The 71,800-nt window shown below is 44.3% G+C and overlaps 2 protein-coding genes and 1 pseudogene across 3 annotated transcripts in view; all 3 read right to left on the minus strand.

Moving 5' to 3' along the window:
* Positions 1-3,319, minus strand: part of Ndufs5 (NADH:ubiquinone oxidoreductase subunit S5) — a 9,624-nt gene extending 6,305 nt beyond the window's left edge. The window contains exon 1 of one of the 2 annotated variants that reach the window (XM_004665194.2): positions 3,162-3,319. The gene's annotated coding sequence lies outside the window, so the exon portion shown is untranslated. The other variant, XM_045150447.1, reaches the window with a different exon arrangement.
* A 9,711-nt stretch (positions 3,320-13,030) lies between these two features.
* Positions 13,031-31,937, minus strand: Akirin1 (akirin 1). The gene is made up of 5 exons (XM_045151317.1): positions 31,570-31,937; positions 22,367-22,507; positions 17,485-17,619; positions 16,954-17,025; positions 13,031-14,690 (listed from the first exon to the last, which is right to left on the minus strand). Exons 1-5 carry the CDS (start codon positions 31,784-31,786, stop codon positions 14,680-14,682), a joined length of 576 nt encoding a protein of 191 aa, XP_045007252.1. The 5' UTR covers positions 31,787-31,937; the 3' UTR covers positions 13,031-14,679.
* Positions 31,938-44,865: 12,928 nt separating this feature from the next.
* On the minus strand, positions 44,866-45,357 carry LOC123460664 (annotated as a pseudogene).
* Between the last annotated feature and the right edge of the window lie 26,443 nt (positions 45,358-71,800).

Consider the following 71,800-nt stretch of genomic DNA (forward strand, 5'->3'; position numbering starts at 1 on the left):
TCTCTCTGCTTGCAAATAAATAAATAAATACTTAAATAAAAAAAAGAATAGGTAAGTCGGGCGTGGTGGCACATGCCTTTAATCCCAGCACGCAAGAGTCAGAGGTAGAAGGATTGCTGTGAGTTCAAGGCTACCCTGAGACTACATAGTGAATTCCAGGTCAGCCTGAACTAGAAGTGAAACCCTACCTTGAAAAACGAAAAAAAAAAAAAAAGAATAGGTAAATGCTGATAACAGCCACTGAGAAAAAATATACAGGGCAAATTCATAATAATTTCAGAGAAAGACTACAAAAGAAAAACTTAAGAAAACTGAAAAGGAGGGCTGGAGAGATGGCTCAGCAGTTAAGGCATTTGCCTTCAGAGCCTAATGATCTGAGTTTGATTCCCTGGTACTCATGTAAAGCCAGATGCACAAAGTGGCACATGTATCTGGAGTCTGAAGTAGCTGGAGGCCCTGGTGTGCCCATTCCCTCTGTCTTTGTTCTATCTCTCTTGGCTTGCAAATATTAAAAAAAAAAAAAAGTAAAAAACTGAAAAGGGGCCAGGCATGGTGGTGCACGCCTTTAATCCCAGCACTCGAGAGGCAGAGGTAGGAGAATCGCCTTGAGTTCGAAGCTGGAATTAAAAGCATGCGCCACCATGCCTGGCTTAAATTTCACTTTTGTAAAAAAAAAAAAAAAATATATATATATATATATATGTATGTATGTATGTATGTATGTATGTATGTATGTATGTATATATGTGTATATATATATATTGGTTTTTCATAGCAGGGTCTCACTCTAGTTCAGGTTGACCTGGAACTCACTATGTAGTCTCAGGGTGGCCTTGAACTCATGGTGATCCTCCTACCTATGCCTCCCGAGTACAGAGGTTAGAGGCGTGCACCACCATGCCCGGTATAAAAAATAGGCCAAATGAACCAACAGGTGCAATAGTGGCATGTCTGCTATGGGATAAAACCAACCACTCACTAACTGGACTGGAGGCCCGCTACACAGCACATGCCTGATACTGAACACCTATGATGGGGAGGTCACGAGCCCTAAGGCTGTAAGGCCTGCTGGTGTCTAGTAAAACACATATATTATGTTCACCAAACTGCCCAGTACAAAATCTCTCTTAACATCCATACCAACATATTAATGCTACTCTCACTTTTAATTTTTTTTGTTTATTTTTATTTATTTATTTGAGAGCAACAGACAGAGATAGAACGAGGCTGGGAGGGGGAGAGGGGGAGGGAGAGAGAGAGTATGAGCGAGCACGCACCAGGGCTTCTAGCCACTGCAAATGAACTCCAGACGAGTGTGCTCCCTTGTGCATCTGGCTAATGTAGGTCCTGGGAAATCGAGCCTCGAACTGGGATCCTTAGACTTCACAGGCAAGCGCTTAACCGCTAAGCCATCTCTCCAGCCCTATTCTCACTTAAAAACATTTTTTTTTAAAACTTATTTGAGAGACAGAGAAGAGGGAGGGAGAGAGAGAAAATGGGTATTCCAGGGCCTCCAGCCATTGGAAATAAACTCCATATGTGTGTGCCCCTTATGCATCTGACTTACGTGGGACCTGGAGAGTTGAACCTAGGTCCGTTGGCTTTGCCAGCAAGCGCCTGAACCGCTAAGCCATCTCTCCAGTCCTACTCTCACTTTTGGTTAGAGAACCTCCTCTTTTCAGATGGCAGTAACCTCTGGCATGACTCAAAAGTCACCCTGGTGCTGAGAAGATATGACAGAGGAGTGCTCAGCACTGAAACATCTCTTATCACATTTTCCAAGGCTCAGGGTCCATTGTGGAAGAAGTGGCAAAAAGAATGTAAGAGCCAAAGGAAGACAAAGGCTGCTTACAATGCAATCGAACAGACATAAAATGGCCTGGATATCCATGACCTTGCAATGCCTCTTACAACCTACACAAGACTCTCATAATAGGAGGAAAAGATGATGACATCAAAATAAAAGAGAGACTAATGGAAAGGGGGAGGGGACATGATGGAGTGGACTTGTGAAGGGAAAAGGGAAGAGAATTATCATGGTTTAGTGTCTATAATTATGTAAGTTGTCAAAAAAAAAAAAAAAAGACGCTGGGCATGATGGCTTAGGCCTTTAATCCTAGCACTTGGGAGGCAGAGGTAGGAGGATCTCTGTGAGTTTGAGGCTACCCCAAGACTCTGTAGTGAATTCCAGGTCAGCTTGGGCTAGAGTGAAACTTTACACTGCAAAACAAAAACAAACAAACAAAATTTACGTAATTGCAAGAAGAGAAAGACAATGTGCATATCAGGGCCTCCAGCTGCTGCAAGTGACCTCCAGATGCCTGGGACACATAGTTCATCTGACTTTTACATGGGTACTGGGTAAGTGAACCCGCGTGGTTAGGCTTTGCAGACAAGCACCTTAACCACTGAGTCATCTCTCCAGCCCTTTTAAAGGATTCTTCCTAATCTTGCAGTCATTTTCTGAGAGGGAGGAAGGCGGTAGCTCATTGTAGGAACTAGAGAGCCACGCTGGGAACCCTCTATGGAAGTAACCTGGGTGGGGTTCGGAGGAAGCCCCCAGAAACTTGCAAATGTCTCAGATATCTAAGAGTTCACCAGTGCGCTGGAGAGACTGCTTAGTAGTTAAGGCACTTGCCTTCAAAGCCTAAGAACCGGGTTGTATTCCCCAGTACCCACGCAAAGCCAGATACACAAGGTGGCACGTACATCTGGAGTTTGCAGTGGCTGGAGGCCGTGGTGTGCCTATTTTCTCTCTCAAATAAATAGACAGAATATTAAAAAGAGTTCGCCTTGTGAAGATCAGCGGGCAGAGCGTCCCCGCGGGGCCATAGGGGTTACCGCTGGAGGTGCTGGGTGTATCTGAGGACAGGTAGGAAGAGTGGCGGAGAAGGAGGCCTACATCCCGCAGACACTTCAAGTGCCCGGATAAAAGAGCGTGGGTGTCAGGCCAAGCCCCAAAGCCAAAGCCTGAGTACAGCAGAAAGCTAACTTAACCTGGAGTGAGTGAAGGGAGGTGCGGGGACGGCGGCCCGTGAAGGCCGAGCGCACACCCACGGTTGGAGCCTGGGAGGAAGGGCCACTTCAATCAAGCAGGAGGAAACGTGTCAAGGACACCTCAGAGGGAAGCTCCTGAAGTGCCGCATAGAAACATTCCCTACCGTGGGCCTGCAGTGCCCTTGTCTCCTCCTGGACGCAGCTTCGCGACAAACCGGCTTGAAGACCGAGCAGACGTATTGCCGAAAAGGACGCCTGCCGCAAAGGACGACCGTCGCGCGACGTTTGCAGCGCGGCGCCGGGAGCCGACCTCGTTATCGTGTCGCCCCAGAAAGCGCCGTAACGTCGCCTCGGCCTGAGTCTGCGCGGCCGCCGGCGTGAGCGAGCGAGGTCTCGCGCTCTCTGGTGGGGGAACGGCCTGGCCCGGCCACCCGCGAGCTGCTTTGCCTCCTCCGGCCCTGGTCGCCCGGAGCCGTTGCTCCGTGAACCCGGGCGCGTGAGAGCAAGGTCCGGCGATGGCGTTTCTGTGCGAGCCTGGAATGTCTCCGGTCCGCACTGGGGCTCAGTTTCCCCTTCAGTTAAAGCATATAACCGCCATAGAGTTGCTATAGGGCCCGAGTTACATAAGCCCCCCAGCCTGTGCTGCTACGAGGAAGAAAGTTCTGAGCAAGTCCCAGATCTTTATGAGAGGCGCGGCGGCACACACTGGTAATCCCAGCACTGCGGGACAGAGGCAGTGTTCACGGCCAGTGTAGGTAACAATGAATTCAAGGCCAGCCCGAACTGGAAGTGAAGACCTTGTCTCAAACGACAAACTCAAAACGTTTGTCGGGCGTGGTGGCGCACGCCTTTAATCTCAGCCCCAGGGAAGCAGAGGTAGGAGGATCTCTGAGTTCGAGTACAGCCTGGGACTACAGAGTGAGCTCCAGATCAGCCTGAGTGAGACTCTACCTCGGGGAGAAAAAGAAAAAAGTTTACTGATAGATTACCATGTCCTGACTCCTTTGTATCAGATTCTCTTAAGTGCTGTGTGTAGTGATGCAGGGTGAGGGTTGTATGGTGTCAAATGTTTTTGTAATGATACTGAAGGAGTGTGGAAAGAAAAAAAAAATTTTTTTTTCGAGGTAGCGTCTCATGCTGACCTGGAATTCACTCTGTAGTCTCAGTGTCCTCAAACTCTTGGCGATCCTCCTACCTCTGCCTCGAATGCTGGGATTGAAGGCATGAGCCACCATGCTCAGCAATCTTTTTTTTTTTTTTTTAATTTGTAAAAATATTTATTAGAGATGCAGAGGAGAGAGAATGGGTGCGCTAGGGCTTCTAGCCACTGCAAATGAACTCCAGACGCATGTACCATCTGGCTTACTTGGGACCTGGAGAATCAAACCTGGGTACTTAGGCTTCACAGGCATGGGCCTTAACCGCTAAGCCATATTTCCAGCCTATTCTCTTCTCATTCTTTAAAACATGTAAACATAACATGTATCACTATGTAGCCCAGGTTGGCCCTGATTTCTCTTGTTGTTTTTTTTTTAATTTTTTTATTTTTATTTATTTATTTATTTATTTTGGTTTTTCGAGATAGGGTCTCATTCTAGCTCAGGCTGACCTGGAATTCACTCTGTATTCTCAGGGTGGCCTTGAACTCACTGTGATCCTCCTTCCTCTGCCTCCTTAGTGCTGGGATTAAAGGCGTGCACCACCACGCCCAGCGGCCCTGATTTCTCAATGCATTGCATGGGATTACAGACATATTCCAATTTGACATTTATCAGTGCACAAATTGTGAAATTTCCCATTTTATTTATTTATTTTGGTTTTTCGAGGTAGGGCTTCACTACAGCTCAGGCTAACCTGGAATTCAATATGTTGTCTCAGGGTGGCCTTGAACTCACAGCAATCCTCCTACCTCTGCCTCCCAAGCACTGGGATTAAAGGCGTGTGCCACCATGCACGGCCCATTTTATTTTTTATTAAAATATTTTGAGATAGAAAAGAGGCTGAGGGAGAAAGAATGGGCACACCAGGACCTCTAGCCACTGCAAACAAACTCTAGACACATGTACCAACTTGTGCACCTGGTTTACATGGGTCCTGGGAAGTCAAACCTGGGTCCTTTATTTATTTATTGGTTTATCAAGGTAGGGTTTCACTCTAGCTCAGGCTGACCTGGAGTTCACTATGGAGTCTAAGGATGGCCTCAAATTCAATGGCAATCCTCCTAACTGCCTCCGGAGTGCTCGGATTAAAGGTGAACGCCACCATGCCGGGCTGGGTCCTTTAGTTTTGCAGTCAAGGGCCTTAACAACTAAAAGCCACCTCTCCAGCCTGTTTTTCTTTTGTTTTCCGAGATAGGGTCTCCCTTTAGCCTAGGCTGGCCTGGAATTCACTCAGTAGTCTCAGGGTGGCCTTGAACTCACTGCGATCCTACCTCTGTCTCCCAAGTGCTGGGATTAAAGACATGCGCCGTGCCACCACAATTGGCCCATCCAGTCCGTTTCTTTCTTTCTTTGTTGTTGCAAGTACCACCACGCCTGACTCGTTTTTTTTAATTAATTTATTAGAGTTGGAGGCATTGGTGGGGGTAGAATGGGCGCACCATGGCCTCCAGACACTGCAAATGAACTCGAGATGCACGTGCCACCTCGTGCAGCTGGCTTATGTGGGACCTGGAGAATTGAACCTGGGTCCTTGGACTTCACAGGCAAGCACCTTAACAGCTAAGCCATCTCTTCAGCCCTCCAGCCTGTTTTAAAAAAAATATTTGTGGGCTGGAGAGATGGCTTCGTGGTTCAAGGCTTGATTCCCCAGGACCCATGTAAGCCAGATGCACAAGGTGGCTCATGCATCTGGTTTATTTACAGTGGCTAGAGGCGCTGGGGCACCCATTCTCTATCTGCCTCTTTCTCTGAGGCTTTCAGATAAATAAATAAACAGAAAAAGTTAAAAATACCTTATTTGATAGAGATAATGATTATGGGTGAAGCAGGGCGTGGTGGTGCATACCTTTAATTCCAGCACTTGGGAAGCAGAGGTAGGAGGATCACAGTGAGTTGGAGGCCACCCTGACACTACATGGTGGATTCCAGGTCAGCCTAAGCTAGAGTGAGACCCAATCTCAAAAAGAGGAGCAGGGTCTGGAGAGATGGCTTAGCAGTTAAGGCTCTTGTCTGCGAAGTCAAAGGACCTCTATTCAATTTCCTAGGGCCCACGTAAGCTAGATGCATAAGGTGGCACATATGTCTAGTTTGCAGTGGCTGAAGTCCCTGGCACGCCCATTTTGTCTGTATCTACCCTCCCCCCTGCTTTTTTCCCTCCCTCTCAATAAAAAAAGAAAAATATGGGTGGAAATATTCCATTTTAAAGCATGGATCAGTCTATTTTTTAAAAAAAGGAAAGACTTTCATTTGAGACAGAAGGAGGGAGTGAAAATGAGTATACCAGGCCCTCTAACCTCTGCAAAGGAACTCTAGACACGTGTCACCATGTGCATCTGGCTTGCGTGGGACCTGGAGAATCGAACTTGGGTCCTTAGGCTTCACAGGCAAGCACCTTAACCACTAAGCCATCTCTCCAGCCAAGGACCTTTTTTTATACAAAGATGAACTGGGGCTGTGAGGATAGCTCAGTGGATGAACATCTACCAACTTGGTATGCATACACATACCACCACCACCACGGAGGGAACCATTTATTCTGCCTGGATTCTGGTTTTGGTTTATTTCCAAATCTTTAGCCATACTGCTTACCACTCTGACTCACACTATATCCTTAGCCATGCAGAACTGTTCCATGCTTCCAAATTTGCAGTTTCTTCTGCCTGGAATGGTCCAACTCATTAGCCAGTCCCTCTGTTGTCCACTATCTCCCTAATAGATACCTAATCTGTTCATACCCAGTTTACCTCACTAGTTCTTATCAAAACTTACCTCAAATTGTAAACATTTCTGGATCTTTCTTAAGGTTCTGTTATCTCTACCAGTCCACTACAGATAGGAGAAAAGTATGAACAGGTCTCCAACACTGGACATCATATCCAGCCAGGTACACAGCAACAAGTGTCTTTCTTCAAAAGCAAAGGATGGAAACTACAACTCCCAGAACACCATGCTGGAACTATTTTCACAACTTTACAGTGCCCAGACTTGAGGACTTCAGATAGTTTATGTCACAAGGAGGCTTGCTGATTGAGAGGACCGTGTTGCCGTGGAACCCCTTTCATTGCTGTGCTCTGCAGCTCCTTTGGTGGGAGCATATAATGAAGTCCAGGACTAAATGCCCAAGCTGACACCTTATTGGTCTTTGGGACCACAGTGCTCCCACACCAAGGCCTCAGCCCAACCCCTCTGAACAAATATCAGCTACTGCCTGGGCACTGGCTTTGGACTTCACGGGCTGGCCCATCTTATACCATCTAAGTTCACCTGAGTCTCCACTCATGGGACTTCTACCCTGGGCCTTCATGTTCATGAAAATTTTAAACTGAGAAAAGCTTTAAGGCTCTCAATTCTATAGGCAGACTGTCTAGAAGTTAACACATTGGGAACTTTTTTTTTTTTTTTTTGTCAAGGTGGGGTCTCACTCTAGCCCAGGCTGACCTGGAATTCACTCTATAGTCTCAGGGGGCCTTGAACTCATGGTGGTCCTCCTACCTCTGCCTCCTGAGTGCTGGGATTAAAGGTGTGCCCCACCATGCCTGGCACAGGAACTTTACTTGACCTGCATAACAGATACAACAGAAAAGCAAAAAAAGTCTTAAAAGAGAGAGCAATGGAACCTAATATCTGGGATAGAATAGAAATCAGACTGGATATCTAAGTGAAGATGGAGAAAATATCAAGTTACAAAAGGAAATAAGAATGACTGAAGCCTAGTAGCTGGGATTGAAGGCTGTGTCAGGCTCATGATGGCAAGAGGTGGTCAAGGATCACCAACATTCCATCTTTACCACTCTCCTCTGGCTAGGGATTGTAGCTCGGTAGGTAGATACTTCACTTAGTATGTATGAAACCCTGGGTTTGATCCCCAGCACCACATAAAATGGGCATGATGGCACATGCCTATAATCCCAGCACTGAGGTGGAGACAGGAGGATCAAGAATTCAAGGTCAAGCCAGGCATAGTGGAACATGCCTTTAACCCCAGCACTTGGGAGCAGAGGTAGGATTACTATGTTTGAGGCCACCCTGAGACTATAAAGTGAATTATAGATCAGCCTGGGTTAGAGTGAGACCCTACCTTGAAAAATAGTGAAGACCCACAGACTCTGGTTGGTAGTGAAATCTAAGCCTGTGCTGCAGGACGGGAGGAGCCCAGACCAGTTTGTTCCATCCTTCCACCCCCAATAAGTAACCATGTCTTGTGGCACAGTGGCTTGTAATGGGAAAAAAGCCCTAGAAGATATTCAGGTCAGGGGTCTTTGGTTCCAGGCCTCCATGTGGTCACGAGGTCTCTCCACCTCAGCTCAGCTGAACCAGCTCCCAAGCTCTGGAGTTGTTCTGCCTTGAGGTCTGAGCTCAACCCAGAACCTGCAAAAGTTGTCACCTTTACAAAAGAGCCAAGCTAGGCTTTGTACCAGTTTGGCCTCAGGTGGTAGCGATTTCAATAGGGCTCCAATCTCAGCAGGGTGGAACAGGCCAGGCCAAGAAGCCATGGCAGAGTTAGTGAGGAGAGAGGGAGGGAGGGAGAAATACAAACCATCGATCTGATTTTTGTTACTTCCAGAAACTGCTAAAGTATAAAGGATCTGGAGTACCCATGGAACCATACCAGTGGCTCATAGAAGTGGGGAAACCAAATAAAAATATGGCTATTTGTATAAAAATCATTTTAAAGATCTCGGTGGGCCCTCCATTATGTAACAGGGAAGCTGGAGTTCTGGGATGCTTCCTGTAACCCCAAGCCCTGAGTTCCTATCTGCAAACCAACCAAAGAATTGGAAATTCCAGATTCAAGAGAATAATTTTTTAAAAAATGTTTTTATTTTTTTATATATTTTTTGTTCATTTTTTATTTATTTATTTGAGAGCTAAAGACACAGAGAGAAAGGCACATAGAGGGAGAGAGAGAGAATGGGCGTGCCAGGGATTCCAGCCACTGCAAACGAATTCCAGATGCGTGCGTCCCCTTGTGCATCTGGCTAACGTGGGACCTGGGGAACCGAGCCTTGAACCGGGGTCCTTAGGCTTCACAGGCAAGCGCTTAACCGCTAAGCCATCTCTCCAGCTCTGTTTTTATTTATTTATTTGAGAGAGAAGAGGGACAGAAACAGGCAGGGAGATAGAGAACGGTAGTCCCAGGGCATCCAGCCACTGCAATCAAACTCCAGATGCATAAATAACCTAGCCCTTGTGCATCATGGGTCCTGGGAAATCGAGCCTGGATTCTTTGGCTTTGCAGGAAAGTGTGCTAACTGCTAAGCCACCCTCCAGCTCAAGAGAAGGATTTTTTAAAAAAATATTTTATTTATTTATTTATTTGAGAGAGACAGAAGTGGGGGAAGTGGCAGAGAGAATGGGTGTGCCAGGGGCTCCAGCTACTGCAAACGAAACTCCAGATGCATGCGCATCCCCTTGTGCATCTGGCTTATGTGGGCTGGGGAATCGGACTGGGGTCCTTAGGCTTTTCAGGCATGTGCCTTAACCACTAAGCCATTTCCTCTGCCCAAGATTTTTTAAAATACCACATTTTATTCAGATTTTATAAAGGAGTGCAGAAAGGAGAAGGCTGAGAGGCAAGGGGAAATAAAGTGGGGAGAAGTACACCACATGGAGCTCAGAAGTCCATGTGACCAGACAGATCTGGGAAAAACGCATGGGAAGAGAAAAGAAAGTTCAAGGAGTTCCTGCCATGCGGGGAACTGGAGGAGATAAAGAACCCATGCAGACAGTAAGGGCTAGGGGGGCTCTACTGGCTTGGCCTGGCCCAGCCAAGGGAAAAACTCACACCCAGCTGGAAGTTCCCAAGTGCTCAGAGGCAGAAGCCCCCCTCTAGTTGGATGTGGTGGCGCAAGCCTTTATTCCCAGCCCTCAGGAGGCAGAGGTAAAAGGATTGCCATGAGTTCAAGACTGCCCAGAGACTACATAGTGAATTACAGGTCAGACTGAGGTACAGTGAGACCCCACCTTGAAAAACAAAACAAAAAACCAAACACCTCTCTTCATCTTTGCATATGGAGCTGCCTCTTTAACTAGGCTTCCTATTTAAATTCCTGAATGATAACATGAAGAGGCGGTCTCTTACAACTGACATACATTCTCCTCATAAATTAACACCTTGGAGTCTGGTTTTATGAACTAGCACAGCATTATTAGAGACAGTCAGCACTGAACCTGTCAGGGCACCTGAGAAACCTTCCTTAAAAAATACCCTGCTCTTAGCCGGGCATGGTGGCGCACGCCTTTAATCCCAGCACTTGGGAGGCAGAGGTAGTGGGATCACCGTAAGTTCAATACAGTGAATTCCAGGTCAGCCTGCGCAAGAGTGAGACCCTGCCTCAAGCTCTCCCGCTTCCCAACAAAAACCACCATGCTGTTCTCTATCTCGAGGCACAGAACTCTTAACCAGGCTGGGAGTTGTACTGCACCTCTGCCCACTAGAATGAGGGTAAAGAACGGCAACTCTTACTTTGGCTGAAACAAGCCTACAGAATGCTTTAAAAGCATTTGACCTGGGAGTTAAGGGGTGTGCCAGTCTAGTAAAGTCAGTTGCATACTTCAGTTAGCCACTCATTAGTTAAGAGACAGCAATTGAGATAATAGGTCAAGCACCTGGGAGGCAGAGGTAGGAAGATCACATTAGTTCAAGGACAGCCTGAGACTACAAAATTAATTCCAGGTCAGTGCTCAGTGTAGTGGAAGAGTAAGACATAAGTACATTATTTGATGTTATAAAAGCATAAAAGTAAAGTGCTATGATGAGTAAGTACTATGCTAGCAGTATTATTTCAGAAGTCTTAAAAATATATTTTATTTATTTGAGAGTAAGGGGGGGAGAGAGAGAGAGAATGGGCATGCCAGGGCCTTCAGCCACTGTAAACGAACTACTGATGCATGTGCCCCCTTGTGCATCTGGCTTACATGGGTCCTGGATAATCTAAATGGTATTTTTTGGCTTTGCAGGCAAATGCCTTAACTGCTATGCCATCTCTCCAGCCCTCAGAAGTCCTCCCGCCCTCCCCCCCCCTCCCGCCCAAAGGTAGGGTCTTGCTCAAACTTAGGCTGACCTGGAATTCACTCTGTAGTCTCAGGGTGGCCTCACAGTGATCCTTCTACCTTTGCCTTCCAAGAGCTGGAATTAAAGAAGTGTGCCGCTATGCTGGGCTCATTGGCTTTAGGTAGTTTTCTGTTTGTTTTTGGAGACAGGGTCTCAAACTCAACTTATGCAGCTTTGGATCGTACTTGAATTCCTGATCCTTTTGTACTTCCACAAGAGCTGAAATGAAGTTGTTTATTGTTTTTTCCTCCCTTGAGGTAGGATCTTGCTCTAACACAGGGCTTACACTTATTTTTTTTTAATTAAAAAAACTTTATTTGTTTATTGACAGAAAGAGGGAGAGAGAGCCTCCAGCCACTGCAAACAAACTCCAGATGCGTGCGCCCTCTTACGCATCTGGCTAACATGGGTCCTAGGGAATCGAATATGGGTCCTTTGACTTTGCAGGCAAATGCCTTACTCGGTAAGCCATCCCTCCAGCCCTAGTTTAGTTTGTTTGCTTTTATTTTTTGAGGTAGGGTCTCACTCTGGTCCAGGCTGACCTGGAATTAACTATGTAGTCTCAGGGTAGCCTCCAACTCATGGTGATCCTCCTACCTCTGCCTCCTAAGTGCTGGGATTAAAGGTGTGAGCCACCAGGCCTGGCTTGTTTTTGAGACAAGGTTTCATGGAGCCCAGGCACTACACTACATTGCTGAGGATCATCTTGAAATTTTGATCCTGCCTCCATCTCACAAGTGCTGGGAATACAGGCATGCGATATGCCCTTCTCATAGGATATTTCAGCAATTCTTACTACTAAGCATAGCATTTTATCATGCCTCAACTATTTTGTGTGTGTGTGTGTGTGTGTGTGTGTGTGTGTGTGTAACTATGACTCAAACCCAAACATAGTTCCATAGTGATATCTTACCTTGTGACCCTAGAGGACAAAGTTATGTTAACACAGTAGCTCAGTAATACTGTGTGCAGTGAGAGATGGTGGCATGACAGTGTTTTTTTCTCTTACAGAAAACTACTAATAACCTGGGTTTGATTCCCCAGTACCCATGTAAGCCAGATGCATAAGGGGGCACATGCATCTGGAGTTCATTTGTAGCAGCTTAGACCCTGGCACACTCACTTGCTCTGTCTCTCTTTTACACCTCTCTGCTTGCCAATAAATTAAAATAGAGGACTGATGAGGTAGCTTAGTGGTTAAGATGCTTGCCTGCAAAGCCAAAGGACCCAGGTTCAATTCCCCAGTACCCAAGTAAGCCAGATGCATAAGGGGGCACATGTGTGTGGAGTTTGTTTGCCATGGCTAGAGGCCCTGGTGCATCATCAACTCACTCTCTATCTCTTTCTCTCTCAAAGTAAGTAAATAAATAACTCTTTTGGAGAGACGACTTAGCAGTTAAGGCACTTGACTAGGACACTAAGGACCCAGGTTTGATTCTCTAGTACTCTATAAGCACAAGTAGGACTTGCATCTGGAGTTCGTTTGTAGTGGCTACGGGCCCTGCTGTGGCCTTGCTCTCTCTCAAATATAAAATATTAAAAATATTTACACACACACACATTGGGGGGGGGTGTTGAGAGATAGCTCAGTGGTTAAGGCACCTGCCTGCAAAGCCTAACAGCCTAACGACCTGGGTTTGATTCCTCAGTACCCAGGTAAAGCCAGATGCACAAAGTGCCACACACATGTGGAGTTCATTTGCAGCAGTTGGAGGCGCTGATGCACCCATCTGTCATTTTCTCTCTCTGTTCGAAAATAAACATGTAAACAAATAAAAAGAAAAAAAAACAGAAAAAGAAACAAACTGCCCTTCAAATATGAAGTAAAAATCATTCTTTAATTATTAAAAGATTGATGGGGGGCTTAAGTATGTAGCTCTTCAATGCAATGTAGAAAAGGGGAAATGGTTATAGCAGCCTCATATTGTTATTTGAATTAAACACATTATTACAGTATTAAGAAGGCAAGGTAAACAAATAGCTTAAGTATTTTATTTGCAACTAAGCTTGTTAACACTATATAATGAAAATGTACAAAGAATAATGTTGCAGTTTTTGGTTAGATTGAAGTCAAAGACATTCACTTATAAGGAATCTTCAAATTGAATATTCCAGAAATTTCTTTAGGCCATCAGATCAGAATGACTGTCACTGAATGTCACCTTACTTTGGAAGGTGTTGGCATACAGTTGAATTGAACTTGAGAATTTTCAAAATAAGCCTTAACTAATAAAAACTATTCTATATTCAAACTAAAACAATTTTTAATAGAACTTTCCTTTCCAAAACAATAGTAAAGGAAACAAGGCATTTTGTAAAATGTGGTCCTGAACAAGTCACAGTAAAAAATAAATGTATACGTAACTTCCACCTCCTCAAAACAGAGGCTACTTTCTGTTCCACAGCCTTGGAACCAAGGCTAAGAACAGCCTGTAAGCAACTTTGGGCAGGGGGTTGCCAAGACCAGGCTTTAACAGATGAGCATGGACGCTTTAGAGTTTGGGGGGACCTGACCAAAGGATCCCGATCTTAAAACCGATGTAAAGTTGAAGTGGCTCCTCCCAGATAGCAGTGCTGCTGAGGCCTGGCCCCGTCCCGTGCTCTCTCGTTATGCTCCCGAGCAATCTTTTCTGCTCCAGGGGAGACCTTTTCCCTGTAGAAGTTCGTGTCCAGGGATCTCTTTGATTGTGTGAATGAGGTGAGCACAGACTCCACAGGGTATTTTAAGGCTTGGAGTCAAAGTATATTTCTAGCACAGCTAGGCAGAGTCCATGTGTTGATGGCCTGTCTCCAGTTTCTTTTAATTTTTCACCACATATTTGTAGATTTAGGACCGCAGAGCTTCGCTATATTATCATAATCACATCTAATGTCCCTCCTAACTTACGATTCATATTCTGTGCCTGGAAACAGTCCCTGTATTTAACAATAATACCTACACATTAAACAATCCACTGTTACAACTTATATGGTCACAAAACATTAATGATCTTCTACAGACCAATCAAATGTTTCTAACCATAATTGTCGTGCATCAAATTCACAGCCAGAATCCCCAAGATCAAAAAAAAAAAGTTTTGCACAATACAAATAATAACTTAAAACCCACATACACACATATACACACACTCTCACACACACTTCTTACAGAACTGTGCTTGGGGAAACTCCATTTCTTGAGTGCCACTGAAGGCATATTTTGCTAAACTGCTGCTCCAGGTATTTTTGTTTGGAAAATCTATCACAGTAGGGCACAGTTGTTTATTGGATGAGCAGAAAAGAAAGATATGCTTGTGGCAACCAGAAAGTTTTAAGGTCTTTCAAGTTGTATAAAATGGACCTGCAGAAACATTGAAGTATTCTCAGGATGCAAAGTTGGAGCTGAAATGTGATATCAAACCAGTTGCAAAAAGTGTACAGCAGCCATCTCTTGAGGTCAAACCTGGTACCCAGATAGGCAAGAAGGCTTCAGGATACATCTGCAAGTTAGGGATAAAAACCAAAAGAGGGTTAAATATTGAATAAATATACTGTCATGCTTTTGAACTATCACTAACAGTAAACATAACAAAAGTACTAAACTTAAAAAAAAAAAAAAAACACTTGCACAGGATGACCTGGAATTCACTATGTAGTCTAAGGCTGGCCTCGAACTCACAGTGATCCACCTACCTTGGCCTCCTGAGTGCTGGGATTAAAGGTGTGTACCACCACACCCAGCCCTAAACTTTAAAACTTTACGAAAAGTTCCTGGCTTGAGTTTAGTTAGATATATAGCTGTTTACAATTTATGCATTTGAAACCCACCTTTTGTCCCCTAGGACATTTAGGGATCAAGTATCATGATGACATCCATCTTCCTAGTTGCATATTCTCTCTCTCTCTAACACTCCCTACAAATGTCACTCAGGGGCTGGAAAGATGGCTTAGCAGTTAAGGGATATGCCTGCAAAGCCAAAGGATCCCGGTTCAATTCTCTGGGACCCACGAAAGCCAGATGCACAGGGGGGCACATGCATCAAGAGTTCATTTGCAATGGGTGGAGGCCAAGGTGTGCCCATTTTTTATCTCTCTGTCTCTGCCTCTTTCTCTCAAATAAGTAATGAACATTTATAAATAAATAAATAAGTAAATGTCACTTATCTCCCTTTGCCTCTTTCTCTCAAATAAGTAAATAAATAATGAACATTTAAAAATAAATAAGTAAATGTCACTAAGATCCATCTCTTAAATCCCAATCTGTGGCTCTTCAGTTTAGTCAATAATCATCTATAGTTGTAAAATATTTAAGATAAAGAAATTCTTTGGGCTGGAAAGATGGCTAAGTGGTTAAGGCACTTGACTACAAACCGAGGTTTGATTCTCCAGTCCCCACATAAGCCAGATGCACAAGGTAGCACATGCATCTGGAGTTTGCTTGCAGTGGCTAGCAGCCCTGGCATGCCCACTGTCTATCTGCCTCTTTCTCTCATATATGTATTTGAATGAAGAAATTCTTGAGCTACAGAGGAAGCATTTCAGCACTCTGGAGGCTGAAGTAAGAGGATCGCTATGAGTTTGAGGTCAGCCTAGGACTAGAAATGAGTTCCAGGTCAGCCTGAGTTAGAAACCATATCAGCCTGGGTTAGAAACCGTACTTCAAAAAAAAAAAAAAAAAAAAAAAAAAATTATGGCTACTTTAATCCCAGCACTCTGAAGGTCAGGAAGGTACAGCACTGTGAGTTTGAGGCCAGCCTCTACATATCCAATTCCAGGTCAGCCTAGGCTAGAGCAAGACCTCAACTTGAGAAACCACACACACAGAAAATCCTGCTGGGCATGGTGGTGTAAACCTTTAATCCCAGCACCTGGGAGGCAGAGGTAGGAGGATCACATTAGTTCAAGGACAGCCTGAGACTACAGAATTAATTCCAGGTCAGCCTGGGCTAGAGCAAGAACCTACCTCAGGAAAAAAAATCCTAACTACAAATATAATACATCAACTTTCATAAATCTACAACTAGAAACACCTTTCTGTAGAAAAAAATAGTAACAAGAAAAACGGATACTGAATTCAGACTATCATGGATTCAATTCTGGATGAATCAATAGCTGTATTAGCTTAACCAAATTACTGAACATTTCTAAGTACTAAATGTACCTACAAAATGAAGTCAATAGTTTCTGCAGTGATTTGATGAGGACATATAAGAGTTTGTAGTGCTGGGCACTAAGCATTCTGAGGCACTGACTGACTTCAAGGGACTTTTTGCTCTTAGGACACAAGGTATTTGCTATCAAAATATTGTTCTTTGGCGATGGAAGAGATAGCACAGTGGCTAAAGGTGCTTGCATGGGGCTGGAGGGATGGCATAGTGGTTAAGGAGTTTGCCTGCAAAGCCAAAGGACCCACGTTAACCAGATGCACAAGGGGGCGCATGCGTCTGGAGTTTGTCTTCAGTGGCTGGAGGCCCTGGCGCACCCATTCTCTCTCCCTCTTTCCCTGTCAAATAAATAAATAAAAATTAAAAAAAAAAAAAAAGGTGCTTGCATGCAAAGACCAGGTTCAATTCCATAGTAACCATGTAAATAAAGGCAGATGTCATGCACAAGCAGCACATGCATCTGAAATTCATTTGCTGTGGCCAGAGGCCCTGCTGTGCCCATTCTCTCTCTCCTTCTGTTTGCATACAAATAAAAAATATTTTTAAAATATTGTTCTCAGAACTCAGAAAATTCAAAGAAAAAACTTGGCATACTTACAGCTTGTTGGCCTTGTCCCATATCGCCGCATAATCTGATCATGTGTGAATTTCACAAAAGCTTCATACTGTTCTGTGAAAGCATAAAAAAACAGTATATACTCATGCCCAGATCATCCTTAGGCCCCTAGGCAATTTAAGAATCAAGTGTCAGGATAACACACTTCACAAACCACAGGATGTCCAACTTCCCCACATCAACAAAATGACTCCCACCAGAAGTCTGAATGTTTGTAATAATGCACTCCATTCAAACACCTGTTGGGAGGTCAGTACCATATCCCAACCATCTGTTTAACCAGCTGGCTAGCCCAAATAACCTACTAAATATTTTTATTTTTATAGAAAATTCTTACAGGAAGAGCTTGGCTTATCTCCTTTCATAAAAGCAAATGAGCTCTTTTATATTATATATAAACATGTTTACCATCACCAAAGAGTAGCTTTAATACTCAAAATTTATTAACCTTTCCTGCATTATGCTCTCTTTTTCTAAGTTACTTGAAGGTTAATTTGCACTGCTTTATCCCACCTGCTAATTTCGTATTGAGGATCTGCTCATACTCCTCCCGGATTTTATCTTCATAGTCTTTTAAGAGCCGCTCACAGATTATTCCAACCTGTCGAAGGGTAAAGTTGGGCTGGTCCTTCTTCATCCAAGAGGAACCTGGCAAGAAGATAAATCTAAGCAAATGCAGCGGTACATACCAGTAATTCCAGCTTCTTGGAAGACAGAAGCAAGAAGAGCAATTTAAAGCCTAGATGGTTAACTTAACAAGACCCTATCTCAAAATAAAAAGGTGGGATTGTAGCTCAGTGGTAGAGCACTTGCCTACTGTTCTGGGTTCGATCATCAGAATTCCCCATCTCCCCCAAAAGAGAGGGAAAACGAGCTTACATAATACATGCCAATTCCATGGTTTGAAATGAACCTTTACAATCAAGATTTATAAAAACTGGGCTGAGAGCCTTGCATGGTGGCACACTTTTAATCCCAGCACTAGGGAGGTGGGGGTAAGGATTGCCAAGAGTTAAGACCAACCTGGGGCTACACAGTGAGTTCCAAGTCAGCCAGTGCTATAGTAGGACCCAGCCTCAAAACTTAAGAACAGAGCCAGGCATGGTGGCGCATGCATTTAATCCCCAGCACTTGGGAGGCAGAGGTAAGAGGACCACAAATTGGAGGACAACCTGAGACTAATAGTGAATTCCAGGTTCGCCTGGGCTAGAATGAAAACCTACCTTGAAAAACCAAACAACAAACCAACCAAAAAACCATAAAACTAACCAAACAAACAACAAAACAACTGGGTACACAGATGGCTTAATTGTTAAAGTCTACTTGTTTGCAAAACCCAATACTTGGGTTCAATTTCCAATGCCAACTTAAATCCAAATGCACAAAGGGGTGCATGCCATTTGGAGTTAGCTTGCAGAGGGCAAGCAGCATGCCTATTTTCTCTCCCCATCTACAAATAAATGTTTGTAAAAACAGATATATAGATAGGTGTGGTGGCACACACCTTTAATCCCTCAAACAACAGAAGCAAAAAAGAACATAAGGAGGGGACTGGAGAGATGGCTCAACGGTTAATGGCACTTGACTGCAAAGCCTACCAGAATTCAATTTCCCCACACCCACATAAAGCCAGACGTACAAAGTGACACATGTTATCTGGAGTTTGTTTACATTGGCAGGAAGCTCCTGGCTCACCCATACTCTCTCTCTCTGCTTCTTTCTGTCTCTCAAATAAATAAGCCAGGTATGGTGGCTTGCAAATAAATAAAAATGTAAACAAACAAACAACAACAACAACAAAAACAACTGGGAGCTTGGGTTGGAGGTTAAGGCACTTGCTTGCAAAGCCTAATAATCATAGTTTGATTTCCCAGTACCCATGTAAAGCCAGATGTACAAAGTAGCACATGAGCCTGGAGTTTGTTTGCAGTGGCTGGGAGGCCCTGTGTACCCATTCTCTCTTCAATCTCCCTCTGCTTGCAAATAAATAATTTTTCCCCCCAGAGGTAGGGTCTCACTCTAGCTCAGGTTGACCTGGAATTCACTATGTAGTCCAGGGTAGCCTCGAACTCATGGCGATCCTCCTACCTCTGCCTCCCAAGTGGTGGGATTAAAGGCGCCCACCACCATGCCTGGCTAAATGAAAATATTTAAAAAATATTTTGGGGCTGTAGCCACCAGGGATGGTAATTGGTAATGCAAGCCCTTAACCTATTCCACTCAAACACCTGTGGGAGGAAGGTGAGGATTCAATTGTACTAGACTTGTATGCATACTGATAGAATATCAACTGTTACACATTAGCTCCTTCAAGAAAAAACTTTTTTTTTTTTTTGTGCTAGGGCTTCACTAAAGACCAGGCTGACATGGAACTCACTCTGTAACTCCACACTGGCCTCCAACTCAAAGAGATCCTCTTACCTCATCTTGTCTGAATGCTGAGACTAGAAGCAGGTGCCACCAGGCCCAGTTGTTTCCATAAATATTTATTATATGAGAGGTTTAGGTATTTGATACTAGCGAATTCAAAATAGGTTATGTTTGTGGGGGGGATGCATCCCAGGGTGCAGCAGGCCCACAGGCTAACAGATGGGAGAGCAGAAGCTAGTGCTAATCTATTTAAGAAAACTGATGGGCTGAAGAGATGGCACAGTAGTTAAGGCATATGCTTGTAAAGCCTAATGACTGGGGGTTAGATTCTCCAGTAACCATCCACATAAAACCAGATGCACAGTGGCACATGCATCTGGAGTTCACTTGCAGCAGCCATTCTGTCTCTCTTCTACCTTCTTGTAAATAAATAAAAATGTATAAAGGGGGATGGAGAGATAGCTTAATGGTTGAGGTGCTCGCCTGCAAAGCCTAAGGACCCAGATTCAATTCCCCCGTACCCAAATAAGCCAGATGCACATGGTAGTGCATGCGTCTGGAGTTTATTTGTAGTGGCTAGTGGCCCTGGCACAACCATTCTCTCTCATAATAAATAAATTAATTAATGACATAGGGTCCCACTCCAGCCCAAATGACCTGGCGTGGTGGTGCATGCCTTTAATCCCAGCACTTGGGAGGCAGAGGTAGGAGGACTGCTCTGAGTTCAAAGCCACCCTGAGACTACATAGTAAATTCCAGGTCAGTCTGAGCTAGAGTGAGACCCTACCTCAACAAAACAACACAACACAATACAACAACAACAACAAAAAGTCAAAAGGGCTGGAGAGATGGCTTAGTGATTAAGGCACTTGCCTGTGAAGCTCAAGAACTCGGGTTTGATTCCCTAATAAGCCAGATGCACAAATTAACACGTGTGTCTGGAGTTTATTTGCAGTGGTTAGAGGCCCTAATGTACCCATTCTCTCTCTCTCTCTGAAATAAAATATTTTTTTAAATGTAATTATGAAGTCGGGCGTGGTGGCATACACCTTTAATAATACACTTGGGAGGCAGAGGTAGGAAGATCAGCGAGAGTTCGAGGTCACCCTGAGACTGCATAGTGAATTCCAGGTTAGCCTGAGCTACAGTGAGACCCTATCTTGGGGGAGGGGGTGGTGCACATCTTTAATCCCTGCACTCGGGAGGTGGAGGTTAAGAATCGCCACGACTGGAGGGATGGCTTAGCGGTTAAGCGCTTGCCTGAGAAGCCTAAGGACCCCGATTCGAGGCTCAATTCTCCAGGACCCACGTTAGCCAGATGCACAAGGGGACACACACGTCTGGAGTTCGTTTGCAGTGGCTGGAAGCCCTGGCGTGCCTATTGTCTCCCTCTCTCTCTATCTGCCTCTTTCTGTCTCTGTCACTCTCAAATAAATAAAAATGAGGAAAAAAAAATTCAAAAAAAATTCATCTATTTATTTGAGAGAGAGGTAGATAGAAAGGGACAGAATGGGCACACCAGGACCTCCAGCCACTGTAAACAAACTCTCCAGAGGCATGCGCCACCTTGTGCGTGTGGTGTTACTTGGGTACTGGGGAATGGAACCTGGGTCCTTAGGCTTTGCGGACAATCTCCTTAAGTGCTGGGTCATCTGTCCAGTCCTACCATCACGACTCTCATAGCAACTTGCATATGCCCAAGTCACATTGCTGAATCAATGCTTATGTTTCAGTGTTTTCAAAAGCAATAAACTCCAAAACAAGAAAAAAAAAAAAAAAAAAAGAATCGCCACGAGTTTGAGGCCACCTTGAGACTACATAGTGAATTACAGGTCAGCCTAGGCTAGAGACAGACCCGACCTTGAAAACCAAAACAAAAAGAAACAAAGAAACAAAACAAAAAAAACATAATTATGGGGGTGGAGAGATGGTTTGGTGGTTAAGGCACTTGTCTGCAAAGCCAAAGGACCCAGGTTTGATTCCCCAGTACCCACATAAAGAAGGATGGAAGGATGAAGAGTTGAGCCAGGGCCCCCTGCCAGTGCAAATAACTTCAGATTCATGGGACATTTTGTGCATCTGACTTTACATGAGTGCTGGGGAACTAAACCCAGTTTGTCAGGCTTTGCAAGGAAGCACCTTTAATGCTCCAGCCCAAAACTTCTTAAAATGAACTTTTAGGTCTGCCAGGCACGGTGACTCACTAACGTAAACTATACTCAGGAGTCAAGGAAGAAGATTGTCACAAGTTCCTGACCGGCTAGGGCTAAGCAACAAGACAAAGTTGGCCCTGGCGAGTCCATTGTCTCTCTCTCTCTCTCTCTCTCATAAATAAATAAAATTAAATTAAACCACCCATATTAGGTTTGAATCTGACATATTCTCTACAGGTTCATATTTTGAGTAGTTTTCCCCTAGCTTGTGGAGCCTTTAGCAGGTGAGGTCCACCAAGCAGAAATAGATCAATGGGGCTGGGCATGGTGGTGCACGCCTTTAATCCCAGAGCTTGGGAGGCAGAGGTAGGCAGAGCGCCATGAGTTTGAGGCTACCCTGAGACTACAAAGTGAATTCCAGGTCAGCCTGGGCTAGAGTGAAACCCTACCTCAAAAAACCAAATAAATTAATAGATACATAGATAGGTCAATGGGATAGGCCTTTGAAGTTTACACCTGCTTCCGGTCCTGAGTCATGCCATCCCTTTCCCACTGCTATCTGGGTTCCTGGTGTGTAGAATGTGAATAGGCAGACAAAAGTTCCCACAGCATGAAATGAACCATTCCAACATGCCTTTCCTGCCAAGGCAGACCATATTCTCTCAGCCAAAATTAACCCTTCTTCCTTTTAGTTTTTTTCTGTTAAGCTTTTTGCTACAGGGATGAGAAGAGAATACATCACATGTGGCTAATGGACACATCGCACAGTAGCTAAGGTGGGTCTCAATGGTGTAGTCCTGACCTTGTCCTCTCAAATGCTGAGATTACAGGCATGACCACCACATTCAAGTTACAAACCACAGCATGCTTACCTGGAGAACTAGGTGCTGTGAGTGCCGTGGCGTGAGGCTGGCTTTCTGAAGAACAAGCTTCACTCTGATTAAGAACAACTTCTAAATGTCTCCACTTCTGATAACGACTATATTCTTGCTTTATGTTCTGAAAAATTTGCTCTAATTAAAAAGAAAACAAAGAGTATTCACTTTGGGTCACTTCATACAACATTCTTCAGAAATTAAACTAAACAGGAGGGTCCTTTTTTTGTTGTTTTTTCAAGGTAGAATTTCACTTTAGCCCGGACTAATCTGGAACTCACTGTGTAGTCCCAGGCTGACCTTAAGCTCACAGTAATCCTCTGACCTCTATCTCTTCAGTGCTGGGATGAAGATATGTACCACCATGCCCAGCCCTACAAAGTCTTTTGTGCATGTGTTGCTAGGGTTCAAACCCAGGGCCTAACCACTAAGGGGCAAACCCGGCCTTCTCAACTGATTATTCCCTTGAGCATGTAGATTGCCATGTCTTCCTTACCATCCCTGTTATTAAACAGGTTTATACTGTACAAAGCACTCCTGTAGCTGGGGACACTGTGCTCCTAATGCTACTCTTTCAAAAGCTCCTGGACAGTCCCCTTGCTTTTCTGTGGTAAGAAAGCTGTACCTGCTGTTTTGCTGGATTAGCTACTGCAATTTACAGTAAAAGCCACCTCCGTTTGTTGTTAGGGTCTTGGGAAACACTCATGTAGCCCAGGTTGGCTCAAAACTCGCTCTGTATCTAAGATGACTTTTAACTACTAATCCTCCTGCATCTACCTGTTGAGCACCAAGATTACTGGCCTGTGCTACCATGCCTAGTTTCTATTTTTTTTTTTTAAACTTTTTTACCTGGACCTTCAGGCTTTGCAAGCAAACATCTTTTAATTGTCGTCTCTCTAGCCCCTTTTAAAGTTTTTATTTTTATTTATTTATTTATTTTGGATTTTTTGAGGTAGGGTCTCACTGCAGCTCAGGCTGACTTGAAACTCACTATAAAGTCTCAGGGTGGCCTCCAAATCATTATTCTACCTCTGCTTCTTGAGTACACCACCATGTCTAGCTTCCCCTTTTTAACTTTTTGAGGCAGGGATCACTCTAGACCATGGTAACCTGGAAATCACACAGTAGTCCATATTGGCCTTGAAGTCAAGGCAACCATCCCAACTCAGTTCAAGTACTCAAATCATAGCTCAGGTTGGTCTTATACTCTCAGAAACCTTTTGCCTCCACTCAACTAACTTAAATTTTCACAGAGCACATTAAGAGGTGACTCTCCTCACAAAATGAAGCTTTTGTCCCATGTAAGGCAAGTCTTAATATCTCTGAAAAAAGGACAAATTGGGTATGGTGATACACACCTTTAATCCCAGCACTAAGGTAACAGAGGTTAGGATTGCTCTCTGAGTTCAAGGCCACCCTGAGACTACACAGTAAATTCCAGGTCAGTCTGGGTTTAGACCTTACATAGCCTGGACAATGACCAAGGGGAGAGCTGAGATAACTTTGAATTGATGGCAAAGTCTTTTGAGGGTTGGAGAGATGGATCAGCAGTTTAAGGCACTTGCTAGCAAAGCCTGACAACTAGGGTTCAATTTCTTAGTACCCACATACAGCCAGATGCTTTAAGTGGCTCATGCATCTGGACTTCATTTTAGTGACAAGAGGCCCAAGCATACCAATTTCTTCTCCCTCTCATTCTCTCTCCCTGCAAATAACAAAATCCTATCTCAAAAAAAACCAATAAAGCTGGGTGCAGTGGCACACACCTTTAATCCCAGCACTTGGGAGGCAGAGATAGAAGGACTGCCTTGAGTTCAAGGCCACCCTGAGACTACAGAGTGAATTCCAGGTCAACCTGGGCTAGATGAGACCCTACCTTGAAAGTCCAAAAATAAATGAATAAATAAAAATATTTGAGCTAGGTGTTGTAATCCCAGCATTTGGAAGGTGAAGCCAAGAAGATAAGGAATTAAAAAGTAAAGCCTGGGCTACAGGAAAACCAGTTTCAAACACACACACACACACACACACACACACACACACACACACACGCCTGGTGTGGTGACGCACACCTTTAATCCCAGCACTAGGGAGACAAAGTGAGGAGGGTCACTGTGAGTTCAAGGCCACCCTAAGACTACATAGAATATTCCAGGTCAGCATGAGCTACAGTGACACCCTACTTCAAAAATCCAAAAACAAAACAAAACAAAACAACACAAAAGAGTTAAGAGGCCAGCCTAAACCTACAGAGTATGTTCCTGGTCAGACTGGGCTCCAGGTAAGACCATCCCTTAAAACAATTTCTAGAATCAGCCTAGTGGTGCAGGCCTATAATTCCTGCTACTCTGGAGGTTAAGTAGGAAGATCACAAGTTCAAAGACAGCCTTCTGAATAGAGTTCAAGGCCAGCCAAAGCAATTAGACCCTGTGTCAAAACTAAAAGTCCATCCCTCAGACACATAGCATTCAGCACAGCTGATCTGAAGAGCAGATCTGCTGAACTAACCAGCCTAGATGAGCCCACAGTGCAACAAAGAGGGAACCAGTTCTCTTTTCATATGGTGGTGACCACTGGGTGACTCAAAAGTCTCCATAGTGCTGAGTAGAAGTAACAGTGGAGTGTTAAGCACTAAGACATCTCTATCACACCCTCCAAGGCTTAGGGTCAATTGAGGAAGAGGTGGTGGAAAGAATGTAAGAGCCAAAGAAAGGGGAGGACTGCTTACAATCCAGACAAAAAATGGCCTTGATAGTCATGACCTCACAGTGCCTGAAACTAACACAAGAAGAGGAAGAAAAGATAATGACACCAAATAAAAGACTTATTGGGCTGGAGAGATGGCTTAGCGGTTAAGCGCTTGCCTGTGAAGCCTAAGGACCCCGGTTCGAGGCTTGGTTCCCCAGGTCCCACGTTAGCCAGATGCACAAGGGGGCGCACGCGTCTGGAGTTCGTTTGCAGAGGCTGGAAGCCCTGGCGCGCCCATTCTCTCTCTCTCCCTCTCTGTCTCTGTCGCTCTCAAATAAATAAATAAATAAATAATTAAAAAAAAAAAAAAAGACTTATTGGAAGGGGAAGATTCAATGGAGGGTGGGTTGGGAGGAGTGGAATGTAAGTGGAAGGAGGGAATTGTCAATGGTTTATTATATATACTTATGAAAGCGGTCAATAAAAAGTTAAAAAAATTAAAAGAAAACCGATCCCAGCACATAAGAGGCAGAGGGATTGCTATGAGGTCAAGGCCAGCCTAGAACTGCAGAGTGAGTTCTAGGTCAGCCTGGGATAGAGTGAGACCCTACCTCGAAAACAAAACTAACTACTAAATAAATAAATAAAGGAAAAATAAAGGCTGGGATATAGCTCAGTGGGCTTGCTTCACATACATAATACCCTGGGATCATTCTCTAGTATTGAAAGCTTCACTCTAGCTCAGACTGCCCTTGAACTCACAGTGACCCTCCTACTTCTGTCTCCTGTTTGGGATTAAAGGCATGCACCACTATACTCAATTTTTAAAATCTGATCTACGGCTAGAGAGGTATCTCAGTGGTTAAAGGTACTTGCTTGCAAAGCTTGACAGCCTGGATTTGATTACCCAGTACCCACATAAAAGCAGATGCACAGCCAGGCATGGTGGCACGCGTCTTTAATCCTAGCATTTGGGAGGCAGAAGTAGGAAGATCTCCATGAGTTCGAGGCTACCCTGAGACTACATAGTGAATTCCAGGTCAGCCTGAGCTACAGTGAGACCCTGCCTCGAAAAAAAGAAAAAAAAAAAAACACTTTTATATAAAACCCATAAAAAGTCCTGTAAATAAGTATCAAGCACCCCCACCCCCAAGATATTAACAAGGCTGGAGAGATGGTTCAGGAGTAAGGTACTTGTCTGCAAAGCCTAAGGAACCAGGTTCAATTCCCTAGGACCTGTGTAAGCCAGATGCACAAGGTGGCACATGCATTTGAGAGTTCGCAGTGGCTGAAGGCCCTGGTGTACTCATTCTTTCTCTCTATATATCTGCCTCTTTTCTTTCCCAAATAAGTAAAAATAAAATATTGTTTTTAAAAAAGTGAAACAAACAACAAGGCTGGAGAGGTGGCTCAGTGGTTTAAAGGTACTTGTTTGAACTGGGTGTGGTGGCACACGCCTTTAATCCCAGTACTTGGGAAGCAGAGGTAGGAGGATCACTTTGAGTTTGAGGCCACCCTGAGATTACATAGTGAATTCCAGGTCAGCCTGGGCTACAGTGAGACCCTGCCTAGAAAAACCAAAAAGGAAACAACAACAAAACCAAAAACAAAAGGTGCTTGTTTGCAAAGCCTAGTGATCTGGGTTCAATTCCCCACTACCTAGGTAAAGCATGCATCAGGACTTAGTTTGCAGTAATAAGCCCTGGTGTTCTCCCTCTATGCTTGCAAATAAATAAATATATTTAATAAAAACAACAAGTTGGGCATGGTGGTGCATGCTTTTAATCCCAGCACTGGGGAGGCAGAGGTAGGAGAATGGCCTTGAGTTCAAGGTTACCGTGAGACTACAATGTGAATTCCAGGTCAGCCTGGGGCTAGAGTGAAACCCTACCTAGAAAAAACAAATAAATAAAAATCTTATTCATGGTTTAGGCCTCTATGTTTTAGGAAGTCTCACGTCACTTTAAAAAGGCAAGTACTCCTCAAGTATATACTTGCTAGACTCAAGTCAGGAGGTAAGCAACTGTTATGACTTCAAACAAGAAAGGACAAGTACGAGGACAGTGCTGCACAGAACAGAAGGTCTTTGATAACCTCTAACTACCTCCTGTATGGCAAAGTGAACAAAGGGAAATACACAACTTTGAGGCTGTAGGACTACCCAGTCCAAGAATCTAAGTATGGCATACACCCGAGAAAAACAAAATGAGATTTTCTTTTGAAGGCCATCTACTGTAGGGAATAGCAAGTATTTGAAAGGACAAATAACAACTTTAATTCTTGCTGTTTAGTTCAGGTTGCACTTCCAGGCTATTTAATAAGGCTAAACTTCACCCTCAAAACGCTAGTGTTTAAAAAAAAAGACAAACCTCTAGTGTAATTCACACTCTTAATTATGCCAAGTAGTGCCTTTCATGACTTAAGCCCTGAATCAGTGGTAGCAGGACTCTAATCCTACCAGAAGATGAAGGCAAAGATTGATCAAGGTCTTCCCTGGCTGCATGATGAGTTTGAGGCCAGTCTGGACTGTCAGAAGAGAACAGAAAAAAGACCCAGTCCAAAATTATTTTCCTAGTTTTAGCTCCCACTACAAACTAGCTGCACTGAATTATTTTTTCCTTAAATGTGTTTCTGGCCTTTGCAGTAGTGGTTTCCCTTTGCTTGATATGGGGTTGTGCCTTTGCCCAAACATTATTGAAGTTCAGCCAACAGCTATCTCAATCCAGAAGGGATTCTCTGCTTCTCAGGCATGAGACTTGCAGCTAGACTCACGAATTTCCACATGTCTTCTGAGCTCAGCAACCCCCTTTCTTGACTCAACACACTCAATAATTTTCAGCAATAAAAGATCAATTTTAGCTGGGCGTAGTGGTGCACACCTTTAATCCCAGCACTTGGGAGGCAGAAATAGGAGGATCGGTTATCAAAGACCTTCTGTTCGCCCTGAGTTCAAGGCTACCCTGAGACTACATAATGGCCTCTAGGGTCAGTCTGGGCAAGAGTGAGACCCTACCTTAAAATAAATAAAACAACAACAGCAACAACAAAAAAAAGCAAGCCGGGCATGGTGGCGCACACCTTTATTCCCAGCACTCGGGAGGTAGAAAGATCGCCATGAATTTGAGGCCAGCCTGAGACTACACAGTGAACCCTAAGTCAAAAAGCCTGGGCCAGAGTAAGACCCTACCTAGAAAAACAAAACAAAACAAAACATCAATTTTACCTGGGCATGGTGGCACACACCTTTAATCTCAGCACTCAAGAGGCAGAGGTACAACAGCACTGAGTTTGAGGCCACCCCGAGACGACAAAAGAAAAAGATAAATTTTATAGGGTCTTTCCACATACATTTTTTTTTCTTCAAGGTAAAATTTCTCTAGTCCAGGCTGACCTGGAATTCACTATTTAGTCTCAGGGTGGCCCCAAACTCGGCAATCCTCCTACCTCTGCCTCCCAAGTGCTGGGATTAAAGGTGTGTGCCACCATGCCCAGCTGAAAAATGTATTGTGAAAAAAAAAAAAGATGGGCTGGAGAGATGGGCTTAGCGGTTAAGGCACTTGCCTGCAAAGCCGAAGGACCCAGGTTCAATTCCCCATGACCCACATAAGCCAAATGTACAAAGTGGCACATGCACCTGAAGTTCATCTGCAGGACTGGAAGCTCTGGCACACCCATTCTTTCTCTCAAATAAATAAATATCTTTAAAAGAAAAAGGAAAAAGAAAAAACAAAACACCAAGCATTGAGCAGCAATGGGCTATTAGCAATTGGAAAAGTGAATTTACAATCTGACTTTTTTAAAATTCATTTTTATTTATTTGAGAAAGAGGCAGATTTAGACACAGAGAATGTGCGCACCAGGGCTTCCAGCCACTGCAAACTCCAGATGTGTGCACCCCCTTGTGCCTCTGGGTCCTGGGAAATTGAGCCTCCAACGGGGTCCTTAGGCTTCACAGGCAGGTGCTTAACCGCTAAGCCATCTCTCCAGCCCCAATCTGACTTCTTAAATAATTATTTATTTGCAAGCAGAGACAGAAGACAGGCAGACAGAATGGGCACACCAGGGCCTCCAGCTGCTGCAAATGGACTCCAGATGCATGTACCACTTTGTGTATCTGGCTTTATGTGGGAACTGGGAAATCAAATTTGGGTCATTAGGCTTTGCAGGCAAGCACATTAACCACTTTGCCATTTCTCCAGCCCTTGTTTGGTGTTTTGAGACAGGGTCTATGTAGCCTTGACTGGCCTCAAACTTAAGGCAATCCTCCTTCCTCTGCCTGTAGGGTGCTGTGATTACAGGCATGTACTACCAGAACTAATTTATTTTATTTGCAGAGCAATTAACAAAACCACCCCTATTCATTCTTTTAGTCTAGAACACAATGTTCACTTTAAGCCAAAGCATTGAATAATGGATCATTTTTTTTTCATGACAGAACCAAATTTAATTAAGTATTAAATCACATGTGGGAGAGCTCATGTAAGCGCGAGTCCCTGGCATTTGATCACCAGTAAGGCCCACCCCCTCAAAAAAAGGAGGGTGAGAGAGGTATTAGTAGCACCCTACCATCTTCAGACTTTAAAATGGTCTGGAGGGTAGATTTTTTTTTAAAAAAATATTTTCTGGGCATGATGGAACATGCCTTTAATTCCAGTACTTGGGAGGCAGAGATAGGAGGATCACTGAGAGTTCATAATGAATTCCAGGTCAGCCTGGGCTAGAGTGAAACCCTACCTCGAAAAACCAAAAACGGTTTTTTGTTTTGTTTTGTTTTTCGAGGTAGGGTCTCACTCTAGCCCAGGCTGTCCTGGAATTCACTATGTAGTCTGAGGCTTGCTTTGAACTCACAGCAATGCTCCCAAGTGCTGAGATTAAAGGCGTATGCCACTTCACCTGGTTTACCATTACCTTATATTCTTTTTGGAAATGTAGCCTCCCTATGTTTCCCAAACTCCCGTGCAACTCCTGAGCTCATATGAGTCCCCTCTCTCAGCTCCACCTGCTCTTTGCTTTGAGTGTCCTTTATTTTTTAAGGGCTGGAGAGATGGCCTAGTGGTTAAGGACCAAGGCACCATTCTCCAGTACCCACGTAAGCCAGATACACAAGGGGGCACAAGCATGTGGAGTTATTTGCAGTGGCTAGAGGCCCAGATATGCCCATTCTCTCTCTCTCTCTAAAGAATTAAAAAAAAATTTCTAAAGCACTCTCTCATTCTGTGTGTAAGGCTACATATGACATTAAGCAATGGGGGAATTGAAAAGTAGAACAGAGTTCCTTAAGGTTAAGTAATGGATGAAAGACTTTACAAATGACAAAGGAAACAGCACCGCAAAGTGGGTCTGGGGAAAGGGGGAGCAACCAATTTGAAGAAAATATAGAGGAGACAGAGTAGGTAGGATATATAGTTAATAAATCCTTTGAATTTCAGGATGAGAGAGAGATGACTGAGGAGATTAAAGTCTGAGGAGGTCGCCTGGCTGCAGGAATCTTGGTATGAGAATGAGTGGATGCACAGGCAGAGGAAGAAAATGAAAAGCTCTTTTAACTGTGGAGGCTAGGAAAGAATGGTTTAAAGAGGATTCCAAGGTTGTGCTTACACCGAAGGAAAAGAAAAACACCAAGAAATGACTTGCCAAAATCCAGTTTTGAGACCTTCTCATTTCCGAGGGCCCTTCAAAAATCGCTGAATATTAATGTTGATGCCCTTTCCCCTCTACTACTGCAATATGATAGGTGTCTTTACTGTCACACGAGTTCTTCCCTTTCCTTGGCCAAAATGGAATGCCTTATTGAAGCAGAGTCCCCGCTGTGAACGGGCAGTTGAATTCCTGCCACCAGAATACCTCTTGTCTCTTTGAAGGGATTCTCAAATTCTAGCCAACCACCTACCCACTCCGAGCCATATATGGTACCAGACAATAGCCATACAATACAATATGGCCAGTGCCTTTTAGAGACTTGGCCAGGTTGAAACTGGATTCCACGGACTCCCGCGGCAGCTCGTGACTTCAGGAAACGGGGTCTCCCTCGGAGCCGCACACCCTTTCGCCCCTCTTCCCGGACAGCCTCCCGCCCCTCAAGGCCGGCTTCGTGAGCAGAATCCCATTTCCCCGGCCCACTGGATCTGCGGGGCGATTCAGGACAAGCGGGAGGAAGCGGCTTCCAGGGCCCGGGTGGGCCCTCAGCCGCCTGGGGATGGGTGTATGCCCGACCTTCTCCGGGTGCCCGCACCCCGCTGGGCCTCTCTAGCCCCCAAAGAAACGCGAAAAGCGACCCAGCGGGGCCACTACCCTCCCGGATGTCTCTCGTCCCCGGAAGCAACCAGGCCCAGCGACACCCCAGTTCCTTTTTCTCAAGGCGAGGAAGTGTGTGTGTGTTGGGGCTCCCTGGGTGAGCTCGGTGCGCCTCCGCGACCCTCTCCCCGTCCCCGTCCCTGCCCCCCTTCCCACCCCCATGCCCGGGCCTGGCTTCCTGCCAAGCCCGCAGCGGCGGCGGGGCGCAGGTTCGTTACCCGGAGTCGGAAGGCGCCGCTCGCTGCCCGGCGCGGCGGGCTGCGGTAGGGTGGGCGGCGGGGTCTGCATCGGAAACGGAGGCGGCTCGGCGTCCGGGGGCCGGAGGCCCGGAGTGGGCCCGGGCAGAGGGGCGCAGCGTCGCCGTTTCGGGGAACCGGGGCTCAGCAGCGCCGCCTCGAACTCCATGGGTCGCTTCAGGGTCGCCCCGCACGCCATACCCGCTGCGGGTGTCGGGGGGAGGCGGTCTGAGACTTAGACCACGAGACTCGGTGGCACAGGCAGGCCCGAGCTGTGCGGGGCTCCTCAGCCGGGGCTCGAAAAGCCAAGCCGGCTCCAATGGCGCCTCCAACGCCCAGCAGCGGCGTTGGCCACGCCCCCTGTGACGTCACGGCGCTCGCCACCGCCCGCGAGAGCGGGGAGGGGTGGGGGGGAGAGAAGCCGGAAGAGGAGCGCTCCGGGAGGTCCCCGGCGCGCGGCGCCCCCCGCCGAGGAAGTGGACCGGTCCGGGAGGAGAGCGTGGTCGCCTAGCAACCGCGGGACGGCCTCCCCTCACCCCCGCCCCCTCACACACACACGCGCACACACACACATACTCCACGCCCGCCGCGCCCCGCTGGCCCCCGAGGTTTTCGCACCTGCGCGGAGCGGGCGTGGGGGGAAGGGAAAGATGAGAAAGGCTGGGTGACAGACTCGCGGGTGGGGGGTGGTCCCCGTTCTCCGGGGTTCCTGGCGATAGCCCTTGTCCCCATGATAAAAGTCTGGGTGATTCTGCGCAGCCCAGGGACATCTTCACTTAAACGAAGCCGGTTATCTGAGGATGGGCTGTAGGAAGTCCGTGAACCCCATGAAATGATGGGCAAAATTGTGGAGAGGTATGTTCGTGCATGTGTTTTGGGAATGACCCCATATATTAATCAACTTTCAGAATCGATCTGTTGCACAAAAAAAGTTGAAAAAAAAAAAGGCATGTGGTGGCTCATACCTTGAATCCCCAACATTAAACGCAGAGCAACAGACGCTTGTGCCACAAACACAAGGGACAAGGATGTGGTAGGAGGACCTCCATGACTTAGAGGCCAGGTTGGGCTACAGAAGGAGTTCCAAGTCACTCTGGGCTAGAATGAGACCTTGCCTTAATAAATAACAGTTAAAAAATACTATTTTTTTAAAATTTTTTTGTTCATTTTTATTTATTTGAGAGCGACAGAGAGAGAAAGACACAGAGAGAGAGAGAATGGGCGCGCCAGGGCATCCAGCCACTGCAAATGAACTCCAGACGCGTGCGCCCCTTGTGCATCTGGCTAACATGGGTCCTGGGGAATTGAGCCTCGAACCGGGGTCCACAGGCTTCACAGGCAAGCGCTTAAACGCTAAGCCATCTCTCCAGCCCAAAAATACTATTTTTTTTAAACCATCTCAGCATTGTATCAGGGTGTTAAGATTTACGCCTGAGAACTGGAGAGTTGGCTTAGCAGTTAAAGCACTTGCCTTCAAAACCAAAGGACTCAGATTCAATTCCCTAGGACATAAGCCAGATGCACAAGGTGGCACATGCATCCGGAGTTCGTTTGCAGTGGCTGAAGGCCCTGATGTTCCCTCTCTCTCCCTATCTCTTTCTCTCTCAAATGAATAAGATAAAATGATTTTTTTAAAAAAAAGATTTACACCTGATAGGTAAATTTGCCAGTCTTATCTGACTTGGCAACTCAGGCAGGTTCTTTTTCTTTCTGAATTCTCTATAGCAATGCTGGCTGAAAAGTGCTTTGGATATTCTGGAAAAATGAATAGAACAGGGCAAGAGAGATGGCTTATCGGTTAAGGCACATCTCAGCAAAGCCAAGGGTTGATTCCCCAGCACTCACGTAATGATTGATGCACAAGGTGGTCCATGTGTCTGCAATTAGTTTGCAGTGGCTACAGGGCCTGGCAGGCTGTCTGCCCCCCTCTTCTGCTCTCATAAATAAATTAATTAATTAAAAAAAATAGAACACAGGCAGGTTCTGCTTTTAGAAACTGTATGTGTTTACATTTTCCTGGGGAGCAGTTCCAGTGTTTTAAAACATCATCAGAGGAATATGCAAGCCACAAAAAATGTGAAGCCATTCTGTAAATAAACATAAAAATAATGACCGTGCCCCCTGGGACCTGACTTCACCATGTTTCTGTGATTGATTTTTTCCAAAACAGGCGAAATTTGAGATACTATTTTCTAATACTAAAGCTGTCTTTTATTATTATGAGAGAGAGAGAAAATGGGCATGCCAGGGCCTTCAATTGCTGCAAACGAACTCCTTGTGCACATGTGCGACATTGCGTGTATTTGTGTCACTGTGTCTGGCTTACATGGGACCTGGAGATTTGAACAGGAGTTCTTAGACTTCCCAGTCAAGCGCCTTAACAGCTAAGCCATGTCTCCAGAGGTCAAGATGCAGTCTCCGTGAACTCTAACACTGAATTCATAGCAGAGGCATGGTTTGGAGAGATGGGTTATCAATTAAGGCACTTGCATGTAAAACCTAAGTAACCATGTTTGACTCTCCAGGTCCCAAGTAAACTGAATGCACAAGGTGACACAAGCATGCAAGGTCACACATGCATGCAAGGCTGCACATACACACAAGGTGGCACCTGTGTCTGGAGTTGGATTATAGTGGCAGGAGGTCCTGGTGTGCCAATTCTCTCTCTCTTTCTCTCTGTCTCTTGCACACTTGCTCTCACATAAAATAAAAAAAGGCAAGCAGCTGGGCTGGAGAGATGGCTTAGCAGTTAAGGCATTTGCCTGCGAGATCTAAGGACCCAGGTTCAATTCTCCAGTACCTATGTAAGTCAGATGCACAAGGGGGCCACACGTCTGGAGTTCCTTTGCAGTGGCTGCAAGCCCTAGCACTCCCATCCTCTCTATCTTCCTCTTTCTCTCTCTAAATAAATAAATGAATAATTAATTTAAAAAAAAGACCAGTCTCTGGGGAGGTAATATGATGGAGAATGGAATTTCAAAGGGGAAAGTGTGGGGGGTGGGGAGGGAGGGTATTACCATGGGATATTTTTTATAATCATGGAAAATGTTAGTAAAAAATTGTGAAAAGAAAAAAAAAAAAAAAGACCAGTCTGTTAGGCTTTGCCTCAAAATAAAAAAAAAATTTTAATCTGCTTAGTCACTTGGGAATTATTTCTAATATTTTACAATGATAAATGCAAAAATAGGTGTTCTATGCTGATTTTTATTTTATATATTTTATTTGTTTATTGAAAAGAGAGAATGAAAGCCAGGCTTGGTGGCACATGCCTTTTTAATCCCAGCACTCAGGAGGATCACTGTGAGTTCAAGGCCACCCTGAAACTACATAGTAAATTCCAGATCAGTCTGAGCTAGAGTGAAATCCTACCTCGAAAAACCAAATAAATAAAATAAAATAAAATAAAATAAAATAAAATAAAATAAAATAAAATAAAATAAAATAAAATAAAATAAAATAATTATACTCATATTAGCCAGGCATGATGGTGATTCCTTTAATCCCAGGAATTGGGGGATAGAGGTAGAAGATCTCTGTGAGTTTGAGGCCAGCCTGGAACTGCGGAGTGAGTTCCAGGTCAGCCTGGACTACATTACTGCACTGGACTCTACCTCAAAAAAAAAAGGAATGTAAATAATTAGCCTTAATTTTTTGTTTATTTGTTTGTTTTTTCCTTTCCTGTTGCTTCTTTCTGGAGCTTCTAGTTTCCCTTCTTTTTTCTTGAAGTAGAGGCTTGCTAGCCCAAGCTGAACTGGAACTCACTACGTTCTCTCAGGTTGGCCTTGAACTCACAGTGACCAACCTACCATTGCCTCCAAAGTGCTGAGATTAAAGGCGTGCTCCACCATACCTGGCTGGGGACTTCCAGTTTCTACAAATTTTTAAAAATCATAGCATTGGGCTGAGGAGATAATTCAGAGGTTAAAGGCACTTGCTTGCAAAGCCTATTGGCCCAGGTTCAATTCCCTAGTACCTACATAAACCCAGATGCACAAAATGGCACATACATTTGAAGTTTGCCATGGCAACAGACTTATTCTCTCCCTTTCTCTCTCTCTCTCTCTTTTTTTTTCTTTTGGTTTTCCATGGTAGGGTCTCCCTCTAGTCCAGGCTGACCTGGAATTTATTACATAGTGTTAGGCTGGCCTCGAATTCAGTGGTCCTCCTACTTATGCCTCCCAAGTGTTGGGATTAAAGGCATGTACTACCATATCCAATTTCATTCTCTCTTTTATTTAACTTATTTATTTTGACTTTTCAAGGTAGGGTTTCACTCTAGTCCAGGATGTCCTGGAATTCACTGTGTAGTCTCAGGGTGGCCTAGAACTCATGGCGATTCTCCTACCTCTGCCTCCCCAAGTGCTGGGATTAAAGGCGTGTACCACCACACCTGGCTTTCATTCTCTCTTTTAAAGGGAATTTTTTTGTTTATTTTTATTTTTATTTATTTATTTGAAAGTGACAGGCAGAGAAGGAGGCAGAGAGAGAGAGAGAGAGAGAGAGAGAGAGAGAGAATGGATGCGCCAGGGCCTCCAGCCACTGCAAACGAACTCCAGACACATGCACCCCCTTGTGCATCTGGCTAACATGGGTCCTGGGGTATGGAGCCTTGAACCAGGGTCCTTAGGCTTCACAGGCAAGCGCTTAACCGCTAAGCCATCTCTCCAGCCCTCATTCTCTCTTTTAAATAAACAAATAAACCATATATAAAATAAAAATCAGCATAGAGTGCCTATTTTTGCATTTATCATTGTAAAATATTAGAAGTAGTTCCCAGGTGACTAATCATATCAAATGTTGGGTTTCCTTTCTTTCTTTCTTTCTTTCTTTCTTTCTTTCTTTCTTTCTTTCTTTCTTTCTTTTTCTTTTTTGCTGTGCCTGAGTTCAAGCTCCAGGCCTTGTCCATTGAGCTGCCCATTCAGCCCATGCTAAATTTGCTTTAGCTCATTTGTTGCCCATACAAATGTAAAGGTTGTTTATAGTAAGCTAAAAAATCAGAAATAGAACATTAGAGACAAAAAACAAGGAGATTACAATCACCACAGAGTTAAAATACGTCTATAACTGAATTTGAAATTCAATTCTCAGCTTCATAGATGCCAGTACAAAAATGAAAACAGTACATGTTGAATGGATTCTGTCATCTCAAAGGAATCAGCCAGCTCATCAGAGGAAACAGATCATAGTTATGTTTTGTTTTCTATATCACTTCATTCTAAGGGTAGTTTCTCATGTGACTTTATGAAGAAACAGTGAATGATATAAAATGCAAATCAAAGTGATTTATATGACTTTTTTTTTTCTTTTTTGAGGTAGGGTCTCTCTCTAGCTTAGGCTGACCTGAAATTCACTATGTAATCTCAGCGTAGCCCTGAACTCAGGGTGATCCTGCTACCTCTGCCTCTCAAGCGCTGGAATTGAAGGTATGCACCACCACACTGGCTTGTATGACTATTTTTGTTTTGTTTTGTTTTGTTTTTTCGAGGTAGGGTCTCACTCGGGCCCAAGCTGACCTGGAATTAACTATGTAGTCTCAGGGTGGCCTCAAACTCATGGCGATCCTCCTACCTTGCCTCCCAAGTGCTGGGATTAAAGGTGTGTGCCACCATGCCAGGCTTTTGTATGATTATTTTTTATGTCTAATAAAAATCAAGGACAGGGCTGGAGAGATGGCTTAGTGGTTAAGCACTTGCCTGCGAAGCCTAAGGGCCCCGGTTCAAGGCTCAATTCCCCAGGACCCACGTTAGCCAGATGCACAAAGGGGCACACACATCTGGAGTTCGTTTTCAGTGGCTGGAGGCCCTGGCACACCCGTTCTCTTTCTATCTGCCTCTTTCTCTCTCTGTCTGTCACTCTCAAGTAAATAAATAAAAATAAACAAAAAAATTTTAAAAATCAAGGGCAGAAAATGCAACCTAATGATGGTTACTTTAAAAAAGTATTCATTTATTTCCAAGCAGAGCGAGAGAAGAGAGACAGACAGAGAGAATGGGTGTGCCAGGGCCTCCAGCCACTGCAAATGAGCTCCAGATGCATGTGCCCCTTTATATATCTGGCTTTGCATGGGTATTGGGTATCAATCTGGGTTGTGAGGCATTGCAGGGAAGCACCTTAATCGCTGAGGGATCCCTCCAGCCTAATGGTTACTTTCCTTTGTTTTATTTTTTATTTAATTTTTAATTTATTACAGTCGGGGGGGGGAGGGAGGGAGGGAGGGAGGAAGGGAAGAAGGGAGGGAAAGAGTTAAAATGGGCATGCCAGGGCTTCTAGCCACTGCAAACAAACTTCAGAGGCATGCGCCACTATGTGCATCTGGCTTACAATGGACCTGGAGAGTGGAACCTGGGTCCTTAGGCTTCACAGGCATGTGCCTTAACCACTAAGCCATCTCTCCAGTCCTGTTTTGTTTTATTAAGGTAGGGTCTCCCTCTAGCCCAGGCTGACCTGGAATTCAGTCTGTAGTTTCTGGGTGGCCTTGAACTCAGGATGATTCTCCTGCCTTGGCCTCCCAAGTGCTGGGATTAAAGGCATATGCCATAACTCCAGGCCCCAATGGTTACTGTCAAAAACATTATTTATTTATTTATGAGATAGAGAAAGAGGCAGATAGAGAATGGGTGTACGAGGACTTCTTGTCACTGAACCTTATACATACAGTTTTATGTGGGTACTAGGGAATCAAATTCAGGTCCTTAGGCTTTGTAGGCAAGCACCACTGAGCCATTCTCCAGCCTAGTGGTTACTTTTTTGTATTAATTTTTTTTTGTTTGTTTATTTATTTATTTATTTGGAAGCGACGGACAGAGAGAGAGAAAGAGGAGAATGGGTGCGCCAGGGCCTCCAGACACTGCAAATGAACTCCAGACGCGTGTGCTCCCTTGTGCATCTGGCTAAATGGGTCCTGGAGAATTGAGCCTTGAACCAGTCTCTTTAGGCTACACAGGCAAGTGCTTAACTGCTAAGCCATCTCTCCCACCGCCCCCCCCCTTTTTTTTTTTCCAGGTAGAGTCTCATGGAAACTTGTTCAACATGGTCCAAGTAAATTGCTTTCTTGTGGTATAAGCAGGTCCGAAGTTAGACCTATGAAGATTTGAAAAGTATGTCCCTTGGGTAGTCATTTTAAATACCACTTGCTGTAGCTAGGGTTTTGCTAAGTGCTTTGATAGTTGCTCTGTGATCCTCAAAACTTTTGAGGGTGCTTTGTAATACTAGTACTTTAAAAGAGGAAGCTATAATTTGCTTATATATCAGACTTCAAAACCATACATTCCTTGAGAATAATAAGGAGCCCTTATTCACCTGTGTGTCCCCATCCCCAGCAGTGTTTGAAGACAGCAGGGGTAGTCACAGAATAAATATTAGCCAAACGAATAAATGGCAGTTACTACTCTAGCTCTGAAAGCTGATAGACCACATTGCTGAGTGAGGGTGGACTCACATGATTCAGAAACCAAACAAGTAGGTGGTATATCCTATTATATGTTGCATATTACAGTGACCCAACCAGAGAGATGTCCTTGAGGGAGGCAGATGAGCTGCTCTCACAGGACCTTATGAGGTCACCACACTCCACTTGGCTTCGCTTTGCTTTGCTTATACAAACATTTGACCAGTCATGCACGTGTACGTAATGCCACACACATAATTGAGCATCTCCATGTGCTAGGCATTATAAAATCATGCTGCTGTGAAGGTAGATACTTTGGTATGAAAAGATGCTTACTGGGCAGGGTTACTCATGCCTATAATTCCTGCACCTGGGAGATTGAGTTAGAAGGATGGCTGTAAATTCAAAGCTATAATGGTCTACATAATGTGTTACAAGCCAGGGCTACACAGTGAAACCTAGTTGCAAAAACACACAAAAGTGAATTTTGTTTGTTTGTTTGTGTTTTTTGAGGTAGGGTCTCACTCTAGCCCAGGCTGACCTAGAATTCACTATGTAGTCTCAGGGTGGCCTCGAACTCATGGTGATCCTCCTACCTCTGCCTCCCGAGTGCTGGGATTAAAGGCGTGCGCCACCACGCCCGGCACAAAAGTGAATTTTCAGGTGGAAGGCTGAACATATGCATACCTATAATCAGTTAAGGAGGCTGAGAGTGGAGAATCTTGATTTCTAGGCTAGCCTGGGCTACATATGGGCATCTTATCTAAAAGAAAAAAACAAAACAGAAAACACAATAGCAATAAAATATCAGCATCCTCAGATGGAGATGTTTGCATGTAAATATGTGGATCTGAATTCAAGTGAGGTCTGGATTGAAAAATATATATTAGGCCACGCGTGGTGGCGCACGCCTTTAATCCCAGCACTCAGGAGGCAGAGGTAGGAGGATTACCGTGAGTTTGAGGCCACCCTGAGACTACATAGTGAATTTCAGGACTGCCTGGACTAGAGTGAAACCCTACCTTGAACCCCTCCGCCCCCCAAAATTAGAAAAATATGTATTAGGCAAGTCACTTGGATAGAAATGAAGTCGTAGGGAAATTGGGGTTGTCTAGGGTAGGAAGTACCTTTTGAAAAGATTTTTTCTTTCTAGTATTGTGTATGTGTGTGACAAGATATTGAACCTAGGGCTTTATACATGCTAGCAAAATACCCCATCACTGAGTTATACCACCAGCCCTCTTTTTAATTTATTTTTTAATTTAATTTTATTTTTTTTGTGTGTGTGAAGTAGGATCTCACCCTAGCCCAAGCTGACCTGGAATTCACTATGTAGTCTCAGGTTGGCCTCGAACTTAAGACACTTTTCCTACCTCTGCCTCCCAAGTGCTGGGATTAAAGGCATGCTTCACCATGCCCAGCTTTGGATTTTTTTTTTTTTTTTCCAAGGTAGGGTCTCACTGTGGCCCAGGCTGACCTGGAATTCACTATGTAGTCTCAGGGTGGCCTTGAACTCATGGAGATCCTCCTATCTCTGTCTCCCGTGTGCTGGGACTAAAGGCGTGTGCCACCACAGCAAGCTTTTGTTTTGTTTTTTGAGGTAGGGTCTTACTATAGCCCAGGCTGACATGGAATGTAGTCCATGGAGGCCTCATACTCATGGTGATCCTCCTACCTGGGCCTCCCAAGTGCTGGGATTAAAGGCATACACCATTGTGCTCCACTCTTTTTAATTAAAAAAAAAAAAAAATTGGAGGGGCTTGAGAGGTGGTTCAGCGGTGAAGGCACTTGCCTGCAAAGCCTAAAAATGCTTGGTCAAATCTCCAGGTTCCACGTATAGCCAGACACAAAAGTGACCCAAGGGGGCACGTGTGTCTGGAGTTCGTTCACAGGGCTGAAAGGTCCTGGTGCACCCATGCTCTTTCTCTCTGCCTCTTTCTCTCTGTCATTGTCTCTCTCAAAAATAAAATAAAAAATTTAAAAAAAGTTTTTGGTTTGTTAAACACTTTTTTTTTTTTAAAAGGTAGGGTTTCACTCTAGCCCAAGCTGCCCTGGAATTCACTATGTAGTCTCAGGTGGCCTTGAACTCACAGCAATCCTCCTACCTCTGCCTCCTGAGTGCTGGGATTAAAGGCGTGCATGACCACACTTGGCTTGTTAGATACTTTTTAAAGGTTTTTGTTTGTTTGTTTGTTTGTTTTTATTTTTTCAAGGTTGGGTCTCACTCTAACCCAAGCTGACCTGGTACTCACTCTGTAGTCTTGGTTGGCCTTGGACTCACAGTGATCCTCCTAACTCTGCCTCCTGAGTACTGAGATTAAAGGCATGCGTCACCACACCCAGCTTTTATAAAATATTATTATTATTATTATTGAGGTAGGGTTTCACTGTAGCCCAGGCTTACCTGGAATTCACTATGTAGTCTCAGGGTGGCATTGAACTCATGATGATCCTCCAACCTCTGCCTCCTGAGTGCTGGGATTAAAGGCATGTACCACCATGCCTGGACTAGCCCTATGTATTGACAATTTTTTAAACTTTTTTTTTGGTTTATTTTTATTTATTTATTTGAGAGTGACAGACAGAGAGGGAAAGAGGCAAATAGAGAGAGAGAGAATGGGTGCACCAGGGCCACTGCAAACGAACTCCAGATGCATGTGCCACCTTGTGCATCTGGCTTATGTGGGTTCTGGGGAATTGAGCCCAAACCGGGGTCCTTAGGCTTCACAGACTAGCACTTAACCGCTAAGCCATCGCTCCAGCCCAACTATTTTTAACTTTAAAAATATTTTTATTTGGGGCTGGAGCGATGGCTTAGTGGTTAAGGCATTTGCCTGCAAAGCCAAAGGACCTCAGTTTGATTCCCCAGGCTCCATGTAAGCCAGATGCACAATGTGGCATATGCGTCTGGAGTTCTTTTGCAGTGGCTAGAGGCTCTGGTGCACCCATTCTCTCTCTGTGTCTGCCTCTTTCTGTCTCTCGCTCTCTCAAATTAATAAATTAAATTTAAAGATATTGTTATTTAGTTATTTGCAAGCAGATAGATACAGAGAGAGGAGAGGAACAGACCAAGAGAATGGGTGTACCAGGGCCTCCAGCCACTGCTAATGAACTATAGATGCATATGCCACTTTGTGCATCTGGCTTTGTGTAGCCCCTGGGGAATCAAACCTATGTCATTGGGCTTTGCAGGCAAGCGCCTTAACCACAGAACCATCTCTCCAGTCCTACTTTTTTGTGCTTTTTTTTTTTTTTTTTTTTGAGGTAGGGTCTCACTCCAGTCCACCATCCATGACAGATTTTTTGTTGTTATTGTTGTTTTGGTTTTTCAAGATAGGGTTTCACTCTAGCCCAGGCTGACCTGGAATTCACTATGGAGTCTCAGGGTGGCCTCGAACTCACAGCGATCCTCCTACCTCTGCCTCCTGAGTGCCCATGACAGAATTTTAATGGGCCCAATATTGTGCAGAGCTTGTTCAGGTAACAATAGTCATTATGAGATCATGAATTCAACAGCCATATCATATCAGAAAGTCGGTGCTGCAAAGCATTACTCTGCATGTCCTGGTTCAAACACCCTTTATACCCTCTTTTCCAACAAAACTATACACTAGGCTGGAGAGATGGCTTAGCAAAAGGCGCTTGCCTGAAAAGCCAAAGGATCAAGGCTCAATTCCCCAGGACTCAATGTAAGTCACATGCACAAGAAAGGATAAGTGTCTGGAGTTTGTTTGCAGTGGAAGGAGGCCCTGGCACACCCATTCTCTCTCTCTCTCTCTTAAATAAATAAAATATATATTAAAAAAAAACAAACAAACTATTCAGGCTGGAGAGATGGCTTAGTGGTTAAGCATTTGCTTGCAAAGCCAAAGAATCCTGGTTCGATTCGCCAGGACCCACATAAGCCAGATGCACGAAGGGGGTTCATGCGTCTGGAGTTCTTTTGCAGTGGATGGAGGCCCTAGCAGGCCTATTCTCTCTCTCTCTCTGTGCCTCTTCTTTCTCTCAAATAAATATATAAATAAAATAAAACAAACAATAAAAACTATTCATTGAGGAAAACTTCTAAGAAGTATAATTGTTTTAAAGGTGTATGCCACCACACCTGGCCTTGCCCTTTTCTTTCTTTCTTTTTTTTTTCAGGAATGAAAACGTAATTGAAATTTTATAGTTTGAAATTGGTAATCTGTGGGAATACTGGATTTGGTCATGATCTCTTCCGGTTAAAGTGAAGGAAAACCCTCCACATTCATCTACCAAGTGGTGTATTTTGTTTTTGGGTTTTTTTTTTAATTTTATTTATTTATTTATTTATTTATTTGAAAGCGACAGACACAGAGAGAAAGACAGATAAGAGGGAGAGAGAGAATGGCCGCGCCAGGGCTTCCAGCCTCTGCAAACGAACTCCAGACGCATGCGCCCCCTTGTGCATCTGGCTAACGTGGGACCTGGGGAACCGAGCCTCGAACCGGGGTCCTTAGGCTTCACAGGCAAGCACTTAACCGCTAAGCCATCTCTCCAGCCCCCAAGTGGTGTATTTTGGGTACTAAGTCAGTGGCACCACCTTCATTGCCCTCTTTGTTAGAAACTCTTGTTTACCCAATGTGCTGCTCACTCCACACTCCAGAGCAGGCTCTCTCGCTTTTTGTAGCCCACAACTCTCCATCCCCGTTAAGACCACTGATCTTACCACAGTACATGTTGCTGACTTTGTCTCTGTGTTGTTCTACTTCCAATGAGAACCTTGGAATCTTCAGGCCTTGTCTCTAATGCTGGTCAGCATCACTGCTCTCCAGAGAACTCACCTCTAACTCCTTTCTACATAGAAAACAATTTTTCCACAATGCTGAACACAGGTGTTACTGATGTGTCTTGAGCTTGTGGCCCTACAAACAGTGAGGGACAAGATCCCTAAAATGCATTTCCATAGTCCTGCCCTCCTGTGACTTTGGGTTTGTGGTAACAGTGGGAACATGTCACACTATGTGCAAGAGATATTTTAATTATATATGTTTATAAATTATATATATTATAAATATTAATATTAAATATATACTATAAATTTTATATCTACATACGTATATATAATCACCAGTAGAGTGTTTTGCATTTTTGATTCCCTGGTCCATTTGGAAGACCAGAAACTTAGGAATGGCCTGGTATGATTTTCATATTGATCATTTTATATTAGCTGTGCTGTTAATAATGATTATCTGTTCCTTTTAAGATTTTCTTCAAAGCTGGGCGTGGTGACGCACACCTTTAATCCCAGCATTCGGGAGGCAGAGGTAGGAGGATCGCCGTAAATTCAAGGCCATCCTGAGAATACAGAATGAATTCCAGGTCAGCCAAGACTAAGGTGAGGCCCTACCTTGAAACCCCCCCCCCCCAAAAAAAAAACAAAGATTTTCTTCAGTCTACAGAGAAAACCAGTTTTATTGACAAAATATTGTTGCCAGAACCTCTAGAACATAAATGCAATGGTAGCATATGTTTATAATTTAGTAATTTGAGGGAGTAGTACATTTGGGGAATGATCTCTTCTGCTTATAAAGCAGAAAAGTCCTCTATCTTCTTCCATCAAGTGATGTGTATTGCGTAATGCTTAATAGCTTGCCACAGGCTCAGTTGCCCTGGATTAGGAGCCTGAATAAAACTGTCAGTATTATGTTCTTCCATAGGCCCACAGTAGGGAACCCCTCTTAGGAAGCTGACAGCGCACCAAGCTCAATTGAGAAATGTCTCTTTCCCAAAGCCCCTTGTTGCTGAACTGGCCTATCTTTGTTTTGCCTTTGAGAATCTCACACCAATCCGTAGCAGGTCTGCAATTCTTTCACCCCTTGCTCGGCAACTCCTACCCCCAGGGAGGTCGTACCTCCAAGTCCAGATTTTCAAATATAGCTCGAGCCTGTGGTCTTCTGAACCTTTTTCGTGGGTTTGGAATCTTCAGACTCTTCAGATGCACTCGGTGAGGCGTGTTAGCCCCACGGCCCTTCTCACGGAGCTCTCTAGGCTTCTTCGGACTCTTGGGCCACTCGATAGTTAGACACATGATCCACACGGATAGTTCTTCCCTTGATCTTGATCCCATTCAAATTGTCAGCGGCCAGAATTGTGCTCCTTTGGTCTTCATAGCACAGGAAACAAAATCCTTTGGATTTCCCAGTCTTCTTGTCTCGCACAAGGTTGATGTTAACGATCTCCCCATATTGTGAGAACACACAGGTGACGTCCCCTTCAGTCAGTTCACAGGGGAGCCCTCCCAGAAAGATCCAGGCGCTGTCCTTGTACTCCGAGTGCCACGACACCTTGTCCGCCACCCAGAGTCGAACCTCTCGCTCGCTCAGCTGGTTGATCAATTTCACCTTTGTTAATGGGTTCATTTCCGCGGTCCGTGAGCCGCACTTAGGATCAGCTTCCGGGTGCAGCTGCGCGGTGCATGCTGGTTGGAACTGGCGAAACTTCCCTTTTTCTTTATTTTAATTTTATTGTTTATTTACTTATTTATTTGAGAGAAAGAGGCGTGTGTGTGTGTGTGTGTGTGTGTGTGTGTGTAGACAGAGAGAGAGAGAGAGAGAAAGAGAGAGGGAGAGAGAGAGAGAGAGATTGGGTGCACAAAGGTCTTCAGCCCCTGGAAAATGAACTCCATACACATGTGCCACCTTGTTTCTATGGCTAACTTGGGTCCTAGGAAATCGAACCTGGGTCCTTTGGCTTTGCAGGCAACTGCCTTAACTGCCAAAGAAGTATAATTTAAAACAAAACTTCATTGGTAATACTTAGATTGAACGTAGAGCTTCAACTATACTAGATAAGTGATCTACCACTGAGCTACATGCCAAGTCTTTGGTAGAAATCCAGGCAAGGAAGGTGGCTCACTTTGTGACCCCAGCAATTGGGAGGTACGCGTCTGGAGTTTGTTTGCAGTGGTTGGAGGCCCTGGCATGCTCTCTCCCTCTCTCTCTGTCAAATAAATAAAATAAAATATTAAAAAAAATATGTAACTAAGCAGGGCATGGTGATGCACCCCTTTAATCCCACTATTTAGGAGGCAGACGTGGGAGAGTCGCCATGACTTCCAGGCCACCCTGAGGCTACATAGTGAATTCTAAATCAGCCTGGGCTAGAAGGAGACCCTACCTCAAAAACAAAAGAAAAACAAATAAACAAAACAGTAACTTAACACAGTATAGTAAATAAAAGAATAAATCTGAAAATTATATTTTGGTTTTTCAAGTTTTATTCAATTTATTTATTTTTTGGCTTTCTGAGATAGGGTCTCACTCTAGCTCAGGCTGGCCTCGAACTCTCAGTGATCCTCCTACCTTGGCCTCTGGAGTGCTGGGATTAAAGACGTGTGCCACCATGCCCGGCTTATTTTATTTATTTTATTTGCTACCCTCCTACCTCTGCCTCCCAAGTTCTGGGATTCAAGGAATGTACTACCATACCTGGCTTGAAGGGTTTTATTTTTATTTTTTATTTTTAAAAATATATTTTATTTATTTATTTGAGAGAGAGAAAGAGAGAGAGAGAGAAAATGGGTGCTCCAGGTCCTCTAGCCACTGCAAATGAACTCCAGATACATGTGCCCCCTTGTGCATCTGGCTTACGTGGGTCCTGGAGAGTTGAACTGGGATTCCTTGGCTTTGCAGGCAAATGTCTTAACCTCTAAGCTATCTCTCCAGCCCTATTTTTATTTTTAAAATTTTTTAATTTATTTATTTGCAAGGAGAGAAAGAGAGAGAGAGATAGAAAGAGTATGGGCCCACCAGGACATCCAGCCACTACAAATAAACTCAAGATGCACGTACCACCTGTGCATCTGGCTTACATAGGTCCTGGGGAATTGAAACTGGGTCCTTTGACTTCGCAGGTAAATGCCTTAACTGCCAAGCCATTTCTCCAGCCCCTTATTTTTATTTTATTTATTTTTATTTTATTTTATTTGAGAGCGACAGAGAGAGAAAGAGAGAGAGAGAGAGAGAGAGAGAGAGAGAGAGAGAGAAAGAGAGAGAGAATGGGAGTGCCAGGGCTTCCAGTCACTGCAAAAAAAACTCCAGATGCATGTGCCCCCTTGTGCATCTGGCTAACGTGGGTCCTGGGGAATCAAGCCTTGAACCGGGGTCCTTAGGCTTCACAGGCGAGCGCTTAACCGCTAAGCCATCTCTCCAGCCCTATTTTTATTTTTTTAAGTTTTTTATTTATTTATTTATTTATTTTGGTTTTTTGGGGTAGGGTCTCACTCTGGCTCAGGCTGACCTGGAATTCACTATGTAGTCTCAGGGTGGTCTTGAACTCACTGCGATCCTCCTACCTCTGCCTCCCAAGTGCTGGGATTAAAGGTGTGCGCCACCACGCCCGGCTTAAGTTTTTTTGTTTAACGTAGGGTCTCACTCTAGCTCAGGCTGACCTGGAATTCACTGTGTAGTCTCAGGGCACCCTTGAACTCATGGTGATCCTCCTACTTCTGCCTCCTGAGTGCTGGGATTAAAGGTGTGTGCCACCACACCTGGTTTATTTTTTATTGACAACTTCTATACTTACAGATAATAAACCATGATATTTCCCTCCCCTCCTGCACTTTTCCCTACATAACTCTGCTCTCCATCATATCCCCTCCCTCTCCTCATTAGTCTCTCTTTTAATTTGGTGTTATCATATTTTTCTCCTATTTTGAGGGTCTTGTGAAAGTATTGCTAGGCACTGTGACGTCGTGGGTATTGAGGCTGATTTCTCTCTGTGCAGTTGCATTGTAAGGAGTGGTGCCCTTCCTTTGGCTCTTGCATTCTTTCCACCACCTCTTCAGCAATGGACTCTGAGCCTTGGAGGGTGTGATAAAGATGTTTCAGTGCTGAGCACTCCTCTGTAACTTCTTCTCAGCACTATGTTGCCTTTTGGGTCATCCCAGTGGTCATCACCATCTGAAAAGAGAAGTTTCTCTATCCAAAAGTGAGAGTAGCATTAATATATGAATATGAACATTAAGTATAGTGCTTTTAGGGAAGTTTGGTGAGAATAATATATACATTTATCCAGACTTGAAGTTTTTTTTATTGTTTATTGACAACTTCCATAATTGTAAACAATATCCCATGGTAATTCCCTCTCCCCACTTTCCCCTTTGAAACTCCACTCTCCATCATATCCCCTCCCCCTCTCCATCATTCTTATTTTGATGTCATGATCTTTTCCTCCTATTATGATGGTCTTGCATAGATAGTGCCAGGCACTGTGAGGTCATGGATATCCAAGCCATTTTGTGTTGAAGAGTTTTTTGAAAATGATAATAAACTCCTTGAAAGTCTCCCAAGAGCAGGACAAGTATTTGCGATCAAGTGTGAGTGTTTGATGTGGCTGTTGAGGATTGACCGCTGGGCCTTGGGCATGCCAGAAAAGCGCTGCCCGTGAGCGCCTTACCAGTCCTTCACAGTTATGACTAAGTCAGCTGAGGATGCAGCCTGAGTGAGACCTTTGTCAAAGAAAAAAAAGGGACAATCATAGCTAAAGATAATAGGAACTAGAATACAACTTGCAACTTTGTAGTAACACATTTGAAAAGTCTCACTTGAGCTGGTGACATGGCTCAGCAGTTAAGGTGCTTGCCTAAAGAGTCTCCTTCTGTGTTTCTCTCTGTTTACAAATAAATAAATAAATTTAAAAAGAAAAGTTTTGAACAGTGATAAAGGATGTGTCATTTAATGAAAGAATAGAACCTGACACTTTCCAGCTAAGTTCCTCTTTTTCCCTCCCTCTCCCTTCTTCCTTCCTTCCTTCCTTCCTTCCTTTGATTTTTAGAGGGGAAAGAGAGAAAGAGTTGGGCATGCCAGACCTGGAGATTTGAACAAGTGTTCTTAGGCTTCGCAGGTAAGCACCTTAACTGCTAATCCATCTCTCCAGCTCTTAAAGCCCTCTTTAAATTATTTATTTATTTTTATTGAGACAGAGAGAAAGAGGGAGAGAGAGAGAGAGAGAGAGAGAATGGGTGCTCCAGAGCCTCTAGACACTGCAAACAAACTCCAGACACATGCGCCACCTTGTGCACCTGGCTTACATGGGATCTGGAGAATTGAACCTGGATTCTCAGACTTTGTAGGCAAGTGCCTTAACCATTAAGTCATCTCTCCAGCTCAAGGCCCTCTTTAGAAAAGCTTTTTACTTATTTGCATGTGTGTGGGCATGTCAGGGTCTCTTGCTGCTGCAAACAAATGCCAGACATACAAGCTACTTTTTATTTTTTGGTTTTTCAAGGTAGGGTCTCACTCTAGTCCATGCTGACCTGGAATTCACTATGTAGTCTTAGGGTAACCTTGAACTCATAGTGATGCTCCTACCTCTGCCTCTTGAGTGGTGGGATTAAAGGCGTGCACCACCACGCTGGGCTATAAGCTACTTTTTTTGTTTGTTTGTTTGTTTGTTTTTTTGCGGTAGGGTCTCTGGCCCAGGCTGACCTAGAATTAGCTATGGAGTTGCAGGGTGGCCTCGAACTCACAGCAATCCTCCTACCTCTGCCTCCTGAATGCTGGGATTAAAGGCGTGCGCCCGGATTTATAAGCTACTTTTTGTTCTGGCTTTACTTGAGTGCTGGAAAATCAAAACCCAGGGCTTTCAGGCTTTGCAAGTAAGTACCTTTTAATTGCTATGCCATGTCCCAGCCCCCAGCTAAGTTCCTCTTACTCTTCAAAGGACACATAGCTATACTGTTATTTACTATAGTAATCAAACCACAATTTGGAAGCCCCCAATTTGTTTCATGAAGCTAACATGATTTAAAAAAATCAAATCCTGGGCTGAAGAGATGGTGCAGCAGTTAAGGCACTTACCTCTCAGTAGGTCACGGGAGTGGTTGTCTGTTTTAGGCCACCAGAGGTCACTCCATCTTCCTTTGTCACAGGTTACAGAATCTGGAGTATTTGGCCTTGGTACCACAGTGCCTTGGTCTTCTTTCCGTAGCTGTCCTCTGCCTGCTTTCTGCTTACGTGGCTCTCACTGCCGCTACTGCCATCTGCTGCCGCCGACAGCTCCTAGTGAGCTAGGGGAGGCCTTCAACTCTCTGCCAAAGCGCAGTGCTGTGGCTAAACCTCAGATGCAGGAGTTGGTTTAATTCTCAACTACTATGAGCTCCTTTGTAAGTCTAGGCCAGCCACAACCTCTCTGAAACTCACTTTCCTCGTCTATAAGATAAACCTAAGTTACCAGATAATTGTCAGAATTAACTGACATAATATATCACACATGCTTAACACAGCTCACATTATGCCTCTTCTCCGCCACTCCTTTTTTTTTTTCTTTTTCTTCTTCTTGTTCTCTGTTTTCTCTTTCTTCTAGTGATGCTGGGATTGATCCAGGGCCCTGTGTTTGCTAGGCACGCATGCTCTACCACTGACGTACCCACAGCCCTTCAGCTCATATTATGAATAAAACCAGAATTTTTCTGCCAGTGATGGCATTTATATTCCTTAGTTTTCAGTTCCCAGCTTCTATTACCATAATTTCTGATGGGATTCCAATAACGAAAGATGTTAAGAGCCAAAATGGGTGGGCTTTACCCCCTCTTGCCTTCTCATGGGCAAGAATTTCTACTATCTCCTCTTTAATAAAGTCTCTCTAAACTTAAAAAAAATAGAGTCAAAATGGCTTTGCTTATATATCCTTAATTTTTTAAATGTAAGTTGTCTCTTTTTTAAAAATATATTTTATTTATTTATTTGAGAGAGAGAAAAAGGGAGAGAGAGCTAGAGAATGGGCATGCCAGGGCCTCCAGCCACTGCAAACGGACTCCAGATGCTAGTAGAAATCACCCAACCAAGAGCAGCTTGTGGGAAAAAGAGGCTTATTTTGGCTTACAGGCTCAAGGGGAAGCTCCACGATGACAGGGAAAACGGTAGCATGAGCAGAGGGTGGACATCACCCCCTGGCCAACATAAGGTGGACAATAGCAACAGGAGAGTGGATCAAACACTGGCATGGGGAAACAGGCTTATAACAGCCATAAGCCCACCCCCAATAATACACTCCCTCCAGGAGATGTTGATTCCCAAATCTCCATCAGCTGGGGACCTGACATTCACAACACCTAAGTTTATGGGGGACACCTGAATCAAATCACCATATTCCGTCCTGGCCCCCATAAACTGATACCCATACACAATATAAAATGCAGTGCATTCATCCAACTTTAAAAATTCTGATAGTTTAAAAAAAATTTTTTTTTTTTACCAATTCCAATGATGTTCAAACATCCTCATAATCCAAGATCTGAGCCATTAAGAAAAAATCCACCCCAAACCCCATAAAGGCACAAAAATAACATTCACACTACAAAAGATGGCATTGGGCACAGCAAAGAAACATTCAACCAATACAAGATTTAAACAGGGAAAACATTAAACTCTAACTCCAAGTCCAATAATTCTAACCAGCAACAAGTCTTTGGAACTCCAATTCCGCCCCTCCAGCTAGGGTACTCACAGTCCTGGAAAACTTCATCTGGGGCTGGCAGCTTTCCTTAGCAGCATCTCATGGACCGGGCATCTCCAATGCAATCCACGGTTCATTCTCATGGCCCCATGGGGTCCCCATGCAGGCATCCAGCAAACCTGCTTCACACTGCCCATGGCCATTCCAAAACAAGACTGTGTTGCAAACTCAATGACCCTTTCTTTCCTGCATTTCTTATACTCCACAATAGCAGGCAGGGTGCAAATTTGTTAATCTGGGGAGAATAAAACAGACTTTGAAGAACAGGACACTCCTTAAGCTCTTGGGTCCCTTCAAAAGAGTCTACATTCTTCCTGTTGCCCCAGTGCAGGTCAGTTGGCCCAATCTCAAAGGTTGTTATCTCTCATTGCAGCTGAATGGGCTACAGTTCACCCAAAGATTTCATTTTTTCTGTGCCATATCTCTCTGCTCACATCATTTCATTTCTACACAAAGCAACCCTGAACAACTTCTTAGGACATGGGCATAACAGCAAGCTTCTCACACAAACTGCTAGCCCAGTCCAGGCAAAGCTCTTTCTCACCCTCATAAACCAAACCTCACAGTCCATAGTTCTTACTGCATTCAGGTCTTTCAGCTCTGACCAGAAAAGTCCAGCATGCTGTACTTACAGCACTGCAAGGTGTCTCTTAGGCCAAGGTTTCAAATCCTCCCACATTACTCTTGAAAATCAGTTCCAAAAGGCCAAAGCCACATAGTCAGGTGTCTAGCAGCAATCCCACTCCTCAGTATCACTTTACTGTTGCAGTCGGGTCTGCATTGCTGGTAGAAAACACCCAACCAAGAGCAGCTTGAGGAAAAAGAGGCTTATTTTGGCTTAACAGGCTCGAAGGGAAGCTCTACGATGGCAGGGGAAAATGATGGCCTGAGCAAAGGGTGAACATCATCCCCTGGCCAACATAAGGTGGACAATAGTAACAGGAGAGGGTGCTAAACACTGGCAAGGGGACACTGGCTATAACACCCATAAGCCCGCCCCCAACAATACACACCCTCCAGGAGGCATAAATCCCCAAATCTCCATCAGCTGGGAATTTAGCATTCACAACACCTAAGTTTATGGGGGATACCTGAATCAAACCACCACATAGCCCCTGGTGCATTTGGCTTATATGCATCCTGGAGAGTTGTACCTAGATCCTTTGGGTTTGTAGGCAAACACCTTAACTGCTAAGCCATCTTTCCAGCCCTTTAAAAAAAAAATTAATATATTTTATTTATTTAGTTGAGAGAGAAAGTGGAAGAAAGAGAGAGAATGGATATGCCAGGGCCTCCAGCCACTGCAAATGAACTCCAAATGCATGTACCCCTTGGTACATCTGTCTTACGTGGGTCCTGGAGAGTTGAACTGGAATCCTTGGCTTTGCAGGCAAATGCTTTAACTGCTAAGCCATCTCTCCAGCCTTTTTGTTTGTTTGTTTGTTTGTTTTTTTGAGGTAGGGTCTCACTCTAACTCAGGCTGACCTGGAATTCACTATGTAGTCTCAGGGTGGCCTCAAACTCACAGCAATCCTCCTACCTCTGCCTCTTGAGTGCTGGGATTAAAGGTGTGAGCCACCACAGCAGGCCTAAAATTATTTATTTAAATTAAATTAAAAAAAATTTTTTCCTAGGTATGGTCTCACTCTAGTTTGGGCTGACCTGGAATTCACTCTGTAGGCTCAGGGTGGCCTCGTACTCATGGAGATCCTCTTACCTCTGCTCCCAAGTGCTGAGATTAAAGGCATGTGCCCCCACACCCAGCTTAATTTTATTTATTTGAGAGAAAAAGGCAGATAGATAGATAGATAGATAGATAGATAGATAGATAGATAGATAGATAGAAAGAGAGAGAATGGGCATGCCAGGGCCTTCAGCTGCAGCAGATAAATTCCAGATGCATGTGCCACCTTGGGCATCTGGTTTATGTGGGTCCTGGAGAATCTAACTTGGGTCCTTTGGCTTCCCAGACAAGCACCTTAACTGATAAGCCATCTCTCCAGCCCCTATTCATTAATGTTTTGAGGTAGAGTCTCACTCTGGCTCAGACTGACCTGAAACTCTGTCTGTAGTCCCAGGCCTACCTCAAAATCACAATGATCCTCTTACTTCTGCCTCCTGAGTGCTGGGATTAAAGACATGTACCACCATGCCTGGATAATATTTATTCAAAAAATTTTTTTGGTCAAGACAGGGTCTTACTCTAGCCCAGGTTGACATGGAACTCACTCTTAGTTCCAAGCTGGCCTCAAACTCATGGCAATTCTTCTACCTCTGCCTCTTTTTATCTTAGAGGAAGAGAGAAAATTGGTGCACCAGGGCCTCAGCCACTGAAATCGGACTCTAGATGCTTTTGCTACCTAGTGGGCATGTGTGATCTTGTGCTTGCCTCACCTTTTGTGCGTCTGGCTTACGTGGTATCTGGAGATTTGAACATGGTTCCTTAGGCTTCACAGGCAAGCACCTTAAACACTAAGTCATCTCTCCAGCCCTACCTCTGTGTGTTGAGTGCTGGAATTAAAGGTGTATGCCACCTCATCTGGCTAAAAATATTTTTAAGTATTTATTAGTTAAGTATTTTATTCATTTATTTAAGAGAGGGAGAAAGAGACAGACAGAGAATAGGTGTGCCAGGGCTTCTAGCCACTGCAAATGAACTTCAGATGCATGCACTGCCTTGTGCCTCTGGCTTTACATGGGTACTGTGGAATTGGACTTGGGTCCTTTGGTTTTGCAGGCAAATGCCTGAACTGTGCTTTGTGTTTATTTTTTTTTTTAAGTTTAACTTTTTTTTTTCATTTTTATTTATTTATTTGAGAGTGACAGAGAGAGAAAGAGGCAGATAGATGGAGAGAGAGAGAATGGGTGCGCCAGGGTTTCCAGCCACTGCAAATGAACTCCAGATGTGTGCGTCCCCTTGTGCATTTGGCTAATGTGGGTCCTGGAGAATCGAGCCTCGAACCCAGGTCCTTAGGCTTCACAGGCAAGTGCTTGACTGCTAAGCCATCTCTCCAGACCTGGGTTTATTTTTTAATTTAAAATTGTATTTATTTATTTGAGAGAGGGAGAGACAGAGAGAGTGGGCACACCAGGGCCTTCTGCCACTGTAAATGAACTCCAGACACATGCGCCACCTTGTACATCTGGCTTATGTGGGTCCTGGGAATTGAACCTGGGTCCTTTGGCTTTGCAGGCAAGTGCCTTAAGTGCTAAGCCATCCCACCAGCCCCTGTGTGTTTTTAAATTTTTTTTCCCCTCAGTAGGGTCTCACTCTAGCCCAGGCTGACCTGGAATTCACTCTGTATTCTCAGGATGGCCTCAAACTCACAGCGATCCTCCTACCACTGCCTCCCGAATGCTGGGATTAAAGGCATGTGCCACCATACCCAGCAATTTTTTAAATTTATTTATGAACACACACACACACACACACACAGAGTATGGGTGATACAGACACATGCACCACTTTGTGCATCTGGCTTTACGTGGGTACTGTGGAATTCAACTTGGGTCAGTAGGCTTTGCAAGCAAGTGCCTTTTTACTTCTGAGCTATCTCCCCAGCTGTTTTTTATTTTTATTTTTCTTGTTTTTTGAGGTAAGGTTTCATTCTAGCCCTGGCTGACCTGGAATTCACTATGCAGTTTCAGGGTAGCCTGGAACTCATAGCAATCCTCCTACCTCTGCCTCGTGTGCTGGGATTAAAGGTGCACGTCACCATCCCCAGCTATGTTATTTATTTACTTATTTGTTTATTCATGTGTACGGAAAGCGGAAGAGACTATCTGAGAACACCAGGACCTCTTGCTGCTGCAAATGAACTTCAGATTCTTGCTACTTCATGCATCTGGCTTTACCTGGGTACAGAGGAATTGAACCTGAGCTGGTAGGCTTTGCAAACAAGTGCCTTTAGTATTGGGCCATCTACCCAGCCCCTTAAATGTGTAGCCCAGGCCTAGAACTCCTGATCCATCTGCATTCACCTCTTCAGCAATTTACTACCAGCATGAGCCACCACCAGCTAAGCTAACATTTAAATTTTCATCTGCCAGACCTGGTGGCTCATGCCTTTAATCCCAGTACTTGGGAGGCAGAGGTAGAAGAATTGGCCATCCTGAGACTACATGGTGAATTCCAGGTCAGCCTGGGCTACAGTGAGACCCTACCTCAAAAAACCAGAAATAAATTCATAAATAAATTTTAATTCAAAGATTAAATAGAATAGGATTTCCAGTATATTGAAAATACCAACAGTAAATGATATTGCAAAATATAATAGTAACATAATAATAAAAACTATTTAAACAAATTCTTTTTTTTTTTTTTTTTTTTTCTCAAGACAGGGTCTTACTCTAGCCCAGGCTGACCTGGAATTTACTCTGTAGTTCCAGGCTGGCCTTGAACTCACAGCGATCCTCTGCCCCCTGAGTGTTGGGCTTAAAGCTGTGCACCACCAGGTCTGGCAATAATAAAAACTACTATCTAATTCTTTTGAATTCAGTGAGTGGAATCTAAACACCATTAAGAGGGTCTAGAAAGACAAAGAGTACTCTGGGGCTGGAGAGATGGTTTAGCATTTAAGGTGTTTGCCTGCAAAGCCAAAGGACCCAGGTTTGACTCCCGGACCCACGTAAGCCAGATGCACCAGGGGGTGTACACATCTGGAGTTCGTTTGCAGTGGCTGGAGGCCCTGATGCGTCCATTCTCTGTCTCTCTCTCAAATAAATAAATAAATAAAATGAAACAAGAGCACTCTGACCAAAAAGGCACCATATCAGATAATGTTTGACCAATCTAAGCATACACTTTTTGAGACATTTGACAGCAAACGAAAAGTAGTAGACACAGTAGGAAAAGGAGTGAGCAGAAGCCACGTGCAGCACAGGGAGGAAAGCCAGAAGGGTTAGCTGCCAGTAGATGCCATAGGCAGAGTTGAAGCAAGGATGGAGGACAAGGGGGAAATGACTTGACCAGGAAGCACTGATGACTGCAGTTGCTATTCAGACACTAAGATTATTGCTGATCCTGAGTGGCAAAGAACAAGGATTTATTTCCACAAAGGTTTGTTGTACAACCAGACACACACACACACACACACACACACACACACACACACACACATAACATGGACACACCGGGGCCTCCAGCCACTGCAAACGAACACCAGACGCATGTGCTACCTTGTGCCTCTGGCTTATGTGGTCCCTTCTTCTCCTCCTCCTCCTCCTTTTGTTTTGTTTTTGTGGTAGGGTCTCACTCTAGCCCAGGCTGACCTTTCTTTAATTCGCGATGTAGTCTCGGCCTGGCCTTGAACTCTTGGCGATCCTCCTACTTCTGCCTCCTGGGTGCTGGGATTAAAGGTATACACCACTCTGACCTGCTCAAAAATTCTTCTAAGCTTAAAAAAAAAAAAAACATCAGGAGCTCTGAGAGAACACTGTGTCTTTTGCTTGGCTGTTTGTGCTACTCCCTGGTGGATATACCCGACTATTGCTTCATGGACATTGGAGGCCAGCTCCTTCAGCCTCTCCACATGAACTGAAGACCAGTGGTCCTCTAGGATGCCTCCAGGCCTTCAGTGCCAGATTGGGACTGCTAAGGCAGGCAGCCTCATGGACAGAGCAGCTACAGGATTCTCAGGCTCTCCAGCCTACAGATAGCCATTGTTGGACTGTCCGTCCAAAACTGTGCAACGCAGTTTGCTAAATCCTGTTTTCCTCCACAGAACTCTGACTAATACAGGGGTTGTTAGTTTCTTGCAGCTGCTGTAGCATATCCCCACACATTTCATGGCCTACAAAACAGAAATTTACTCTTCCCCAGCGGTAACATTCAGATGTTGGAAATCAGTTTCACTGGGCAAAGATCAAGATGTTGGAAGGGTCACGTGCTGTCCGAAAATTATAGGGTAGAATCTGTTCATTACCTCTTCAGTTTCAGGGCTTGCCAAGCTTTCCTTAGCTTGTGGCTATAACATTCCAGTCTCTGCCTTGGTGGTTACGTTGTCTTTCTTCTATGTGCATCAGATTTCCCCATGCCACCCTCTTATATATATATTTTATTTCTTTATTTAGCCTCCCTCTTTTTTTTTTTTTTTCCGAAGTAGGGTCTCACTCTAGCCCATGCTGATCTGGAATTCACTATATAGTCCCAGGTTGGCCTCAAACTCAGGGGGATCCTCCTACCTCTGCCTCCCAAGTGCTGGGATTAAAGGCATGCGCCACCATGCTTGGCACTTAGCGTCCCTCTTCTAAAGACACATGTGCTGGATGTGATGGTACATACCTATACTCTCAGCACTTGGGAGGCTGAGCCAGGAGGATAACAAGTATAACACTCAGCTTGGGCTACATAGCAGGACACTGTCACAAAAACAACACAAAACAGAACAAAAGACCCCAGATGTAATTATATTTAGCACTCATCTAGATAATCCAGGATAAACAGCTCATCTCAACATGTTTAACTTAATTATATCCTTTGCCATAAAAGGTAATAGTTTGACACCAACTAGTATACTGTAATGAAGTTCTGACACAACCACCCGAAGCTAGCACAGAACCCACAAATTATACGGCATAGTCTCCAACAAAACTGCCTTCATTTCAGATTCTAGCTGCACTCAGGCATCTCAGACCACCTACCCAACAAGGTACAAATTTGGGGGTTTCCACAGTCCCCTCTGGTTGACAATTCACTAGGATGATTCACAGGAGTCAGAAAAGTGATATACTTACAATTATAATTTTTTAATTTTTTTAAATTATTTATTTATTTATTTGAGAGCGACAGACACAGAGAGAAAGACAGATAGAGGGAGAGAGAGGGAGAATGGGTGCGCCAGGGCTTCCAGCCTCTGCAAACGAACTCCAGACGCGTGCGCCCCCTTGTGCATCTGGCTAACGTGGGACCTGGGGAACCGAGCGCCTCGAACCGGGGTCCTTAGGCTTCACAGGCAAGCGCTTAACCACTAAGCCATCTCTCCAGCCCTAATTTTTTAATTTTTATTTATTGATTGAGAGAGAGAGAGAGGGAGAATGGGCAAACCAGGTCCTTTAGCCACTGCAAATGAACTCCAGACACATGTGCCCCTTTGTGCATCTGGCATATGTGGGTTCTGGGGAATTGAATATGAGTCCTTTGGCTTTGCAGGCAAGTGCCTTAACTGCTAAGCCATCTCTGTAGCCCTACACTTATAATTTTTTTGATTTTTGTTTATTTTTTATTTATTTGAGAGCATCAGAGAGAGAGAGAGAAAAAGGCAGATAGAGAATGAATGCTCCAGGGTCTCCAGCCACCGCAAATGAGCTCCAAATGCATGCACCACTTTGTGCATCTGGTTTATGTGGGTCCTGGGGAAGATGAGCCTCGAACTGGGGTCCTTAGGCTTCACAGGCAAGTGCTTCACCGCTAAGCCATCTCTCACTTTTAGTTTTAATAGAAGGAACACAAGTCAAGACCAGTCAAACTAAGGGAGTCACACAGAGTAAGGTCTTGGAGCATTCCAAATGCATTGCTTCTAGAAGTAGCCTCTGCCTGATGAATCAGGGCATACCAGCCTCCTGACACACTGATGTGCTCACCAATCAGGAAGTCTCACTAAGATGGATTGATTTTTTGATAGTCTAAAGACCCAGCAACAAGTTTAGCACAGCTCCTGGCTTCTTGCCCCAACGCCAGTAGGGTGAACGTGTTACACTTAAGCACGTTGAGAGTGCTGGAAAGGCTTCTGTGGGATGGGGTGGGGAGCATGGTCCTTGTGAGCTGGTCCTGCTTAGCCTCGGTGACCTAGACAAGCTTGATGGTCTGTACATGACTTCTGTCCATGATTGTATCGCAGAGGCAATTGCTCGGGTAGTTTCCCTAAGCTACAGTGTGCAGGGGTATTATTGGAGTGTCATTATCTTAGCATGCTTGACTGAATCATTTGGGCGTTAGTTGGCTATCAACCTTTGGTAGAACTCGATGTCCTTTCCCCATTTCCTTCCTTAGAGATCAGCCTTGACTTTTGGATAAAACCGCCCCCAGAAGGTACAACATGGAGGATTTGATTAGAACAATTTCAGAGGGCTGAAAATGTTCAGCTCACTGAAAATGCTAGTGTTCAGCTGTGTGTGGAAGTTAATCAGACATGACTGACAGAATTCTAAGTTGTTTTCAGTTCTTAACAATCATGGACAGCCGGGCGTGGTGGCGCATGCCTTTAATCCCAGCACTCGGGAGGCAGAGGTAGGAGGATCGCCATGAGTTCGAGGCCACCCTGAGACTCCATAGTGAATTCCAGGTCGGCCTGGGCTAGAGTGAGACCCTACCTCGAAAAATAAAAAAAAAAAAAACAACAAAAAACAAAAAACAAAAAAACAATCATGGACAATTAACTGCCACACACAGCAGACCAATGGAATTCCCCTTTGTGGCTCTGGCTTATGTGGGTACTGGTTAGTTGAACCTGGGCTGGCAGCTTTGCAGATAGATGTCTTTAATTTTCACTGAGCAATCTCCCCAGAAGACCAAGCAGGGTTACTAGTTGCAGCGGTAGAGGCCAAAAGCAGATAACTAAGGCAAAAAGGATTTTTTGTTTTGTTTGTAGGCAGGGTCTCACTCTAGCCCAGGCTGACTTGGAACTAACTCTGTAGCCCAGGCTGAACTCAAAATTGTGGAAATCCAAACCAGGTGTGGTGGTGCTCGCCTTTAATCCCAGCACTCAGGAGGTTGGAGGATCGCTGTGAGTTTGAAGCCAGCCTGAGACTAGTTAGTGAATTCCAGGTCAGCCTGGGCTACAATGAGACCCTATCTTACAAAAACAAAACAAAACAAAGAAAAAAGAAAGAAAGAAAGAAAGACAAAACAGTGGAGGCCAGATGGCAAGACAAACAGAAAGCCATGTTTTCTGGCCAAAAGAACTCTTAGTCATGCTCCACCACAAGAAAAGTATGACTATTGGGGCTGGAGAGATAGCTTAGTGGTTAAAGGCACTTGCTTAGCTGGGCATGGTGGTACATGCCTTTAATCCCAGCACTGAGGACACAGAGGTAACAAAAACAAAACCAAACTAAAGGTGCTTTTGAGGGAGAGAGAGAGGGAGGGGGGAGAGAGAGAGAGAGAGAGAGAAAGAATGGGCTTGCCAGGGCCTCCAGCCACTGCAAATGAACTCCAGATGTATGCATCCCCTTGTGGTCTGATTTATGTGGCTTCTGGAGAATTGAACCAGGACCCTTTGGTTTTGCAGGCAAGCACCTTAAATCTAAGCCATTTCTCCAGACCCCATACCTGGCTTTTGATACATTTATTTATTATTTAGTTTTTCTTTCTTCTTTCTTCTCTTTCTTTCTTTCTTTCTTTCTTTCTTTCTTTCTTTCTTTCTTTCTTTCTTTCTTTCTTTCTTTCTTTCTTTTTTTTAAGGCAGGTTTCACTCTAGTCCAGGCTGACCTGGAATTCACACTGTATTCTCAGGTTGCCCTTGAACTCATGGCGATCCTCCTACCACTGCCTCCCTAGTGCTGGGATTAAAGGTGCGCACCACCATGCCCGGCTTTTTATTTAGTTTTTCAAGATAGGGTCTCACTGTAGCTCAGGCTGACCTGGAATTCACTCTGGATTCTCACAGTGGTCTTGAACTCATAGTGATCCTTGTACCTCTGCCTCCCAAGTGCTGAGATTAAAGGTGTGCCCCACTACCACGCCTGGAGGGAATAGGGGGTGGGGAGAGACAGAGAGAGACTGGGCGCGCCAGGGCCTCCAGCCACTGCAAATGAACTCCAGATGCATGTGTCACCTTGTGCATCTGGTTTACTGGGTCCTGGGGAATTGAACCAAAGTTCTTTGGCTTTGCAGGCAAATACCTTAACTTCTAAACCATCACCCCAGCCCCCTATTTTTACTTTTTGAGAGAGTATATGGGCCTCTACTACTGCAAACAAACCCCAGATTCATGCGCCACTTTGTGCATGTGGCTTTATATGGGTACGGGAGGACCGGACCCAGTTATTCAGGCATTGTAAAGAAGTGCCTTTAACTGCTCCAGTCCCTTGTTTGTTTATTTATTTATTTTTCTTTTTGAGGTAGGATCTCACTCTAGCCCAGGCTGACCTGGAACTCATGCTGTGTCCCTGGCTCAAGACAAGGCAATCCTCCTACTTGTACTTCCTAAGTCATGGAATTAAAGGCATGTACCACCATGACCAGTTTTTTTTTTTTTTTTTCTAGGTAGGGTCTCACTCTAGGCCAGGTTGACCTGGAATTAGTCTCATACTGACCTCAAAGTCACAGTGATTTTCTTTCCTCAGCCTCCCAAGTGCTAGGATTAAAGGCATGTGCCACCACACCTGGCTGTTTTTGTTTTTTAAATAATATTTTAGGGCTGGAGAGATGGCTTAGCAGTTAGACACTTGCCTGTGAAGCCTAAGGATACTGGTTCAAGGCTCGATTCCCCAGGACCCACGTTAGTCAGACGCACAAGGGGGCGCACGTGTCTGGAGTTGGTTTGCAGTGGCTGGAAGCCCTGGCATGCCCATTCTCTCTCTCTCTCTCTCTCTCTCTCTCTCTCTCTCTCTCTCTCTCCCCCTCTTTCTCTGTCTGTTGCTCTCAAATAAATAAAAATAAACAAAAAGTTTGCCGATCCTTAAATAAATAATAACGAATAACTTTTTTTTTTTTTTTTCGAAGTAGGGTCTCACTGTAGCCCTGGCTGATCTGGAATTTACTCTGTGATGTCAGGGTGGCCTCGAATTCATGGTGATCCTCCTACCTCTGCCTCCCGAGGGCTGGGATCAAAAGTGTGAGCCACCATGCCCGTCCACGAATAACTATTTTTAAAAAATATTTTATTTATTTTTATGTTCTTATTTATTTAAGAGAAAGGAGCTGAGAGAGGGAGACAGACAGACAGAGAGAAAGAGAGAGAGAGAGCACACCAGGGCCTGTTGCCACTGCAGACAAACTCCAGATGCATGTACCACCTTGTGCATCTTGCTTATATGGGCACTGGGTAATTGAACCCTAGTCCTTAGGCTTTGGAGATAAGTTCCTTAACCACTGAGCCATCTCTCCATCCCTGTTTTGTTTTTGACAGGGTCTATGAAGCCCAGGCTAGTCCAATACTCATAACAATCTTCTTGCTTTAACCTTTTTTTAAACTTTGGTCTTGTTCTAGTCCATAGCCCAGACTGACCTTGAATATACTATGTATTTTCAGGCTGGTCTCAGATTCACAGCGATCCTCCTTCCTCTGCCTCCTGAGCAGAGAGAGAGAGAGAGAGAGAGAGGGAGAGAGAGACACACAAAAAGGGCACTCCAGGGCCTTCAGCTACTGCATACGAACTCTGGCATATGGTTGTGCCCTTCACACCTGGTATTAATTTTGGAAGCGTGAAAAATGTGTGGAGTGGGTCATGAAGAACACACAGTTCCAGGAGCCACTGCTGAGATGCAGCATAAGGTGGGGCTGATGACCGTGATAAAGAGACCAGTGAAGCCATTGGAAGATTTACCATCTGGAAGAGCAGAATTGGAAAATCCAGAGACTCATCACTGGTCACTTGCTATGGATATTGGACTTGAACTGCAGATGTTTGATGTTTGCCTAATGGTTGCTGAGTTTGTATTAGTCCAGTCTCTCCTTGTTATACCTTATAGCAATGGAAATGTTTACTCTGTGCCATTATATGTTGGAAGTATGTAACAGTCTTAGATCTCTGATGAGACTTGGAACTTTTGAACAATTTTTAAAATTTTATTAATTTATTTGAGAGAGAGAGAGAATGGGCGTACCATTTTCAAATGAACTCCAGATGCATGTGCCACCTTGTGCATCTGGCTTACACGGGTCCTGGAGAATTGAACTGAGGTCTTATTTTGGTAAAGACCATGGGGATCTTTAAAGCTGGCCTTGAATACCTGATTCTCCTGCCTCCACCTCTTGTGTGCTGAGATTATAGGTGTGTACTGCCTTGACTGGAGGGTGGAACTCAGAGCACTGTGCATGCTAGGTGATATTCTCCAACTGAGCTATGTCTCCAGTGGAGAGCATTATGGGTGGAACCTGGTGTGGTGGCTCTTGTCTGTAATTCTGTCATTTGTGAGGCTAAAGCAGAATTCACTCAAGTATGAGGCCAGCCTGGGCAATGGAGTTGAGACCCTTTCTCAAAAACTAAACAACAATGACAATTATCAAATCATCACACTGTAACCTAAAAAAACAAGTATAATCCATATGTGTCAGAAATTTAATTAGGGCCAGGTGTAGTGGTGCACTCCTTTAATGCCAGTACTCAGGGGGCAGAGGTAGGAGGATCTCTGTGAGTTCAAAACTATCCTGAGAGTACATAGTGAATTCCGGGTCAGCCTAGGCTAGAGAGAGAGATTTTACCACACACAAAAAAAAAACACAAAATAAACAAACAAACAAGCAAAAAAAATTAGGCCAGGTGTGGTAGCACACACCTTTAATCCAAGCACTCTAGAGGCAGAGGGGGAATCATTCTGAGTTTGAGGACAGTCTGGGACTACTGAGTGAATTCCAGGTTAGCCTGGCTTAAAGTGAGACCCTATCTCCAAAAAGCCAAATTTTTAAAATTTATTTATGAGAGAGAGAGGGGGAGGGGGAACCAGCCATGCAGATGTGGGTCACAGAATTGGAACCGCAGAGACTTCATCACTAGTTACAGATGTTGGACTTGGTGCTCACTACACAATTGATGCTGCCTTGTTTGCTTTAGATCTTGCATTGGTTCAATCTTTCTTTGTGGTGCCATCTTTTACAGTGTGAATGCTTATTTTATGCCATTATGTGCTTTTGGTTTATAGGCTCACACTTAAAGAGACCTTGGACTATGCAGATGTTTGAACAATACCGGGACTGAAAAAACTATGGGGACTTTAACAAATATGTTATTTATTCATTTGTAAAGAAAGAGAGACAGGGAGGGAAGGAGAGAGAGAGAGAGATTGAGAGAATGGGCACACCAGGACCTTTTGTCACTGCAAATGAACTCCAGATATAAATGCCATTTTGTGGGTACTGGGGAATCAAACCCAGACTGTCAAGCTTTGCAAGCAAGAACTTTTAACAAATGAGTCATCTCTTCAGTCCATGAGCCCTATAAGGACTTTTTTTAAAAATTTGAGAGAGAGAAAGACAGAAGCGCACACACACACACACACACACAGAATGGGTATGCCAGGGTCTCTAGCCACTGTAAGTTAACTCCAGACACATGAGCCACATTGTACATTGGCTTTACTTGGGTAATTGAACTCTGGGTTGTTAGGCTATGAAGGCAAGTGCCTTAACTGCTGAGCCATTTCTCCATCCCATGAATAATAACAATGATATTGTTATTACTATTATTTTTTTCAAGGTAGGGTCTTGCTCTAGCCCAGGCAGACCTGGAATTCACTATTTAGTCTCAGGATAGCCTTGAACTCACAGCAATCTTCCTACTTATGCCTCCTGAGTGTTGGGATTAAAGGCGTGCATCACCAGGCCGTCGGTTTTTTCTTTTCTTTTTTTTTTTTTAAACTTTGGTCTTGTTCTAGTCCATAGCCCAGACTGACCTTGAATATACTATGTATTTTCAGGCTGGTCTCAGACTCACAGCGATCCTCCTTCCTCTGCCTCCTGAGCTCTGGGATTGACGATGTTGCCACCATGCCAACCCATGGCTGGCTAACTCCTAATTTTCTTTTTTATTTTATTTTATTTTTATTTATTGATTTTCTAACTTTTTATTAACATTTTCCATGATTATAAAAAATATCCCATGGTAATACCCTCCCTCCCCCCACTTTCCCCTTTGAAATTCCATTCTCCCTCATATGCCCTCCCCCTCTCAATCAGTCTCTCTTTTATTTTTTAATGTCATGATCTTTTCCTCCTATTATGATGGTCTCGTGTAGGTAGTGTCAGGCACTATGAGGTCATGGATATCCAGGCCATTTTGTGTCTGGAGGAGCACATTGTAAGGAGTCCTACTCTTCCTTTGGCTCTTACATTCTTTCCATCACCTCTTCCACATTAGACCCTGAGCCTTGGAAGGTGTGATCGAGATGTTACTCAGTACTCCAGTCGCTTCTTTCCAGCACTATGATACCTTTTGAGTCGTCCCAAGGTCACTGCCATATGAAAAGAGAAGATTCTCTACCCAAAGTGAGAGTAGTGTTAATATAAGGGTATAAATATTAAGAGAAGTGCTTACTGGGCAGATTGATAAGTATAGTATATACATTTGTCCAGACATCAGCAGATGCTACACCCCTAGGGTTCATGAATACCCCTGTTTTAAGTTTTCAGTATCAGGGATGCATTCCCTCCCATAGAGCGGGCTTCCAGTCCAATTAGAGGGCAGTTGGTTTCCACCATGACAGATGTGCCACTATTGCACCTGTTGGCTCACTTGGCCTGGCTGGCCAATTAGAAGGCTTGCAGTGTCCACTGTTGAGTATCTTCACTTCCCTTGAACTACATGTAGAATGGTTTCTTCCAGCTTTCTGTCAGCCTAATTTTCTAGTATTAGTTGGCTTACATTCCTATTGTTGTTTTCCGCCTGCTGTAGCAGAGGTGATCTACAGCCTCTGCTCATATCATGCTTTCCACTCTTTTTTTTTTTTTTTTTTTTTTTTTTGAGGTAGGGTCTCACTGTAGCCCAGGCTGACCTGGAATTCACTATGGAGTCTCAGGGTGGCCTCGAACTCACAAACCTCCCACCTCCACCTCCTGGGTGCTGGGATTAAAGGCATGCGCCCCCACGCCCGGCCTGCTTTCCACTCTTGATGAAGCTTCCCTTCGAAACTGTAAGCCAAAAAAAAAAAAAAATCAAAACAGTTTTCGCATCGCAGGGCTCTTACAGGCAGAGGTTGGTCCAAGAGTGGCAGTGGCTGGAAGGGATAAGAGAACACAGTGTGGTGAGGTGATATGGGAGGAAAAAAAACCCCAAAACTTTCCCTCCATCAACTCCTTTTGGTCAGTTGCTTTATCCCAGCAATGAGAGGGTAACTACAACATACAGTCTTTTCTTTTGTTGTTGTTGTTATTTTGAGGTAGGGGCTCACTCTAGCCCAGGCTGACTTGGAATTCACTCTGTAGTCCCAGGCTGGTCTTGAACACATGGTGATCCTCCTACCTCTACCTACAGAGTATTGGGATTAAATATGTATGACACCATTCCTCACTAACATGTGGTAATTTTAATGTGATTTGTTTTATCCCCCCTCCCACCAAATAGTGTGAAATTGAAGTTTTCAGAAGAAGTTACATGCAGACTAAAGATCCCACAGACTGCCTGAACTTGGCTAGATGGACCTTTGTGCTTGTGGACAGATGGAATGTACGTTGGAAGCCAAAATTATCTTGGGTTATCTTGGTTCTTCTAATAGGCATTTACTTTCAGCCTCCGATTCGGACACAACACCCTTGTGACTGCTAGGTAAAGCACGTGGAATGCAATCTTAATGTAGCTGACTTCTAGCCTCCAGCAACCCTAAGGTTGAGAATCCCATAAACTAGCATCTGAAGCCTATAGAAAAGATTCCTTGTAGGGGCTCAGTGATTAAAGGCACCTGCTTGCAAAGTCTGGCTGCTTGGGTTCAAGTCTCTTATGCCCATGTAAAGCCAGATGCACAAAGTGACACATGCACCTGGAGTTAATTTGCCGAGGCAGAACACCCTGGTGCACTCATATTCATTGTCTTTCTGTCTGTCTGTCTGTCTCTCACACATAAATACTCACCAGACGTGGTGGCGCACGTCTTTAATCCCAGCACTCAGGAGGCAGAGGTAGGAGGATTGCCATGAGTTTGAGGCCACCCTGAGACTCCATAGTGAATTCCAGGTCAGTCTGGGCTAGAGTGAGATCCTACCTTGATGCATATATATATACACACATACATACACACACACATACATATGTATGTATGTATGTATAAAATAAAAACAAAACAAGGGCTGGAGAGATGGCTTAGCAGTTAAGGCATTTGCCTGCAAAGCCTAAGGACCCAGGTTTGATTCTCTGGGTCCCACATAAGCCAGATGCACATGGTGGTGCATGCGTCTGGAGTTTGTTTGCAGTGGCTAGAGGCCCTGGTGCGCCCATTCCCACTCTCTCTCTCTAACAAATAAAAATAAATTAAAAAAACAAGAAAAATGAGGAAGAAGAGAAAGAAGGGAGAAAAGAGGAGGAAGAAGAGATGGAAAAATAGAGCATTTTCTTTTTTCTTTTTTGTTTTTCAAGGTAGTGTCTCATTCTAGCCCAGGCTCACTTGGAACTCACTATGTAGTCTCAGGGTGGCCTCAAACTCACAGTGAGTCTCCTACCTCTGCCTTCCAAGTGCTGGGATTAAAGGCATGTGCCACCTTTAATCCCAGTACTTGCAGGCAGCACTTGCAAGAAGAAAGAGAGATGAGTGGGGAGAGAATGGGCATGCCAGGGCCTCTAGCTGCTGTGAATCTAGATGCATGCACTACTTTGTGCATCTGGCATTACATGGATACTGGGGAATTAAACCCAGGTCATTAGGCTTTGAAAGAAAGTGCCTTAACCACTGAGCTATGTCTTCAGCCCTAAATAGAGCATTTTATTTTCTTTTTAAAAATTTTATTGATTGATTGATTTGAGAGAGAGAGAGGAGAGAGAGAGAGAGAGAGAGAGAGAGAGGAAGAGGCAGATAGGAAGAGAATGAGCATGCCAGGGCCTCTAGCCCCTGCAAACAGACTCCAGGTGCATGTGCTACCTTGTACATGTGGCTTTAAGAGGGTATGGGGGAATCAAACCTGGGTCCTTAGGCTCTGTAGGCAAAAGTCTTAATTGCTAAGCTATCTCTCCAGTGTGAACATTTAATTTTATTTTTTAAAGTTATTTGAGAGAGAGAGAGAGAGAGAACGGACATGGTAGAGTCTTTAGCCACTGCAAATGAACTCCAGATATGTGTGCCCTCTTGTATGCATGCGTGACATTGCATGCTTACATCACTGCATCTGGTTTATGTGGGACTTGGAGATTTAAACATGAGTTCTTAGGCTTTGCAGGCAAGCACCTTAACCACTAAACCATCTCTTCAGCCCTTTTTAAATTTATTGATTTTCATTTAAGAGAGAGAGAGAATGGCAACCCAAGCATTTTCAAGTGATGGATAAAAGATAGTCAGTACAGCTGGGCGTGGTGGCGCACGCCTTTAATCCCAGCACTCGGGAGGCAGAGGTAGGAGGATCGCTGTGAGTTCAAGGCCACCCTGAGACTACAGAGTTAATTCCAGGTCAGCCTGGACTAGAGTGAGACCCTACCTCAAAAACAACAACAACAACAAAAACAACAACAACAACAAAAAAAAGATAGTCAGTACAGAGAAATAATGAATACTGCCAATCTGATACACTAAAAAGGGACAGTTGAGGATTAAAGCAAATAATAATAGTAATAAACATGGGCAGTAAGAAGGGATTCTTGGGGCTGGAGAGGTTGCTCAGAGGTTAAGGCACCTTCCTGCACTTCCTGCAAAGCCTAACAACTCAGTTTCAATTCCACAGTACCCATGTAAGTCCAGATGCACAAAGTGTTGCACACATCTGAAGTTCATTTGCAGTGGCTAGAGGCCCTGGTGCACACATTGTCTGTGTGTGTGTGTCTGTATGTCCCTGCTTGCAAATAAATAAAATATTTAAAAATGAAGGGGTGGATTCCAGGTCAGCCTGAGCTAGAGTGAGATCCTGCCTCAGGAAAAAAAAAAATATATATTTTTCAGGGCTACAAAAATGTTCTGCTTGTACTTATAACTGACAGATACTTAAAAGATAAAATGTGCATATTTTCTATGTTCCAAATATAACTTACATTGTCACTTGTCAATTAAAATTAAATGCTAATCAGAAAAAAAAATGAAGGGAATCTTCAAATTCTGAATTATTTTAACTAGATAAATTCAAGAGTCCTGGAACAGCCCCCAAATCCACACTAGAATAAATCGAGGGTTATTAGCTGGGTGTGGTGGTGCATGCCTTTAATCCCAGCACTGGGGAGGCAAAGGTAGGTGGTTCACTGTGAGTTTGAGGCCACTCTGAGACTACAAAATGAATTCCAGGTCAGCCTGGGCTAAAGTAAGACCCTATCTCAAAAAAAAAAAAAAAAAAATTGAAGGATATTGCAGATGGAGTGCTTCCTGGTTGAGATGAAACTTCTTATGCCACAGATGCTTAAAAAAGTTGTTTTTTAAATTTTATTTTTTAAAACTTACTTATTAGAGACTTATTAGAGAGGAGAGAGAGAGAATGGGCATGCCATGGCCTCTAGCCACTGCAAATGAACTCCAGGTACATGTGCATCCAGTTTATGTGGGATCTGGAGACTTGAACCTGGTTCCTTAGGCTTCATAGGCAAGTGCCTTAACTGCTAAACCATCCCTGTAGCCCCAAAAGTTGTGTTTTTATTTAGGTATTTATTTATTTATTTTTGTTTTTTCGAGGTAGGATTTCATACTGGTCCAGGCTGACCTGGAATTCACTATGTAGTCTCAGGGTGGCCTTGAACTCTCAGCAATCCTCCTCTCTCTGCCTCCTGAGTGCTGGGATTAAAGGCGTGCACCATCAAGCCCGGTTTGTGTTTTTATTTTTAATTTTTTAAGCATATGATTTTTAAAATATTTTATTTATTTATTTGAGAGAGGGAAAGAGGTGGAGAGAGAGACAGAGAGGGAGGGAGGGAGGGGGAGAATGGGTGTACCAGGGCTTCCAGCCACTGCAGACGAACTCCAGACGCATGTGCGCCTTGTGCATCTGGCTATGTGGGTCCTGGGGAATCGAACGGAGGTCCTTTGGCTTTGTAGGCAAGTTCCTTAACCGCTAAGGCATCTCTCTAACCCAAGCATATGATTTTTTTTTTTTTTTTTTTTTTTTTTTTGGTTTTTCGAGGTAGGGTCTCACTCTGATCCAGGCCGACCTGGAATTAACTCTGTCATCTCAGGGTGGCCTTGAACTCATGGCAATCCTCCTACCTCTGCCTCCCGAGTGCTGGGATTACAGGCGTGCACCACCATGCCCGGCTAAGCATATGATTTTTAAAAAATATTTTATTATTCATTTATTTGACAGAGAAAGAGGGAGAGAAAGAGACAAAATGGGCAGGCATGCTTAGGGCCTCCAGCCATTGCAAACGAATTCCAGATACTTGCGCCCCATAGTGCATGTAGCTAACGTGGGTCTTGGGGAATCAAACCTGGGTCCTAGGCTTTGTAGGCAAATGTCTTAACCACTAAGCCATTCAGCCCTATTTTTAATTATTATTTATTTTTATTTTTTAAAATAATGTTTGTAGTGGCTATGGGCACACCAGGGCCTCTAGCCACTGCAAATGAAATTCAGATGCATGCCCCACCATGTACACCTGGCTTATGTGGGTTCTGGAGAATTGAATCGTCTGGGTCCTTTGACTTCACAGGCTAGCGCCTTAACTGCTAAGCCATCTCTCCAGCCTCTAGAATATATATATATATATATATATATATATGGATATTTACTTCATATATATATATATATATATATATGAAGTAAGCTGACCAGGTGTGTCACCTGCCTTTAATTCCAGCACTCAGGAGGTCAAGGTAGGAGGATCATCATGCATTCGTTCGAGGCCACCCTGAGACTACAGAATGAATTCCAGGTCAGCCTGAGCTAGAGAGAGACCTTACCTCGAAAAACAAAACAAAACAAAATAAAACAAAACAACCCTCCTGCAAAAAAAAAAAAAAAAAAAAAAAAAAAAAACCTACTACAGGAAGAAAGAAGGAAAGGAAGGAAGGGAGGGAGGGAGGGAGGAGTGGGGGGAAGAAAGGCCTGTAGTTCTCAGCCTTGGCTGCGTGGGTGGGGATGGACATAACAGTTCAGAAGACCCCGTCACTGGCTCCACAAAGCTTCTCTCTTGTCAAATTCACTACAGTTCAAGGTCATATGCTGAAGTTCACAAGCCTAATAAGCTGAGCTTGTCAGTCTCTCAGAACTAAAGTGGTGTGCCAGAATAGGCTCACACTAGTGAGTCTTGTAAGACACCATTGCCCAAATCCTAAATGAAAGTTTATCAGTTTTAAAAAGTATTTAAGAGCACATCACCCTTTCCCAGATCTGTGTTGTGAGCACCTCTTTGAACCCGAATTCAATGCCAAGTCCTGTTCTGACTGCCCAGGATTGACAGAGAAATAAGACGCAGCTTTTGCTTTCTAAGAGCTCCGGAACGGATGTATATGTTGGCTGCTGAGGCAGACACCAGCTGAAATCACACAGCGTAGGTGCCAAGTGGGAAGTGGCTTAGCGAGCGCGAAACCCTAACAAAGGAGGGTGCTCAGAGGGTAGGAGCAGCAATCAGTGGCAT

This window comes from Jaculus jaculus, chromosome 5, assembly GCF_020740685.1.
Source record: "Jaculus jaculus isolate mJacJac1 chromosome 5, mJacJac1.mat.Y.cur, whole genome shotgun sequence".
Classification (NCBI taxonomy): domain Eukaryota; kingdom Metazoa; phylum Chordata; class Mammalia; order Rodentia; family Dipodidae; genus Jaculus; species Jaculus jaculus.

Bases quoted from the DNA above. Each gene is read 5' to 3' on its own strand.
- Akirin1 (XM_045151317.1), bottom strand. From the start codon at position 31,786: ATGGCGTGCGGGGCGACCCTGAAGCGACCCATGGAGTTCGAGGCGGCG. The intron at 22,508-31,569 runs GTAACGAACCTG...CTTTTTAATTAG, and splicing joins GCGGCGCCTTCCGACTCCGG to AGCAAATTTTTCAGAACATA. The intron at 17,026-17,484 runs GTGGGATAAAGC...ATGCTTTCACAG, and splicing joins CCTCAATACGAAATTAGCAG to AACAGTATGAAGCTTTTGTG.